The following is a 60,948-nucleotide window of genomic DNA, read 5'->3' on the forward strand; positions in this document are numbered from 1 at the left end:
CCAATCAAACACTGAAAACCAGTTAATCAGTGCTCAGAGAGAGTCTCTACTTTATCCCATCAACTGGTGGGTCAGATGGTGACACAAAATACACCATATTAAATCAGCTATGCCAAGATACCCCCATATTTAGCTGGATGACATGATATTGGAAACAGCAGGAATCATTCAATTGAAGTAGTCTAGGGCAGAAAGATGAAAGCATTCTAAATGTAGCAGGATGGAGGATGCCAAGAAAAGTTCAAGAAATGTTAACTTTTGTATCACCTTGGCGGCTGGTTGGGACTGGTCAAAAATGTTCTGTCAAAACTGTTTCTTGGTGGGAAATTGGGTTTTTGATTAAACGACATTATTCACAAAAAGTGTTTGCCTTCCACTGAAAATTTTTCAACCTGAAGTCAAATATCTAGGTTCCCTGGCTGATGCACCTTGTCCAAGGACAGCAGTGTCTCTTCTCCCAGGAGGGAGACTGTGATGCATTATGGGAGATAGAATTTGATTAGGGACCCCTCACCCCATGGAGAAGAGTGAGAGCATCAGGCATCCAAACTACAACTCCCATGAGACACTGTGGCAGCATTTCTAAATCAAAATATTTTGGTTTTCTGCTAAAATATTTTGATATTTGGATTTTCATCAAATAATCAACATTTTCTGTGGATTTTTTTTTCACTGAATTTTTCCACAGGGGTGTGTGTGAGGGTGGAGGTTGGAGGGCATCATTTTCTGACCAGCTTTGCCTCTGGTGACTTTAAGAGGCAGATTTTCAGGTGCTCTCACCAGAGGCTAATTGAAAGTTCCTAAAAAAATATTTTTGGGTTGCTAAAACAGGAACATTTAACAAATACAGCAGAACCTCAGAGGTACAAACACCTCGGGAATAGAGGTTGTCTGTAACTCTGAAATGTTCGTAACTGCACAAAATGTTCTGGTTGTTCTTTCAGAAGTTTACAACTGAATATTGACTTAATACAGCTTTGAAACTTTACTATGCAAAAGAAAAATGCTGCTTTTAAGTATCAATTAAAACAAAACAACCACAGAAACAGTTTCCTTAGCTTATCAAACTGTTTAATTCCCCTTTATTTACATTTAACACAGTACTGTCCTGTACAGTATTTGGTTTTTTTGGTCTCTACTGCCTGATTGAGCACTTCCGGTTCCAAATGAGGTGCATGGTTGACTGGTCAGTTTGTAACTCTGGTGTCCGTAACTCCTGAGGTTTTACCGTAGCGTCCATTTTTGTGGAAAATGTTTCCATTTTTCATTCTTTTACGAAACCCTGAGAAATTTGCACACAAATGAAAAATGTCCAGTTTTGTCTCAATTTTTTTCTTGGGGGCAAAATCATTTTCTGGTCAGCTATGCTTGGCACCTATAGTTGGGGCAAGATTTTCCAAAGACCACTGCAAAAGTTGGCAAGAGGTGTCCTGGTGGTGCTGAACGTTTTTGAAAATCTGGCCTCAGTGGTGGATTGTTCACATAACTTTTTTCATTGCATATAAAGACTTTTTTCACATAAAAGTTTTAAAAGTTTAAAAACATGTAAAAAAGTTCACTGCAAAGCAGTCTTAGTAGCAGCACGCCCCACTGCAGAGTACACTTGTGTGACACACACCAAAACAAACAACACCCCAGCTGGCCCCCCACTCACCTGCTGGCTGCCCTGTGTGCGTTGCCCTACTTTGTGTGTCTCCTTGCAAGGCTGGGTGCTGCTGGACTGCATGGGTCTGTGTGCTGTTTGTAGTCCCATGTGTGTTTGTTTGTTTCCCAGTCAGTTGTGGAGAAATTGTGGGAATGGTCTGGTGGAGACAGTTGGAGGGAATTTGGAGGGGAGCGTTGGAGTTTCACTGCTGGTCAGCAGGTTACTGTGTTTTCCTAGCAAAGCAAGTGCTCAGCCAGCCAGCTGGGCTGGCCCAGCTGGAGTGTAAGCAGTTTGTGCTGGGGGTTGGGTGGGGAGCAGGGGGTTTTGTTCACAGAAGGGGAGGGTGGGCACACAAATAAGAGCAAGACAGCAATTTCTGCCCAGAAGTTTAAAAGATTTCCCAGTCAAAGCAGCACAAGTTTCAAGTCTGGAAGGTGCTCCTGCCCTCAGCTCCCTGCCCTGCCCAGCCCCCCCACCCCCAGCCTCTCTGCCCCTGCCCCTCCTGCCCTCGCCCCCTCTCCCTCCCCTCCTCGCTCCTCTCTCTCCCCCACCCTCGCTATCACCCCACCACTGGGGGGGGGGGGGGTTGGGGTGGGGGAGGGGGGGGGGGGAGGGGGGTGGGGGGGGACAGGGTACAGGGAGTCTGGGCTCTGGGGGCTGGGGCTGGCTGGGGGGTGGCCAGAATGGGGAGGGGTGTGGGTGGAGGGGGGGGGGGGGGGGAGGGGGGGGGGGGGGTGGGTGGTGTGTGAGGGTTCTGGATGGGGATGGGGCTGCTGGGGGGGGGGGGCTGGGCTGGGGCTGATGCGGGAGGGAGTGTGGGCTCTGGGAGGGAGTTTTGGTGTGGGCGGGGGCTCAGGGCTGTGGCAGGGGTTGGGGTTTGGGAACATAAGAACGGCCATACTGGGTCAGATTAAAGGTCGATCCAGCCCAGTATCCTGTCTTCTGACAGGTGCCAGGTGCCCCAGAGGGAGTGAACCTAACAGGTAATGATCAAGTGGGAGAGGGTTCGGGGTCCGGGCTCCGGGTAGCACTTACCTCGGGCTGCTCCCAGAAGCAGATGACATTTCCCTCCGGCTCCTAGGCAGAGGTGCAGCCAAGGAGTTCTGTGCGTTGCCCCTGTCCGCAGTCGCCACCCTCACAGCTCTCATTGGCCGTGGTTCACAGCCAATGAGAGATGCGGAGCCGGTGCTCGCGGCGATGGTAGCGCATGGAGCCCCAATGGCCGTGCCTCCACCTAGGAGGGAAATGCTGGCCACATCTGGGAGCCGTGCAGAGCCAGGGCAGGCAGGGAGCCTGCCTTAGCCCTGCTGCACCGCCAACTAGACTTTTAACAGGCGTTCTGGTTGAAAATCGGATGCCTGGCAACCCTAACTTAAAGTAGACAGCGCTTTACACTGCTGGTGTGGTGTACAGCCTTTAGTGTAAATGGTCCCCACTGAAGTCAACGGGCCTGATTCCCATTATACAATAAAACCCTTTTACACAAGTCTTGCAATGTGAAGTGCCAATGGAATGAGGCCTTAATGTAAAAATGAAAGTCTGGCCTTATGGGAGCTAAGGGTACTCGGCACCTCCCAGCTGATACTCAGCATCTCGCAGAGTCAGGCCTTTTACTAATACAGACGTATAGACTTTAGTGCCAGGAGGAACCGTTATGATTACCCAGCCTGGCCTACCTAACACAGACCAGAGAACCTCACCCAGGGATTCCTGCAGCCAGCCCATAATTTCCAGCCGAGCTAGAGCTGAGCTTTTAGAAAGAGACCTGCAGTCTTGACTTAAAGATTCCAAGCGAGAGGCAGCAGTATAAACAAGCAATTAATTGCATTGTTTATTTCCAGCGAATAATTTGACCAGTTGTCGGTGGTAAAGTCTTAGATAACACTTACTGTTTAGGGGGCATTAATTAACGTTTGCTAGAAGTTGTGAAGCTAGCAGTGTTAACTAATTTCACTTAGGGCTTCAATCTGCTGCAATTCGCTCAGAAACGTTTATGAAACTGAACCCTTCGAATGGTGCGGTATCTGCCTGAAAGGCAACGTTCTAACATGACACAAAAGCCAACCTGGAGAGAGGTGGCACAAGGGCTCTCTTACCTAATGTATCACCCTTGAAACCGCACAGAAATGTTACAAATTTACAAGAATGCTAATTACCGGCCACTAAGTAAAACCTCATTGGACGCTTGTGTATTTTCCGTTCTGTTAGATGGCGCAGAATGTTATTTCACCTGTCCGTTTTAAAGGAATTGTTTATTTTGGCCAACACTCTCGGGTTCAGCATGTTCTGCATGTCCGGTTATGAATGGCGCCATGTCCAAATCATCTACTCTTCCAAGTTCTGAGTTCAGAATTGGCACCGTGAGGCTGCATACAGAGACGACAGAGATTCCTACTGTTTGTGTGTTGGAAACTCTGAAAGGAGGATGTGATGGGATGTTCACCCCACACTCACCCTGAAGGGGTTAATGGAGACCAGGTGGGCCAATTAACCTATTAGGCTACAAGCTAGAGGCATTAAGGCTGAGAAGAATTAGGGGAAGCTCACCTGTGTGTGAACAGGTGGGGCTTCAATAAAGCCTGGGAGCTGATAGCAGAAAAGGGCTGCAGGGAAGGGGTCTTCAGTCACTCCCTGGGAGAAAGGAGGCATATTTGGGACTACAGAGGCAGGTAGGGTATGGTTCCTCCCCGGAAGGACGGGGCGGTGAAGCTGGCAAACCCAGAGAGGGAGGGAGAGTCGGACGATAAGGAAAGGGCTCAAGGAAAGGTTGCAAGGTTCAGGAAGGTGCAGAGTAGAGGGTCCCTGAGCTGGAACCCGGAGTAGAGGGCAGGCTCAGGTTCTCCACCAGCCACTAAAGAATTGGCACTATAAGGGCAGTGAAAGGGGAGACTGCCAGAGACAGCTAGTAAGGAAAGACGTTGATATCCCGCAAGGGGGAAACACAGAGTGGCCTGGCTGGAGGGCAAGTCACGAGGAAGGAGCCCCCGGAGTCCCAGGGCATGTCCAGACTACCCGCCGTATTGGCGGGTAGCGATCGATTTTTTCAGGGATCGATATATCGCGTCTCATCTAGACGCGATATATCGATCCCCGAACACGCTCCCCGTCGACTCCGGAACGCCACCGGAGCGAGCGCCGGTAGCAGCGTCGACACGGGGAGCCGCGGACGTCGATCCCGCGCCGTGAGGACCCGAGGTAAATCGAGCTAAGATACTTCGACTTCAGCTACGCTATTCACGTAGCTGAAGTTGTGTATCTTAGATCGATACCGCCCCCCCCCAGTGTAGACCAGCCCCCAGAGACTGAGATTGGGAGCAGCAGTAGGTTGTACAGCGAGCAGCAGGAGGCGGCCTTGGACTGGAAAGAGCTGATTTCCCAGCATGGCCAGGAGGAGGCGCCCACCTGCGGTGAGAGGGCCCCATGACAGAGTAAAACAGGGTGAGAGATAAAGACGGATTGACAGGCTTGGGGAAGCAGAGAAAGACCGAATGCTCAGTCAAGGCCCATGGCTTGCATTGCTAGCTGGCGTGGATAATTTCATAACTAGAAGTGCCTTTGAACCCAAACCCTGGATCTATATTCTGTATCCAGTGCTGGGTATTGTGGGCCAGACTCTGCTCTCACTGGTGTAAATCTGTAATAATTGCACTGACCTCAGAGGGAGGCCTCGGTAACACTGCGCCCCATATTCTCCATAGTGCTAATATGATGTGATTATAGCATAATTCTGATGTATTTTATGCAAGATGGCTCATGTCATTGGAAAAGTTATGGTTTGCTGAATATGATTATCCTGTTTGTATGCATGGATCATTTTTGTATGTAAAGTTATAAATACGGACTATGTATCTGTACTTCAAATGTAGTTACACCTGGGTACCGCCCACTAGACAAGATGCTTTTAGTCTAGTTTGCTGGTTGGGAAGGGCCTATTCAGGGCAACGAGCCATTAGGGAAAACAATAGACCATAGGAGAAGCTTATCTCCCACCGGGTGAGCCTTCCTGAGAACACTCCAGACAGCCTGTAAGTAATGGCTGCTGTGCTGCTACAAGGACATGTGACCAGACCACATGATGCTGGACTCCATCTTGGGATGTCAGTATTTTTCCACAAACCTATCTGGGAACCAATTTTTGAAACAATGGGTGTGAGAGGGAGGCCAGGCTGGTGGGTCAGAGGTACCCCAGTTCCAGGTGGCAGCCTGGGGGGAACCCCTCACAGCTTCCCACATTTTCAGTCGTGGCAGTGAGAGCTGACTCTATCCCCTTCTCTCGAAAGGGAGAAGAACCGAAACTTAGTCCCAAATGCTTCCCAGCTTAGGCGTTTGAAATCTGGATCCAAATTTTTCTCAAACTTCACAGTGCTCAGCTGCAGCCATTTACAAGGGTACCATATGTTTGAGCTGTGTAGATGGATCTATGGGGCTAGATCACCAGCCCTGTGTACATCAGCAAAGACTGAGGATCTGGACCAGAGTGTCATGGAATCATAGGGTTAGAAGGACCTGCAAGGGTCATCTAATCTAATCCCCTGCCAAGATGCAGAGTTTGTTGTATCTAAGCCATCCAAGACAGAGGGCTCCAGCCGCCTTTAGAAAACCTCCAGTGAAGGGGATTCAACCACCTCCCGAGGCGTCTGTTCCGTTGTCCTACTGTTCTTACAGTTAGGAAGTTTTTTCCTGAGTTTTAATCTAAATCTTCTGGGCTGTAGTTTGAACCCATTGCCTCTTGCCCTGCCGTCTGTGGCAGCCTTTCAAGTATTTGAAGATTGGTATTGTGTCTCCCCTTCATCTCTTTTCCAAACGAATACCCAGTTCCTTCAGCCTTTGCTCATAGGGTGTGCATTTCAAACCTTTGATCGCCTTTGTCGCTTGCCTCTGGATCTTTTCCAGTTTCTCTGCATCCTTTCTATATATTAGTGACCAAAACTGAGGCCTAACCAGTGCAGAGTAGAGCAGTACTATCACCTCCCGTGACTTGCATGCTCTGCCTCTGATAATGCAGCCTAAAATTGCATTATTTTTTTTTTGCAACAGCATCGCATTGCTGATTCATGTTGAGGATGTGATCCACCACAACTCCCAGATCCTTCTCAACAATGCTGCGGCAAAGGCAATTTTTTTCTTCCCTAAATGTAGCAGCTTAGATTTGTCTTTGTTGAATTTCATTTTGTTGTCTATAGCCCAATTCTCCGAGGCATCAAGATCCCTCTGAATTTTAGCTCTATCCTTCAAAGTGTTTGCAGCCGCTTCCCAGCTTTGTGTCTTCTGCAAACTTGATCAGTATGCTCTCTAATCCTACATCCAGGTAATTAATAAAGATGTTAAACAGTGGATCCGGAACAGATCCCTGTGATACCCCACTTGAGAACTCCCTCCAATCCGACGACATTCCGTTCATGGTTACTCTTTTCTGTGTGGTTGTTTAACCAATTATGTATCCACTTAATGGTAGTTCTGCTGAGCCTGCATTTCTCCAGTTTTCTTTAACAGAATGTCATGTGGGACTGTGTTAAAAGCCTTGCTGAAGTCCAGGTATAGTATGTCTACTGCATTCCCCCTACCCACTGAATCAGTTACCCTGTCACAGAAGGAAATCAAGCTGGTTTGGCATAATTTGTTCTTGGTAAATCCATGCTGGCGGTTCGTGATTACCCCTTCATCCTCCAGGTATTCATAAATTGAATGTTTTATACATTGATCTAGTAGCTCCCAGGTATCGAAGTAAGACTGACCGTCCCTTGGGAGGAGACAGGACTCAGCTTCATTGAAGTTGTAGGACATAGAAAAGAACCTGGCACAGAAAGATTAACTCAGCTTGCACTGCCTCCTGGCAACACACAGGATTTCTGAAGTTCTGGCCTGGATCATGCCATTCTGGCAAGGGCTGTTGAATACTCTACAGTATCCAACCACAGAGCTGGACTGATGGATTTTGGTTTAGGTGCATCTCTGCAGTCCAAATGGATCAGTTAAAATAAGAAACAGCATGATTCCCAAGTTAAGGATCAACCCAGTTGGCTGATGGGTTTTGTTATTGTTTCGTTTTGCAGAGTGACGATTCACTGCATGGTTCCAGTTGGGAATGGAAATGGAAGTGGGAAAATAGTTCATGAAAGGTTGTTCTCATAAGAGTTCCCACTCCATTTCGCACACTCAAAAGGTGCAAACAGTTTGGATCAACATCAGAACTGCTGGGGGTTCATCTCAGTTGCTGGATCTTTTCAGGGTCACATATCACTAATAACAGGTAGAGATGGGCAAACCACAAAGTGGATACAACATCAAAACATTTGGCTGTTTACTGCAGTTGCATCTGAACCAAGACTCATGGAGTTGCAAATCTGCATTGGAAATCTCAGAAGAGCATCGCGTCTCAGTATTTCATCATTTCTGCTTCTGGTCACAGTTGGAAGCAAATGTTACAGAAGCAGTGTAAGAATGAAAACAAACTAGAAAGAAGTTAGGCAAACTTTTACAAGTGCTAAATATGTGTGATTTTTGTCTGTCTCTAGTGGCTGGTCCAGTAGAGAATAAGGATTTGTGTAATCATAACCGTTCTACTACTTTAACTCTACAGGGATAGTTAAAGCAGTACAACCATGTCCCAAGTCTGGATTCAGTTATACCAGCATAAAAATGCTTATACCAGAATAGATTATTTCTGTAGAAGAAGGGAATCAGCCCTACTGGTGTAGGGTATCTTTCCACTGGTATAACTGCAGCTACATTAGGGGGTGTACTGGTATAACTATATTGGTAAACATTGTATCCCTAACCAGCATAGCTGTAATGGTATCAATTTTCTAGGGTACACCAGGCCTAAATGTGTGTGATCATATCCCTTTCTAGGTGCTGGTCAGCTAGAGAATAACAGCCTACTGTTGCTGCCAGCTAACAGAGTTATTCCTTTGACTCTAGGAGCAAAGGCTTTTGCTTTGGTGATGAAGGTCCCAGGTTCAAGCTCTTCTGAGAACCCCTCCAGCGGGTTATTAGACAGGGACCACAAGCTCTGGCATGACAAGTTTGTTCTTTCATGTGGCTTTTTCTGTCCTCTCATAGACTCCCATCTGAAAACAGAGGGAGTGGATATCGATAAAGTCATGACTTCTTTTTTTTATTTTGATGTGAGTTGACCAAACTTTTTTTCAACTTTTAAAAAAGGTGAATTCAGGTTCTTGGAGAAGGGTCAGATTGTTTCTTTATATTATTCTAAATGGTTTGCCAGTCGCTAATTTCTTCAGTTTAAAATATAAGCAATTCCCAGCCAAGTTACACTGTTAGCTTTGAGTGAGATTTGCTCTGAGTGAGATTTGCACAGCTTTCAAACAACATTATAGTTATAAAATTTAAACAGAAGTTTGCAAATTTAAGTTGCTTAGGACTATAAGTGATCATTCATTAGCACTTGCTTATACTCGTGTAAATCTAGAATAACTCCATCAAGTTGCTCTAGATTTACACTATTGAATTAAGTGGAATTGTTCCAGATTTACACCACTAATTTCCGTGGAATTACCCTGCATTTGCCATGGTGTAAAGAAGCAGAGTTTGGACATTAAGAAGAGATCTGCAGCTGATGTAAATTGATGCAACTCTGATGGCGCTATGCTGATTTCCACCAGCTAGAGAGCTGGCCCTTAATTTGAAAATATCACCTTAGATTCTCCTGCCTGAGGGTAAGGGCCGGTTCAGGCCACATGAGCCTCAGGAATGCTGCTGCTGTGCGGAGGGAGAGTTCCTGGAATGCTCCAGCTAGAAAGCAGAGCTAGTCTCCTGATCCCTGAACGCGCTGAGCACTGGGTGTGGGCAGCGAGTACCTGTATAAAAGATGAAGCCGGTTGTGCATAGCACACCCCTGTGAGCAGAGTCCAAGACAGACACTAGGTGGGAATCTTATCTCACTCAGGGCTGCTCTTACCTGCTTTTTAGGACAGAAAACATTTTTGGCACAGTATCCCCCAAAGGCCAAAAGAGCCACCCGCCGTGGTGTGCCCCTCACCCCTGAAGTTAGTACCCATGGTCACCGCCCTGCTTGTCCCCCCCTAAAACTGGCCCTTGGGAGAGTGATCTGTTGGCAGCAGCTTGGAGCGGCTGTTCTGCCTCAGGGGACGTGCAAGTGAGACAGGCAGCCAATCAGAGGGCTCACATTAGCTAGCGAGTTGGAGTTTCTAGCCTCACCATGACACTGGGTCCAGCCTTGGCTGAAAACCTATCCCTTGTGAAAACAATTGTGAGAGCTGGTACTGCTGCAGGTTCAAATCCTGGCCCGCAGCTGCCGTTCTCATGACCCCCCTACAATAGTCTTGTGACTCCTTTTTTGGACGGGATCCTGGAGGTTCGGGAATGGGTGAGGTATGTACTATCAGGGGATGGGTGGCTGCACTGTCTGTCTCCTCGTGAAGGATGGGACCAGCCTTCTCCCAACTCATGTCATCCCCTCCTCCTCCTGTTCAGCTGGAGGGAAATGTGAGGCCAGCAGAGCAGGTTTCTTGCAATGCTGCCAGGTAGTGCCTACAGGCCAAACAAGATTGGGGCACCATTGTGCTAGGCAGGGCTGGATGGAAAATGGTTTTCCTGTCCCATGAGAATTTTTGAGATTTTGGCTTTTTTCCCCCCCAAAATCTTGAAAATTATCACAAACACTGGAAAGCATTCCAATTTGGGTTCATCAAAATATTTCGTTTTGAAAATTTTTTGAACGTTTTATTTTGATCTTGACCTTTTCAAACCCTTTTTTTTCGTATTCACTAGGATTAATAATTGTACAAGGCACCGTACAAACAAATAACACACACACGGCCCCCGCCACAGCAAGCTCCCGAGCTAAGATCATCCTTCCTCTCCTAATAACTACACTTATAATAATAAATCACCTGTCCTTGCTGCTTGCTGTAGCTTTCTCCTATAGCCGTCTCATTACTACCACTTGGGCGCCTTCTGTCTCCATCCAAACGTCACTTAAACCACGGAATCACTGGCAGGTAAACTGAACTGAGATGCTTCTGTTTAGCACAGCAAATGTTACTTTCCTCCCATGCCAATGGGAGCCTTATGGGCCATACTTTTCCCCCCACCTTCACAAGGCCCTTGTCTTTGTGGCTAACACCTGAAAGCTCTCTGTGTTCCTAGGTTAGCAAGGACTAAGGCTGACATTCATGGTGCGAAACGGGCTCCGTGGCACTGAGCAAATGTGCCGCGTGTTCTGTCATTTCTCGCCTATTGTTCTTGGCGGTGTCTGGCTGTCTGGTGGCTGTAAATGAATTTATCATTTCTGGTTAGGAAGTTGTCAGACAAATGAAGCTCGCAAGAGGCGGCCTCCAAACAGGACTTTGCATATGTGTAAATATTTGAAAGGTCATTCAGTTATTCATACAGTATGTTCTGCCAAGTGCTGGTCAGGAAGCATTCACCTTTTCAGTGTCTCCTAATAAATCTTTTTTTGGGGGGCAGGAGGGCAAGGGGGGTTTGCAAATGTAACAGCTGATTTCTTCCTTTTGCAGCTAAATAAGCCATTGCGGGTTGATTCCTTTCTTAAGCAAAGTGTTTTCTTGTGGGTAAGCAGTTTGGGATGGGACAATATAGACTGTGGTCTGCACAGAAAAATTAGTTAACCACCTCAAGGAAAGGTGATAGCAGATACTTGCGACGAGCAACAAGAACAGGCCCTGAACAAACACGGGGGTGGGAGATTTGGAGAAGGCGAAACTTTAATGTGACCCAGTTCCACAAATTAATTATTTTCCCCTTTGCTGCAAGCAGGAATGCTACAGGACAGTTTATTTTTTTTTTGCTCTGTATTGCAGAGCTAATGGCCAGCACTGGGCCACTTTCTAAAGGTTTGTAATGAGCTGGGCCCAGGGGCGGCTCTAGGTATTTTGCTGCCCCAAGCATGGCAGGCAGGCTGCCTTCGGCGCCTTGCCTGTGGGAGGTCTGCCAGTCCCGCAAATTTGGCGGCAGCCTGCGGGAGGTCCGCTGAACCCGTGGGACCAGCAGACCCTCCTCAGGCATGCCGCCGAAGGCAACCTGCCTGCCCCCCTCACGGTGACCGGCAGAGCGCCCCCTGTGGCTTGCTGCCCCAGGCACGCGCTTGGCGTGCTGGTGCCTGGAGCCGCCCCTGGTTGGGCCTAAAGCCACCATCCTGGCTAGAGAAACCCCTCAAAATAAGGGGAACTTTGGTTTTAGACTTGTACTTCCCAGAAGGACCTTGCCTTTATAATGGGCTGAAGCACCCCAGTATGCTGGGAAAATGCAGATCCAGCGGTTGATCAGAATAGACCTGGGGAACATTTTCAAAAGTGCCTATGTGATTTAGAAACCACAGGGTGCTGCAGCTGGGCCAGTCTAGTGCCATAGGATAGCTACTAGCTACAGTGACGGAAGGGGTTTTTCCACTGCTGTAGTTAATCCACCTTGTGATGGGGTGTTGACCCCACACCAGTCCTGAAGGGGTTAAGGCCGGCTAGATCAATAATGCTTAATGGGGGATGACACTCACCTGGGCAGGAACAGGGGGGGTTGCTATCAAGCTAAAAGGCTAAGAACAGCAGGGGGCTTCGGGGGACGTAGTCTGCAGACACCCCCAGACAGCAAGGAGGGGTCTTGGAGATTATGGGGTCTGGCAAGAAGCCAAAGGGGGAGTGGCGGCAGCTCGGTTGGGTGGCAAACCCAGAGGGTAGAAGCAGGAAGCAGGGACAGAGCCCGGGGAAGTAGCGAACAGGTCGGGAAGTAGGCAGACCATAGCTGCGGAGCTTAACGTCCCTGGGCTAGAATGTGGAGTAGAGGGCAGGCCTGAGTTCCCCTACCAGCCACTGGGGAAATGGCACCGTCTGAGCACTGAATGGAAAGATTGCCTGAAACAGTCTGTATAGAGAGACTTTGAGACCCCAGAAGGGGGAAATGCACGGTGCCCTGGTCGCAGGGCCAAGCTATGAGGAGAGAACACCCTGAGTCGCAGAGAGAGAGACGGCAGGGTATGCAAATGAGCAGCAGAAGGGGATGTCTGACCTGGCAAGAGCTAATCCCCAGAGTGGCCAGGAGGAGGTGGCCTAGCAGTGAGAGGACCCTGTGACACATCCCCTGCAGTGGTGGGAGCTAGGCTGACGGAAGAAGTCTTCCATTGACCTGGGGTGTCTACAATGGGGCTTAGATCGGCTTAACTATGTCTCTGAAGGGTGTAAATTGCTCATAGTCCTTGATCTACATTTTAGCTGTAGACCAGGCCTCAGTCTCATTGACTTTCAGTGAAACTTCAGCTCCTTAGGCTGAGCTCCTCACGGTACTTAGGCAGCCAATTCCCATTGAAATCAATGGAGGTCGGCTCTTAAATACCTTTGAGGATCTGCGCCTAAGTCACTTCTGAAACTGGGACGTGGGGTCCTTAGTCACTTAGGTGCTTTTGAAAGTTTAATCCTTGGTCAAAAATGTCACTTACTTTTTTGTGAGAATTTTTTGAAAAATGATCTTTTTGTTTTTACATTTTCAATGACATGTTTTCAATTTTCAGACAACCCCCACCCCAAAAACCAGATCCTTAATGTTGCCTCTTTCTGGCCCTCTGCACCAGGGTGAGGATCACCCAGAGTGATTTTCTCAAGGCCACAGACGCTCTCCTAGCCAGAGATCCCAGATACTTTTCCTGTGTTCTAATGCTTCGACCATCTGAAAAATGGGCTTATAATAATAATTCTGAGGACTGGGCGGGAGAGCGCCGGTGTGGGAATCAGGATGCCTGGGTTGTATTCCCACCGCTGGCACTCTTCTGTTCTTTGCCGCTGTTTCTTCTCCTACCCTGAGTTTATTTAGTTTGTCAACTCTTCCTGGAAAGGTACTTCATGTTCCTGTGTGTGTGTATACAGCGCGCAGCACTGATCTTGGATAGAGCCTCCCTGGGTACTGTAGTAAGATGAGGCCCTGAAACATAAAATCTTGTATCAGAGGCCCAGTTTGAGGCCTGAGGCCTGAACTAGAGTAATAGACAAGACATTGTTAAGCCAAGCGGGGCTGTGAGCCAGAGGCAGGTCCCACTCACAGAAGTTGGCAAGAAGAAGGCTGTTAGAAGCACGTATGAAACATATAAGCACTAATAAGATGAACATGTGCCAGAGCAGCACCAGAACAGCTGGGTATGAACACATCCCACACAGATAACAAGGAACAGGCAGACCCAGCCTAAAGACAGTAGAAAAGGACAATATAATGGATAAACAATGATGAATAGACAATATGAAAGGACAATACGATGGATAGACAGTATGATGGCTAGAGAATATGATGGATAGATTTGTTTGAACCAACCTGTGAGAAAGCAACCAACCAACCCGTGAGAAAGGCAGCCCCCTCATAGAGGGGCTGTACCTCAGTACGTTTAATGGTGCGTGACTTGTTTGTACCTGTGTATAAGAACGCATCCCTAAGTGGACGTCTTGGTCCGGCCTAGGGGGCAGTGGAAAGTCCCGCCACTGATTGAGCTGTGTCCATTGTCAGGGAGCACATATGTACTAGCTGACCCATCGATATCTAATCCGGTGAGCTAGAGACTGTGTTTCTTTTTGACAATCAATCTGGCCAGGTGCCTTCATATCTTATCGGAGTCTGTGGTCATTGTGGGTTCTCTCGGAGTCTGCTGTGCCAGCGACCTGCAGAGCCGGGGCAGCACACAGAGGGAACACACCCACGCAGCTGACTGTTATCAACATGGAACAGAGCAGAGCACCACACTGGTAGCGTCTGACAACAGGTACAATAATATAAAAAATCACTTATTTACCTCACTGCGGGAGTGGCTGGGGATGACTGCCCTCCCTTTGTCTTTGCATTTCGCTAATCCCCTCTTAACTAACCCCCACGCTAAGAATTAGAAAAACAAAGTCATGGAATTAACATGACATTTGCAAACCGTCCCTCTGTTTGTGTGTCCTCGCCCTTTTCCCCAACATGTGCCTGCTTCGTGTAGTTAGATTGGGGCTGGGACTATGCACTATTTTGTGTTTGTGCAGTGCCTTGCACAAGCGGGCCGGCCTCATTTTCAGTGGTCCAGTCAGCACTATGGAACGACAAATAATAAATAAATAGGAATCGTGATTCATTCATTCCTCCTTATAAAGCACTTGCAAGATGAAAACGCTGCCTTCTCTAAAGGCAAAGTATGTGATGGTTCTGGGATTGCTTTAGAAGCATAAGCTTACATAGCACCTTTTTGCACTCTGGCTGGCTTAAAACAATAGAGCCACTTTTGTGAGCACTTAAATACACGCAGGGAACTTTTCTGCAGCTAGTTAAAGCATAAAGCATGTAAAACAAGGTATAAAATATAGTGAGGCACATAGAAAGCGCAGCTATGTGGACGTGAAGCATAGCCAAATTGATATAAAATATAATGAAAAGAATGAAGCAGGTAAGAGGATGGACATAAATCCTAGTGAGATGAATAAAGCATGTCACATAATGGAGATAAAAAAAAGGAGCAAATGGCAAAACACACATCAGCATAGACATAAAGCATAATGAACTGATGGATGAAAGTCACAGGAATAGATAGATCATTCTTGTCACATACAGTAACTGAGGCAATCATCTTTGTCTTCTGCGCCTTCCGTGGGCTCATTGGCATGCAAAGCTGAGGCGAGGCGTTTCCGGTTTCGTTGCGCTGAAACTAATAGTCTGACACTTTCAAATATCTTTCACTAAAAGTTATTGTTGGGTTTAAAGCCCTTGTTGGCGAGCTCAGCTAGCATTTTAGCAAGAGAGGAAGAGATGGGGAATGTAAAGCTTGGTCTACATTATGAACTAACCCTGGTGTAGACAGCGCTCCGTCGACGGGAGGGCTTCCCCATCGACATCGTTACCGCCTCTCAGGGAGGTGGAGTACCAACACCAAGGGGATAACCGCCTCCATTAGCGTAAGTAGCATCTTCACTAAGTACTACAGTGGCACAGCTGCAGCGCCACAAGTGTAGACAAGCCATAAGATTAATAAGGAAGCTCAGACGTAGTGACCTTAGCTGCTTGAATGCCAGAGAGGAAAGAATGGGTTCAGAGAATGCGGCGGGATGAGGGGATTTGGTTTCAGGAGAAGAAATCTGGCGGAATTAGTAATGCTAGTTATTATTTATTATGGGTATTGAAGTACCACTGAGAAGCCTCAGTCTTGTATGGACACTGAAAAAAGATGGTCCATGCCTCAGAGTTTACAGTCTAGTGGGGAACGTGCAGCAAGAGGAGGTATTCAAAAGCACCAGTGTGGAGGTGGGTAGAAAAGCACTGAAGCAGGGCCGGCTCCAGCTATTTTGCCTCCCCAAGCGGTGAAGAAAAAAAAAAGAAAAGAAAAACCCGACTGAGCTGCCGCCGAAGTGCCGCCGAAGAGGAAGAGTTGGAGTGAAGGACCCGCTGCCGAATTGCCGCCGAAGACTAAACTGGAGCGCTTGAGCTGCTGCCGAAGTGCCGCCGAAGACCTGGACGTGTCGCCCCTTTCCATTGGCCACCCTGGGCACCTGCTTCCTTCGCTGGTGCCTGGAGCCGGCCCTGCTCTGAAGACAGGATGTGGGGGACGGTCCGAGGGCACGTGGGGTTAGTAATGGCAGCGTGGACAGGCTGGGACACCTGGACGAGTGGGGGAACGGGGTGGGGGAGGGTAAAGGAAATTAAAGGTAACTAACAAATGCGCTACCTCGTCCATTTTGCTTACGTGCTATTTGGCTGCACTGGACGCTCGTTGGTTTCTGCCTGGAGTTTAAGGTGTTAGGCACATCCCAGGCCACTCAGGCTATGTGGGACATGACCCCTATACCTATGGGACACCCTGATAGCTGAGATCAGCAGAGAGTTCTCTGTATGGAGCTCCCTCGGTATCAGAGTGAGGGAACTGCTGGCAGCGTGACTCGGGCCTTTCAAGAATTTCCCTGGTCATCATTAAAGCTCCATTTTCCTACCTTAACTCCATCTGAATGTCACCTTGGTATGGGAATATGACAAAAAGTGTGGGGCTCCCCCATATACATATTCCTGCACATTCCCTATAGTAATGATTGTTGCAGGCTGGGATATGTACCCCCCACCCCAGATGGTTATTAGTGTGGCCTGGCGAATGGAGCCCTGGGCTTGCGCTCATGAAATCTGGGTTCTTGTGGTGGTGCTGCCACTGACTTGCTGTGTGACATTGGTCAAGTCACTTTGCCTCTTTTTTCTCTCCCACCCTTTGTCCGTTTCAATCGTTAGCTCTTTGGGGCTGGGAGGGTCTCGCACGATGGGTTTGTGCAGTGCTCATGGCCTGGGTTGGGGCTCTTAGTAATAGTCCTCAGACATCAGTCAGTTCCTCAGATTCAACTCAGCCTTGCATTACGTTGGCTTCCTATGTTTTCGTTCTGTGTTTGTACAGCCCCTAGCGCGATGGTCATGACTAGGGTTCCTAGGCACTGTGATGATATAAATAATAATCATAACCTCAGCTATAAGTGAAAAATTGCCCTTCTTTGCCAGGGAAGAGTCTGAATGTTAAAATGGCTTCCACTGCTATAGAACCGGGCCAGTGTGAACTGTGATCTGGTCCAGCAAGCATGAAGAGATCTCTTCACAGCTGCAGGCATCTCTCATTTCTGCTCAATCCTTGGACAGTTGCATCTTCCCGAGCTGCCCTTGCTCACTGTATGTGAATGGAAAATGCATTTATCTTTCTAATTCAAAGAATGTATCGGCAGGAGTCATTTGCTGGTTTTCGGTTAACCAAACCCTTATCAATTCCCAGCAATAGATGAGGCTTGAGCCCGTGACTCACTTCAAATGGAATTTAGAACGGCAGAGCCGAGTGCCAGCATCTGACTGAGATTTATTGCTCTCCTGGCGTGGCAAGGTCCTTCTTTGGCTCCTGCTGTCACATTGTTATTTGGATAAAAGATATACCAAATGGAGATATACCACTTCCTAGAACTGGAAAGGTCATGTGGTCAGCCCCTGCCCCCACTAGCAGGACCACTTTTGCCCCCACCCCAGCCCCCTAAGTGGCCTCCTCAACTTGAGAATTCACAACTGGGTTTAGCAAGCCAGCCAATGCTCCAACCAGTTATCCCTCTCTCCCCCCTTCTTCTCTTCTTCAGTGCACAGTCAACTTGTGGGAACTCCTACCTGAGGGAGGTGTGGCTAGGACTATATATAACAATAAAAAAAAGGGACTGATAAAATCATGTGTGGTAAGTCAAAATGGGGCTAGCCAGGATGGGTAAGATGGTGTCCCTAGCCTCTGTCTGTCAGAGGATGGAGATGGATGGCAGGAGAGAGATATGTTGTTCACTCCTCTCAGGCACCTGGCATTGGGGCCACTGTGTCAGCAGATACTGGGCTAAATGGACCTTTGGTCTGACCCGGTACGGCCTTTCTTATGTTCTTATGTTCTTATGGCTGCCTCGAAATGCACCTACATCCGTCAATGCTGTGGAACAAGCCAGTCGGGAGCTATGGAAGACACTTTTCTGATTGGCTGGGATGACGCGCTGGAACTGAACATGATCAGGGTCAAGTGGAAATTAAGTGACCCTTAAAAGAAGGGTGTCTAGAGGCCGCATAATTAAGTCCCTGTGCTAAGACTCAAGAGGCTTGGGTTCAAGTGATCTTGGGCATGTGGTTTGATTCCTCTGTACTTTATTTCATCCCCTGAAAAGTCAGGATCGTAAGCCTCAGTTTTGTCTCACGACACCTTAAACGCTTGCCAGAAGATCTCCTGCATTCGTCAGTGATTTACCTCAGAGAGTGGTGCAGCCATGTGACTATTTGTGAAAGACTCATATAAATGTAAGCAGGGCAAAAATGAGCTCAAGGCACCGTGGCAGTTCCGGCCTCCTCCCAGGGTTACAGGCTCAGCTTTGCTGGTGTGAATCCAGAAGAGCTCTGCTGAACTCAGTGACGTTGGTTCATGTGGCTCATTGGGTTTAAACTTCCCTTTTGCCACGGCTCTCGCCTAAGAATTCTGCCATTGGGTTCTCACCAAGGGCCTGATGTAGGGTGACCAGATGTCCCGATTTTTATAGGGACAGTCCCGATTTTGGGGGCTTTTTCTTATATAGGCTCCTATTACCCCCCACTTCCTGTCCCGATTTTTCACCCTTGCTATCTGGTCATCTTAGCCTGGTGGAAAAGACTCCCATTCACTTCAAGGGCGGGTTGGATCTGTTTAGAATTTGGTGAGGGGCTGTCTCAGGGCTGAGGTTTTGCTAATTCAAACTCTGTCCAACAGCATCCTTTGCTCGAGAGAGGCCATCTTAAGTTGAATTCCTTCCAGGGAGAAGCCGGTAACAGGGCCCCCAAAGAGAGTACAAAATGTATATCCTTAGTGCTACAAAACCAGCGCTGTGTTTCCTCTGTGCACGCTGACTTCCTACCGCACTGATCTTCCAGCAAAATGTCCCTATTTGTCCCTCCAGATGTCTGAAGGCCTCGGAATGCAGACCGCTGAAAGGGGCCCCTCAGGATAATACCATTCCCGGGATCCATAGTCCAAATACTCAGTGGCTTTCAGTCAGCGCTGGACTATTTGAAGCCAATGGCTCAGCCTGGGCCACACTTTCTATTTGTTTTTACACGTTGTGAACTAAGTTTGGTTACAGTATGTCCGAGCGTGGTGCAGCACACAAGCAGGCCTCTGTCTGCCTCTAAAAGGACAAGGGGGTTTCGAAAGGAAAACATACTTTCCCAGGGACGCCAGGTTCACATAATGAATAAGCTTTTTATTTGATCAGCAACTACTTGATCTTCTTGAACCTGCATTCATATGGGCCTGGTCTGTAGGAAGGCATGGGGAAGGAATCTCGACAAAAGTAGACGGCCTCAAATGGGGGAAGAAACATAAAATCTCCATTTGCAACTAATTTTTAAATGGAAGAAGTTTAATAAGATCAACAAAAAACTCAAGCACAGAATATATCCACAGAGACACTTCAGCCATTACTGTGGCTTGGCTTAAATCTACCAGGCCTTCTTATCTTAAAAGTTAGTAGAATCGGGCCCTACCCTCAAAGTTAGGATTTGGATCAGAACTTTCCTGCAGTCTGAAGGAGTTTGGATCCTGTGTTCTAGTATGGATCTATTGCTAAGTCTTTGTAGCTGGGGTTTTTCCCCATAGTACATTGAGCCTCGGACAATCAAGGTTCTATTTCCTACTTGGCTCCTGGCTTGATGGGTGACCTTGAACAAGTCATTTAATCATTTTGAGCCTCAGTTTCCCTGTCTCAAATGGGAATGATGGTGCCGACCCACCTAAAGTCAACGGATGAAAAGTGTTTTCTATGAATGTTCCAAAGTAACTAGTGGTTTTAGGGACCTCAATTTCTAGTGGCCCAACTTGAAACATATTAAAGGAGCCTGATTCTCAGGCAGCACAACGCATACCCCCCCAAATTGAGGCATCTGAAATCACTAGTTACTGTGGAATATTAGTCACTTGGGAACTGGTTCCTACCAAATAAGAATGGACCCAAACTTCCAATGGAACTTGGACAAAACCTGGTTAATTTCAGTGGAGCCAGGATTTCACCTCTGTTTTGTTTTTTTTTATGAGCGAGGAAATGCTTAATATGCATTCTGACGTCAGAGTTCTGCCATTGGCTTTGGTGAAAACAAGCAGCATTAGGTTCACTGTAACACAATACGAAAAAACCATTGAATGTAGAATTTACCTACCCTCCCAGAGTGGAGGCAAACTAGGTAGGATCCTTAAAGATTTGCAATAAGGGAGAGATCAAAAGGCATCTTTAATCTAGTGGTATGCAACAGCTGCCTCTTGAAACAGGAAGCTATTCAAACCTCGGGCAGTTTTGTATTTGAATCTAGGAACATAAAGGCACCAAAACTGTAACCGCAGGGTCCATTTACTTCGTGTTGAGCCTTGAAATGAGTGTGGGATGATGGGCGGAGCACTGGACTTGGAACCAGCATTAGAGCTGGGTGTGATGTATTTATTTTTGGTGAACAGACATTTCACCAACAAATTCAATGTTAGGGGCTTCGAAGCTATTCTGAAATTTGGATGGAATTTGATGAATAGTTGCAGCCAAAAAACACCCCAAAAAGCTGAAAAATCAAAATGCTGGATCATTTCATTTTGACTTTTTCATTTCAAAACAGCATTTTGTTTTTAAATATGGCCAAGCTGTTTTAAAACTCGTATCCCTTTCCCTACCTGAAGATGGGGGGTGAAAACACCTGAAAATAGTTGAATCAAAATGAAAAACTCAAAAAAAAAATAGTCGCACTGGCTTTGTCTAGAATGTCACCAGATTTTTTTTCTGTCCCCTTCTGCCCGATTTGGCCCCTGAAACCCCCCCCCCCCAATCCATTATTTGCTCAGCGATAGTCAGCTTGTGACCAGTGGTGTGACCTTGGGCAAGTCAGTTCACCTTTCTGTGCCTCAGTTTCCCCATTTGTAAAATGGGGATACTCCCCTCCTTTGTGACGCTCTGTGGATGAAAAGCCTTGGAGAAGAATGAAATAAAGCTGGTTTTTTACATCTGGATGGGCACACATTCCTGCACGCTGAGTTGGGGTCCCATTTGAGTTTTTTAATGAAACTTCCAAGTGGAACTGAATGCCAGGGACCTACAGGAAACATACCAAACCAGAGAGAGCAAGAAAAGGCAGATGTAGGCAGGAGATACAAAAACCTGGCACATCCGGGATGATCCTGAGCCCCTAAAACTGACCTGCTGGCTGGGTGCACTGAGCACCCTGGCAGATTTACCAGGATGGCACCTAAAAAAAACCCGACAATCCTGGAAAAATCCAGACAAGTGGCAACCCTAGCAGAGATGACTGCACCTCCCCACCAGGGACATCAGCAATGTCTGGCTTCTACTGAGCTGCTGCCCAGAGCTGGAGTCACCCTACAGTTAACTAAATTCAGAAGGAAAGTGCATGTTAGTGCAATTTCCACCTTCTTCCAGCGCTCTCAGGCATCAAGAATCTTTTTACACTTACTCTGACATCCTTATTTAGATTCCTCTCCACCTACCAACACGTATCTTCCAGGGCTCGTGCAGATTGTCCTAATACGTATGGAACCCCAGTACGTCTTAAGCAACAGGCATTTACTAAGGAGAACAGATCCCAGCTGTAAACCAATGACTTCTATATTTTTGTCTCTGGCCAGACACGGCTCCCACTCATGGAACTTTCAATACAGCACAGAGACACCTGGTGGTGGCATGGCATAGCTGCAAAGAGAGATCATCTCACAAGTCACTACAGACTTTGGATGGCCAGCGTTATACGGCGGGGTATGTTACACACCAAATTGAGGCAAAAATTAATGTAGCCCCCAGATTAATTTAATTTACATCTTCTACCCTTTACCGATGGTATTTATATAGCCTCTATTATCACAGTACCTGAGCACTTCACAACCTGTAATGCACCTGTCCTCACCACGCCCTGTGAGGCAGGGAAGTTCGATCATCCCCATTTTACAGATTGGGAACTGAGGCCAGATCCTCACTGTAACCAATGGGAGTTAGGCACCGCAACACCTTTCAGGGTATGGGTCAGAGAGGGCGTGTCTATACTGCAATAAAACACCCGCGGCTGGCCCGGGTCAGCTGGCTCACAGGGCTATAAAATTGCTGTATGGGCATTCGGGCTGGAGCCTGGGCTCTGGGACTCCATGAGGGTGGAGTGTCTCCTCTGAATGTGGCCCAACGCACTTATGGTTCCTGCCGTTTACTGCCCTTGCTCCCTGGTACAATCGGACCCTGCGTGGTGTTTCGGGAAAGTTTGTGTGAATGAAGCCTGAGTAAATCAAGCTTTGGGCTCCCAAGGGCTCCCCACTCTGCATGGGGTGGGCGCAAGCAGCTGCCCCCAGCGTTCATGCATCTGCACAGAAGGCTGGGCACAGCTCGGCTCCTGGTGCACCCACTGTGTGAGGAGAGAAGGAGGTTGGCACTACCCGTGCTGCAAGGCCCTGCCGTCCTCCCACCCAACCAGCCAGCAGAGCGAGGCCAGAGCAGGAAGAGGTATTGTCAATGGATGTAACAGCAGGTGAAGGTCCCCAGTGCACCCCCGATCCTGACCCTGCACACTGCCTTAATTTGTGCTCATCTGCCCTGTGTCCTCCACCCAACCAGCCAGCAGAGCGAGGCCAGAGCAGGAAGAGGTATTGTCAATGGATGTAACAGCAGGTGAAGGTCCCCAGTGCACCCCCGATCCTGACCCTGCACACTGCCTTAATTTGTGCTCATCTGCCCTGTGTGCCCTGTGGGAGCCAGGGAAATGCAGGGACATGTGACCAGTACTGCCAACCCCAGCTATTCATAAGTAAGGTCCCCCAAAATGTGATCAGCTTAAAAATAATGATAAACGCTGGGTTCTTTGTCTCCTGTTCCCCCTCGGGTCATGTTTTCCAGCTTTGCTCTGCAACCAAGAGGCCTGGAATCTTTCTTTGTTTTTTAAAATAAAGCAGCGATTCTATGAAAATCACATGACTCCAAGAGCTGGAGCTTTGAGAAAAACACCAAATACTGTGAGACTCACAATAAGATAGCCAGGAGAGTTGGCCATTCTGCATGGCTACACTGGCCATGTCCCCTCCCAGCCCCCAGGCACCCCTGACATGCCCTGGAAAGGCCTTGGCTGCTGCAGAGATCCCCACACTGGAGGTGTTTTCTGTGGTCAAGGGATTGGGCATATGGCTGATTTACACCCAGGTTATTCTGGTGCAGGTAGGGTGGCCAGGAGACAGCTTTTCAACTGGAAAGTCTGATCAAAAAGGGGACCTGGCAGCACGTCCTCTCAGAGGTCCAGAGAGGCCCAGGCCACTTCCAGCTTTTGAAATCCCTAGCCATAATAAAAATAAAAAATGACGACACATGAAAACAAAATAAATCACCAAAAAAAAGAGTGAGACATAATTTGATTTTTTTTTATTTAACAAATGCTTTTCTAGTATTTTTCTGTGCAAATGAACTAATTATTGGGGGAAAATCTAGCTTTTGTGCAATGTCACATTTGATATTAAGCATGGTGAGCCCATTCAAACACTCTTGTCCCATAGTTGAACGGTGCTAGATCTTTACCTGCTTCAACTCGTTGAAGGTGCGTTCACCTGAAGCCTCTGATGCAGGGAAACTGACAAAAATACGCAATGCAATTGTGATATTAGGAAACACCCCAGAAAGTCCAAGTTTGATTTCACAACATAAATAATTCCTTAGTGTGAAAGTAGAATGAATTATATTGTAAAAAAAGATTGGATTAAAGAAATGCTGTATGTTCCTTTAAGCAGAAATAAGGAATGTTGAAATATAGTTGTCAGGAAGAGAAACATTAATGTATGAAACAATGGGTCCACTTAAGCAAATGGTGGGACATTAACAGGAGATCGGTAACAGTGAGTTAGGAAATAAGATATTCATGTCTAGCCCAGGTAAACTTATCAGATTCTGCTTCCTTTGTTATCTTGTTAAGTTTGAGCCCTTTTATCAGTATAAATAAGATAGTTTGAGTCTTGCATGGTGCTCACATTATCTGAGTGTATTAGCAGCTCGTTTTGCTAATAAACAGAGTGGTCTGATAAATTGTGAGTCCTGAATCTGACTTTGACATTAGTCAACTAAACATAAAACTATAAAGACACTAAATGTAACAATACTCTAACTTTCAACACGCACTTGATCCAGCACCAGCCACTAGCCGTGGTTTGTTTATATAATCAGCTGATCTGAGAGGACACGTTCATCATGGTCTACTCTTGGGCCATCAGAAACGATATATTTGTATTAATATTTATGAACCTTTTAAATTCTTTAATATGACACAATCTGTATCAGTTAATAAAAAAATTACATCTTTTACCAAATCTCTTAGACTTTAAGGTCAGAAGGGACCACTATGATCATCTAGTCTGACCTGCACAACGCAGGCCACAGAATCTCACCCATCCACTCCTGTAACAAACCCCTAACCTATGTCTGAGTTATTGAAGTCCTCAAATTGTGGTTGAGGACCTCAAGCTGCAGAGAATCCTCCAGCAAATGACCCGTGCCCCATGCTGTAGAGGAAGGCGAAAAACCTCCAGGGCCTCTGCCAATCTGCCCTGGAGGAAAATTCCTTCCCGACCCCAAAGATGCTGATCACTTAAACCCTTAGCATGTGGGCAAGACTCACCAGCCAGCACCCAGGAAAGAATTCTCTGTAGTAACTCAGATCCCACCCCATCTAACATCCCATCACAGACCACTGGGCATATTTACCTGCTAATAATCAAAGATCAATTAATTGCCAAAATTAGGCCATTCCATCATACCACCCCTCCATAAATTTATCAAGCTTAGTCTTGAAGCCAGATATGTCTTTTGCCTCCACTACTCCCCTTGGAAGGCTGTTCCAGAACTTCACTCCTCTGATGGTTAGAAACCGTCATCTAATTTCAAGTCTAAGCTTCTTAGTGTCCAGTTTATATCCATTTGTTCTTGTGTCCACCTCTTATTTGCTGAAATTTGCAGCTCTAAGCTGAGTGCGTCACATTTTGGTCCCATAGGGATGCGCAAAAAAACAAGTTGCAAAACTTATTAAATGCCAGAAAATTAACATGTGTCCAAATTGGAGGCCCCCTTTGAGCTTGAGGCCCAGGCCAAATGGCCCTCCTGGCCCCCCCTCTGATTGGCCCTGCCTGACAGTGTCTGGTCAGATCTATTGACCGGACACACAAGTGCGGTTACTGCAGTCAGGGGAGGTGGGGAGGCCCCAAGTCATCATCCTCACCAGCCTCTACTCCTTCAGGGCTGCCTCCTATCTGCATTGGGCAGCTGCAGTTCCCAGCCCCGGCTCTGCAGGTGAGTCCCTCCTGACCCGAGGGGGTGGGGGTGGGGTGGAAGGGGAAAAGCAGTGAGTGACGGGGGCAGGTGGGAAGAGGAGTACACGGGGGCGGGGCCTCAGGGGAGGAGGCGGGGCAGGGCTTTGGGGAGAAGAGCCAGGGAAGGGGAGGTTCCAGCACTCCTGCTGGAGTGTCTGGTTTTTAAATATTATCAAATTGGCAATACAAGGGTGACCTAGGGCAGCCATGAATTGGGCCCATTTTTCTTGCGCTGATGATAGACAACCCCCTTCTCACCCTCTCTCCCAGCCGTGGCCCAAAGCCACAAGATTGCCCTAAAGGCCACATGCCATTATGGCACATGCATACTGAGGGTAGGGTTCGTGTAGGATGATGGCTTATAATATACCCAGCAGCGGCTACCTGGGTGCACTGTGCTGTACATGGGTTAGGTCAATTACAAAGCTACCATGGTGAGGCTCAGAGAATCACATTTTCAAGGATGATCACAATGCACAAATCATGGGCAAGATGGCTAATTGTGTGTGTGTGTGTGTGAGAGAGAGAGAGAGAGAGAGAGAGAGTGTGTGTGTGCTCCTCCAATTTCCATGTAAAAATGTCCGGGCACCTGCAGGGTGGATGGAATGGATGTTTTGTTATTGCTGTTGTCTTTACTCTGAACCCTGCAATAACAGATTTTGTTTTAAGGGCCAAGGCTTGCAAATGTGGAGGCCTCAAATTAGTCTCCTAAATCCATATTTAATCACTTAAAGGCTGGTATTTTACAAATGTGCTGGGCACCCTGCGGCTTCAGTGGAATTCATGCAATGCTCAGCATATCTGAAAATTAGGCTATTAATTCTGATGCCTAACTGTGAGTTTAGGTGAGTAACTTTTGGTTGAAAATCTTAGCTCCTGCTTTTATTTTTGGTAATTTTACAGGATGATTTTGGCTTCATGCTTAACATGACATAACCACTCCATGCTGTGCAGGCAAAGGACTCTGGCTTCGAGCAGTAGCATTCGCTGATGTACTTGCAACCGGGGACAGGGCAATGTTTAGAGATCAGTCGCTTTCAACCTGATTTTGTTTTCTCTTGTGTTTGGAAATCTCAAAGACCCCATGTGACGTTGGAGATGACTTGACACATTTACAGTCCAGGAAGGAAGTTGAGCAACAAGATGTTACATTGCGTTGCTTGGTCGCTTTAGTGCAGCTGCCTCCGATTCAGCAGCTGTAGCTCCACAACAGTCGAAAGGGATCAAAAATGTCTCCCCAGACACCCCCGAAATGTTGCTGCTTCAACATCAAGACTGGAACAGTCACTCTTGGCATCTACCACATGGTAAGTTACAAAAGAAATGTACAGGTGGCTGTAAACTGGGAAATCAAACAGTTCCCAAAGTGTTGACTTGTCTGTGTTCCCAAGAGGTGAAGAGGTGTGGGGGGAGAAGGCCGATGGTTTAAGAGCGATGGACAAGAGAGAGGGGGAAAGATCTACTGTGCTGATAGTTTTCTGAACTAGATTCTTCTGCCAGAGCTGATGGAAATTCACTGTACTTCCTGTTTTTCCTATGCCGCTCAAGTGTGAGCCTTTGCAAATGCAGTTGGTGCTGTGAATCATATGAGCTTTCAGTGTAGACAGGCGGATCCATTTGTTACAGATTGTGAAGTGGGATGACAACGCAAAGGGTTGTGTAAAAGTTAAGGTTAGGAATCTGTAGTGAGGTGTGGGCATGTGTGTGTGTATCGATCAGGGCTATAAACAGTATCTAGGTAAAATTGTGAATGTCTTTAATTTCTCTGAAAAAACAACAAGGAGTCCTGTGACACCTTAAAGACTAACAGATTGATTTGGGCATAAGCTTTTGTGGGTAAAAAACATTGGCATCTGAAAAGGTGAAGTTTTTTACCCACGAAAGCTTATGCCCAAATAAATCTGTTAGTCTTTAAGGTGCCACCGGACTCCTTGTTGTTTTTGTGGATACAGACTAACACGGCTACTCTAATTTCTCTAACAGCTTTTAGACATTGTACCCAGTTCCCAGTGGGTTTCTCTTTGAATATTATGTCTCTGAAAAGTTGCCATGGCTGTCCTGGGAGGATTATCGCGGTGGGGGGTGGGGAAATAGGGTGTGGCTGGGGCATAGTGAACCCCAGCTATTGTAAGTGCTGCTTGGGGGCGTAGTTCGATTATCTTTTGGGTGGATGTAATTTACACTAAGGCCATGACACGTTGCACAGTCAGCCCAGGATTGGGGGAGTACGAGAATGGCTTCAAATCACCTCCCCAGTTGCCCTGCGCACTTTTTGAGCACAACCAAGGAGCGGGGCCTCGAGAGGTCGCCCTGTAGGCGGTGAGACACTGTGGTTTTTAGGCCACTTGTTGCCCTGGGATGGTTGCGCTGCAGTGGGTGTCCTGGTTCCTCCTCTGGAGGGGCGATGTCGCCATCCATTGGAAGAGTGCAGCATGCACTCCCCTCTGGGCTGCCTGTGAGCACTGCGTCTGTTGCCTGGCTTGCCAGACCCCCCAGTGAACTCCAGCTGTGTCACCCCTCCCAGCACAAAGCCATGGCTTAAAAGCAACACACAGGTCCACAGTGTATCTACGGAGTCATCCCAGTATTGGGCTAGATGCTCAGCTGGTGTAAATCAGTGTCGCTCCATTCATTTCAGTGGAACTGTGCCGAACTGCACCAGCTGAGATCTGACCCACGTTTCATGGGAAATCAGTGCGGAAGCCTGAATTGCCCCGGTCACTAGGATTCCATTTATCGCTGGATTATGAAGGGTTAATGCGTGAGCAATAGATTTTCTAAGCATGCTACAAAGAGGAGTTGTGTGTGTTATTGATGGTTATAAGCTCATCAGTAGAAGGTGACGTTGATGGTTATAAGCAACCTAGCGAGCTGTCGGATTCTGTAGCACCCTTGCCAAAGCCAAATGTTCACAGACGATGCGTCAGGCCCTCAAAAGACCCTGAGATTGGTTTAAAAATCCTGGGATTTTAAAACATAATCAAGTCTGTTTAATGGAATCTTAGTGCCCGGGGCAATTCAGGCTTCCACACTGATTGGTTTCTTTGCCTTCGGGTTGTTGGGCCTTTAGGGTACATGCCCATCACGCTTTTCTCCGCTGTTATGAGGGTGCTTAAAAAAACAAGAAAAGAAAAAGCTGAGATTGATACAATCCACAAATCCAGGAGGTATCAAAATTTGTGTGACCATTTTCCCCTTTTCCAACAGGTTAGTGAACATGGGATCTTACCCTAAGGCAACTGAAGCCAGTGGGAAGATTCCATTGCGATTCCAGTGAAGCCCAAAGTCATTTCAGGGGAACGTTTTAAGATTACTATGAAGTCCATATTTATTTGCTTGCTTGTAAAGCTGTGATCAGTGGTCCTGATGGTGGGCAGAAAACAGTAATTGTGGCACAGTGCAAGGTGCTGATCCACCCTGCTGTGGTCACCTGGAAAAATGTAATACTAGGGGAGGCAGCGTGGCCTAGTGGCTGGAGTACTGGCCTGGCACTCAGGAAACCTGGTTTCTGGTCCCGGCTTTGCCACTGGCCCGCTGGGTGACTTTAAGGGAGTCACTTTGCCATCCCGTGCCTCAGTTTCTCCATCTGTAAAATGGGGATAATGATACTGACCTCCTTTGTAAAGCTCGTTGGCTCTTCATCAGGCAAGCTCAGATATTGTTATTCGATGATGAAAAAAAGCCATTTTTAGAGAAGAGTTCCATAGTTGATGCTCTGAGTGTAAAGTTTGAGGTAAAGCAATTGAGCGTCTCACCGAATACCAATAAAAGGACCAAGGGTGCTGACAGTGCTGCAGCCTACCCAGGCCTCTGGGTGGAGGTGGGGTTCTGAGTGGGATTTGGTCTGCCTGCGTACAGGGGAGTCAGGGGGAATAAATCACCCTCCTCTGCCATGCATAGGCCACCCGCATCATCAAACCCTCCATGATGGGGTAGGCTGCTGCTCTCTCTCCCGTGCAGGTGGATGGGGAGTGGGCTGGGCGGGCTGTGGCACTCCCCACCTCCCTTGTGCTGACTGTTGTGGAGGAGGAAGTCAGCTGTGCTGGGGAACAGCTGGTGCAGTTTACTTCCCGCTTGGTGCCAGGAAGCAGGGACTGAATTGTGAGTCTGAGACTGTCGCACTGGCGTGTAGGGGCCTGCGGTTCTGAACCCACAGGCCTTGCCTTATGCATGCCAATTAACCAGTCACCAGGGTGCCGAGTTGCACTGCGGAGGCGGGGCAATGGGCAAGCCTCTGGACTTGCTTCGGCTTGCAAGCCTCTCCTGTAATTTTCCCTCTTGCAGATTAAATTAATGGGTCCTTTTCAAGGGTGACTTTAACAAACCAACAAACATGTTTTCATAGCTAGTGGGAACCCTGGCTCTTGTGTGAGGGACGGAATAGCCCCCTGCAAAGCTGCATTGACACAAAAAACTGCCCAATACAGAGTATGGAAAACATGCTTATTTTTCTAATAGTGCTTCTCCCTGCATACTTCTTTTTTCACAAACTCTGTGGCTTTTTCTTCTCTCTCTCTCTTTCTCTCTCCATCGCCATACACATCTATCTATCTATCTATCTATCTATCTATCTATCTATCTATCTATCTATCTATCCCCATCCACCCCATCTATCTATCTATCTATCTATCTATCTATCTATCTATCTATCTATCTATCTATCTATCTATCTATCTATCTATCTATCTATCTATTTATCTTTTTCCTTCTCCACATCTGAGGAATAGCTCTGTGAAGTTTGAAAGCTTTTTCCTTTCACCAACAAAGCTGGTCCAATAAAACGTATTTCCACCCCCACCTTGTCTGTCTAGCTATGCTCATCCATCTATTTCTCTATCTGTGGTTGCTTATAGGGTGCCAATCAGTCCACACCATAAGAGTACACAGCACAGTGATCCCATCCCATCCCCGCTCTGTCTGCAGCGACAGCGCTGGCACGGTGTGTCTCTTTCACACTGAACGCTGTCTCGCTGCAGAGAAGGGTGTCTAGCATCAGAACTTTAAAAGGTTAAATATGAGCGCAGATTTTCTTTTCTTTCCCGTGTTTTTCATCGTTTGTCTGCAGCCGGGCACAGGAACAAGGGAAAGCGGATTTATAGCCTGGCAGGTACTTGGATGATTTGCTGCGTCAATACTCTTCATTTGTATCAGTAAAAGTTATTGCTGTGGATCCCCGTGATGAATCCCAGTGATGCTTGGCGCCATCAAACAGCAGCGCTGAGGCTTTGTGGCAGTGTCTTGTACTCCTGTAAATTAGATTTGTCTCATTGCTGAGCTCTCCACAGACTGTGGAAATAAATCATGGATGTTCTCCAATGAATGGGAAGATGGAGGGAATGTGAGACAGAGCCCAAGCCAGGATTAACACCTGCTGAACGGGGGCCGTGGTGCTTAGCACAGAAATTTACGGGTTGTTTTAAAAAGGAGCAGGGATGTGTTAATTCCCTGGGAAGGGCTCGTGAGTCAGGCATGCCAGTGCTTTCTACGCGCTGCCCGAGCAGAGCAGCTGGGATCCATGTCCCATTAGCCCTCGGCTGGAGCTCAAGGGGGGCACTAAATGGGCACCTGGCCCCCTGCATGTTAGTCTGTGGAGGGAGGTTTTTCATTCCCCACTTGAACAGGGTGTGTGTGTGGACGGGGTGTGAGGGTGACGGGGGAGTTGGGCTAGTGGGAAGAAACATTGCCCAGGTTCTGTCAAGGGGGGAAGGATGGACCCGTGATTAAGGCAGGGCCGCCCAGAAGATTCAGGGGGCCTGGGGCAAAGCAACTTTGGGGGCCCCTTCCATAGAAAAAAGTTGCAATACTATAGAATACTGTATTCTCATGGGGGCCCCCGTGGGGCTCGGGACCTGGGGCAAATTGCCCCACTTGCCCCTCCCTCTGGGCGGCTCTGGATTAAGGAGCGAGCCTGGGACTCTGGAGATGTGGGTGTTCAAGGCTCTGGCACAGATTTCCTGTGGGCAAGTCACTCGCTCTCTCTGCCTCAATCCCCCCTCTGTACAGTGGGGATAACAGCACTGCTCTGCCTCCTGGGGGGAGGTTGTGAGACACTCAGATGTGACAGGGATGGGGGCCGTGGAAGCACCTTAGCTCGATAGTATCAAGGGAGCCTTCACCCTTAAAACTGCACTGAGGAACTGAAAGTCAAAACCAAATCACTTCAGCAACCTCCCTCCCTCTAACGTGCTCCAACCCTCTCATCAGCTGCTGATTCCCCTTTCCTCTCCAAACTGTCTTCCAACCCCCGTCCCCAGCCAGAATAATTCCTGCTGCTGGCGCCCCTTCTATCTGCTGGACCTGCGTCCTCACCGCCAGAAACTGTCCCCTCCAGCACATCCTGGGGTGGGCACTCCGTGCAGGCAGGCACTCGATCTAGATTTGCTGGTAGCTTCCACTGCTGTAGCAGGGATGGGTTGTGGTTCCAGATAAAGGTCCCTCTGGCTGCTGGAAACCATTCGTGGCCCCCACCTCCAGCTTCCATCCATTCAACCTTCCAGCTTCTAGTTGCCCTCCATGGCGGAAGCTGCTGCATTCCCTGAAAGCTAAAGCCGGTCCTTATGAAATGGAAGGTCTCAAGCTGCCTTCATGGCTTATTTACTCCAAGAGTAATTAATGAAGGAGAAGCAAAGCCTAGAGCAGAAGTTTGGGCTTGCGGTCAACGTGCTGGTCTCCGCTGGAGGTGATCTTGATTTAGTGCCTAGCTTTGGTACTGATGTCTTAGCTAAAACCCTTAATTTCTCTGTGTCTCTAATCCCAGTGGCCAAAACAGAGAGCTCTTTAGGGTCGGAACTGTTTCCTACAATGTGTTCACACAGCAAGTAACGCATGGGAGGCCTATCAGGGAAACCATAATAACAGGACATTTTTTTATTCTTCGGGGGCTTTGCTGATTCCTCCCCAGCACAGGCTTCATGTGGCTCTTTCTTCTCTTCTTTAATGTTTGTAACAATTTTCTCAATGTTTCCGCAGCTTGTCTGAGGTGCCCTCCCCTCCCTGACCCGCCCATGCACATGCTGTTGCAATGCGGTGAGAATAGGCAGTGTGACACCCCACCAATACAGCGGTTTCAGCTGCCTCTCTTACCGATGCTTCCTTATTCCCTACGGCTTTTGCATGTGAAATCTCACCATCCGCTGTGTCATGAGGGCTGCTTCTCGAAATTGCGGATGTAGAAACACTGACGGATGCTGGAAACATGAGGAAGAGTGGAGCTCATAGAGGACACAGCTGAGCACAGGCCTGGGAGGCAGGTCCGCTGTCTATCTAGATTCCCCAATAACACCCTTCACTTGGTGTTTGGTGCACCTAAGCTGTGGGTTCTGGACCATGCGCTGCAGAGCAATATGCTGGGTCTACCTCCGGGGACTCTACCCGCCTGCTTCTTGCTTTCCCTTGGGGGAGTTCCTTAGCTCAAGGAGCAGGGGCGTCGCTTTTTGGTACCTACGTTTCCCAGATTCAGTCCCTGCCTATGGCTGTGGTACTCATAGGCATGGGGTTGCGGCTCATTAGATATTGGAGCAAGCGTGACCTTATCCATGTGCAGATCCAAATGCAGGACCCACCTCTTGTAGAAAACTTCCCCACCTCCCCCAGCAGTGACGTCTCTGTCCAACCAACTCACAAGGGGGAAATAAGAAGGGAATAAAGCAGGTGGCTTCAACATCATGGGTACTCTACGTGTCACAGTGCTCGGGCTATAGGAGACTCAGGCCTCACTAAACGGAAGGATTAAGGGCTTGATTCTCATGACATTAAGGCAGCGGTTCTCAAACTGTGGATCGGGACCCCAAAGTGGGTCGGGACCCCATTGGCTGGCTTAGACTTGCTGGGGCCGAAGGCCAGAGCCAGAGCCCGAGCCCCACCACCTGGTGCCGAAACTGAAGCCCTCAGGTTACAGGCTCTTTTCTGGCGCTGAAGCCCAAGGGATTCGGCTTTGGACTCCCCGCCTGGGGCGGTGGGGCTCAGGCTTTGGCTCCCCCTATTCAGTGCAGTGGGGATCGGGCTTTGGTCCAGGCTTCGTTCCTCCCTCCAGAGGTCATGTAGCAATTTTTGTTGTTAGAAGGGGGTCACGGTGCAGTGATGTTTGAGAACTGCTGCATTGAGGCCACTTCAGACTTCCAGAGCAGGGTAAAAGGCCTGAGTATAGACGGCAAAGCCAGAAGGGACCATTGTGATCATCTAGGATAGCCCCAGACTAGATGGCCGCAATGGATCCCTTCTGGGCTTGGAATCCATGAAACTGTATTCAGGCCCCTTTGCGCTGCTCTGGCAGCATAAAGCAAGGCGGGATTCTCCTCTGACATGCACTTGGCCTTACACCAATATACCTTCGGCTACATCAGCAGTTACTCCTGATTCTTGCCATTGAGAATGAAAGGACAACCTGGACCTCTTACTGCAGAATTCCCCCTTTTTATAGGAGTTAGCGATGAGCCTGCATTGTGAAGTTCAGATCCAGACCGTGAGTCCATTTGGAATCCAACTGGGAAGTATGCTAGAGTTCACAGCCGTTTGGATTTGATGACCCCACAGTTTCAGCCTATTTGCAAAATTCAGTTCTGCAACCAAAAGTGAATTCCCCTACTGTTCAGCAGGCTGAGATCCACTGTTTCACTTGAAGAACAGGAGTCCTTGTGGCACCTTAGAGACTAACAAATTTATTTGAGCATAAGCTTTTGTGGGCTACAGCCCACTTTTTTGGATGCATCCAAAGAAGTGGGCTGCAGCCCACGAAAGCTTATGCTCAAATAAATTTGTTAGTCTCTAAGGTGCCACAAATACTCCTGTTCTTTTTGCGGATACAGACTGACACGGCTGCTACTCTGAAACCTGTTTCACTTGAGTTTCTCTTGCACAGAAATCTAAAAGAGTCATTTCCTCTTCTGTTCCCCACAATAACCCTTGAGGCATTGACCTCGCAGCAGCAACAAGGGAAGAGAAAGCTCTGAGCGCTCTTCGGTCCTCAAACACCTCCCAACAAAGTTGCAAAGCTCATTCCCGCACAGACAAAGTAGCATGTAACGTTAGCACTTCAGGGGTATTGCACAGTACAAATGGATATATCTATGTGATAGAATCCTCTACACAGGGTTCTTCCTTCCATGTATAATTATATATCCTGTTTTTCTTGCATTCGCACCAGTTGAGACTCAGGGAACATGAGATCAATTCCTGTCTCTGTCACAGGCTTCTTGTGTGATCTTGGGGTCACTCTGAGCCTCCGTTCCCCATTTCTAAAGTGGAGACAGTTATCCTCCTTTTCTCCCACTCTTTGCCTGGTGTATTTCGATTGTGAGCTCTTCAGGGCAGGAATCGCCTCTTACTATACACAGCACAGCGCAAAACAGGGTCCTGGGCTTGTTTGGAGTCTCCAGGCGCTATCACACTACAGATAAGAGTAAGTTTTCTTCTGCTCAGTTAAACACACAGCTCTAGGCTTGATCACTTCTCTATCTGCTACTTTCAGTGTTGTTTCCTGTATGCACCCATTGCAAACACGAGTAAAACCACAGCTCTTCCTGTCCGTCATCTTCCACATCATTTTTCAGGCTACTGTCTCAAAATACTCTGAGAAGCTGTTTGAGCCAGATAGAACGTATGCAATTATTTATCTTGGTGGGGGGATATGATCATGCTTCCTGTGCCTGTCAGAGGGTCTGTTATCGCATGGTCAGCTCTGTAGAGAGATCTGTGAAGTCTGGCTGAGCTCATGGCCTGTCTCATCTGCTTCTTCTTGACAACCCTTCAGCACTCACTGACGCTAGTGGTTTAAGCAGGATGTCCCTCCAGTGCTGCCTCCGGCACCAGGAGTATCCCACAACATTGGCACTTCTGGGGAACACCGCCGCGTCCTGCTATGGGTAGGAATGGTCGGGAATTTTTTGACAAAATGTTTTTTCCATCTGATTCATCAAACCCGAAACATTTTGTGGGAACGGGTCAATTTGAACAAAACTTTCTCCGATGAGGGATGGAATTTTCTGGTCAAAACCAGAGAGTGCCCCCAGGAATTGCTAATTGTCTGGCTGCCTATGGGTCTGACATGGCGTAGGGATGACCTGGCTTCAGTTTCCTGCACTGCCTGATTTGGAGCAGGGACTTGAATCCAGGTGCCCCACACCTCCGGTGAGTGCCTGGGCGAGAGAGTCAGTCTCTGTCTTGCTTTCTCAAGATCTCCTGTTGGAGCTGTTCCACAGTATGCAGTGGGCCAGCGAGAGATTCTCTAGCTCAGTGGTTAAGGTGCTCTCTGGGTCTGTGAAAGAGCAGGGTGCAAGTTTCTCCCTCCGAATGCTGGACTTGACTTTGGCTTCCCACGTTTCAAGTGACTGCCCCACCCACAAAGCCATTCTGGGGAGGATCTCTTGCTCTCTCTGTTTCCCTGCCGGTTTTGGAAAGGTCTCCGTTTTGTCCCGGTGCAGAATGGGGAAGTCTTCGAAATCTCAAGTAGTTTTTCCAGATGAGCAGAACAGCTGCAGAGAGGGCCGGTAACAAAGGAGCTGGGAAGGTAATAGCAAGATGGCTACAGAGAAACAGGAGGTAATTTATTAACCGGAATCCATAAAATACAGGCTTAGTATGCAATGTACGCTCATGGCATAAAACGCAATGTACATGTGTGGCTCAGATCCACATACAACATGCACCAGGGTTTGTACACGTATGGGCTACAGGCTGAGTCCTACTTATGGAGCTCATTCAAATTCTGCCAAATCTAAATGTCTATTTTAAGAAAGCCCAGCCCCCTCACCAAGTTACTCACCCTGACGAATGTGAAGAAAACCTTCCAAGGGTAAGCAATGTGGCACTTCCTTCCTGAGTCTGCAGACAGCCTGAAACCATGGCTTTGCGAGGTGCCAACCCGACTGCTCCCCCATTGGGTGTTATCTCTGAAAGCTAATGATGGCACTTTAAATGTCACCCAAGCTATGTCCTGGCTGACCTTTTGGCAACAGGGTAGGAAAGGGCACAGCAGTGAAATCTGCATGGGTTGGATGTTGCTGCAGAGAAGGAAATGCAGAGGGAAGAAAGAAGGAGAGATACAATGACAGGACTGGGTGAGAGAAACAAAAGGCAGGAAGAGAAACAAAAGGCAGGAAGAGCGGTGGGCTGAAAGGGGAGCCTATTTTCCCACCCAGTGGTGTTGAAAGTTTCAATAAAGCACCAAACAAGTAAGAAATAATGGTGCTTTATTTATGCTTTATCGGCTGGAGCTCTGCCGTGGTCCTCATTTTATGATACTGCCAGCCCACAAGTAAAAATACTCCCTTCCCAGAGGGAGTTTGATATCCCAGACCCCTGCTGTACATAATGCACAGGCACGGCCCAGGACATCCAGCATATGAGCACCGCACACCTGTAGTGGGATGTAGCTCTGGACTGACTTGCGGGACGCTAACTCTCTGCTACACCAGGAGTAGAAAGGGGCTGGCACCACGGCTACATTTATTCCCATGTAGTTTCATCTGGAAATTCCTCTTGCAGTTTGCGATGGCTGCTTTCAGGCTGAGCATCCCTTGGGATGGGGCAGACCCCAGTCCAGCTCCCTGCACTGAGTGATTTGAAGCCAGAACTCAGACCTGCTGCTCCCACATCCCAGCTGAGTGCCTCACCCATCAGGCTATTCTAGGGGTTGTCTCACCTATGTTTTTTCATGCCAGAATCCCACATTGGAACAAAACCAAATTCCAAAGCCTCCAAATTTTTAACCAAACAGACTTGTTGTTCTCTGGCCAGCCCTACGAGCAGCAGCCATGGCTCAGAGGGTACTAGCAAAAGTTCGCCGCCTCCAGCCGCTCCCATAGTGATTAGGGTTACTACCTGGTCAGCATTTGACCAGCCTGGCTGGGTTTTTTTGTATAGATTTGCCAGTCGCTGGAAAAATGATTTAATCTGATGGGGATTTTTTTACGCGGGTCTAAAGATTTGCATTGTTATCGCAGTGTTGTTATCTAATGTTAAAAGTGTCTGTGTCCAGTGTTCCCGCTAACGCACTTTAAGCGATAACAGATCAAAACTGTTGAAAATACAGCAGCTGTCTGCCCAGCACCACGCACCCGCATGTGAGTCACAGGACAGTGTGGAGAAGTGCGATGTTGTCAATCTTAGATATATATGTGTTATCTCTCTAGACACTGTAAGTGGCTGTTGAAGAGAGTTGGGGATGGGGGGGGCAGGGATGTGTTGGGTTTTTTGCATTTAAAAGGTGGTAACCCTAAATTGAGCTGAGCTCTTTGGAAAATCCACCCACTTCTCTTTAGGCCTCCATGAGCCTCAAGCTCTTTTGAACATCAACAACCTTTGATGTTTGAAATAAATTCCTCACCGCAGAGCCTACAAAGGGGTTGAGGAAAAAGCAGAGTGTTATGGTGAAAGCCCAGGACTGGAGCTGACTGAGTTCTTTCCCTCCCTCTCCCACAAATTCTATCTGTGATCACAAATTCACTCGGGGCCTCGGTCCCTCAGTCTCTCACAGAGCAGTTTCAAACCATGCATGTTTGCGTGGCACTTGGAGACTCTGAGGCGGGTTGTGCAGTAGGCATTCCAACTTCCAAGCAGTAGTGATCTCTGGAAACTGGTTGATAAGAAATTGGCAGGCAACCTGCATAACCGTCTCCTCTGTTTTTGCCCTTGTAGGTCATGAGCGTACTGCTCTTGATTGAGTACTCGATGGAGGTGGCTACTGGGAAAGGCTACTGCAAAGTCCTGGACAAGGATTACTACGTTATTGGTAGGTTCAGTAGCCGGAAGAGAAGCCGGAGGAGAAGCTGAGGGGGCTGCGTTTGAGAGGGTGCATTCAATCCAAAGTTGTTTCTTCTCCAAATCTTCTTCAAACCAGTTGTCAGATGGTGGAGCTTAGAACTGAGGGTCATGAGCTGAAAACTTCAGACCCAGATCCGACCTAAAACAGATACATAAATTAGGGAGTAAATAGTAATCAAGCCTGTCCTTAAAAACCTCTAAGGAAGGAGATTCCATCACCTCCCTAGGGAACCCAGTCCAGTGCTTCACCACCCTCCTAGTGAAAACGTTTTTCCTAATATCCAACCTAAACCTCCCGCACTGCAACTTGAGACCATTGCTCCTTGTTCTGTTCTTGTAATAACCCCATGCTTTTTTTTGTATATTGGGAGAAAGCTTTCCAACCACAAATCTCAAAGCCCCAGGTTAATTGATTAAATCTCATAACAGCCCTGAGGTGGTTGAAATTTTTCCGAATTTCAAGTTTTCAATGATGTTTTTTCTGTAAAAATGCAATTTTTGACCAAAACAAGACCAATTTTTGCTGATTTTTATGAGTTTTTTATTAGCTACAGAGCTGATTGAAATTTTTCAATTATCAAAATGGTTTTTTTTCAAAATTTGTAATGTTAACATTTTTCAGGGCGGGGGGAGAATGAAATTTGAAAAACTATAGAAAACTCCTACAATTTTGATTTTATTTTTTTTCAACCAGCGCTACCTTTCATGTCTATAGGCATTGTTGTACACATAAATGTATATTCTGCTTAACAAAATTGTTTGAACCACTATCAAATGGAATATAAAATGTTCCCACAAATAGTGATGTATAAAAATGATGGTTTGTTTCCAATTTTTTTTTAATTCATTTAGTAACAATACATTTCACATTTTACAACTCTGAATTAAATGGCCAGTTTTAGCAGGGGAGACTGAGATGTCAAATTTTCATGACGTTTCCATACAGAAATAAATTGTTATCCAAGCTAGATATTGAGTTTCACAAACCTTGAGATTTCTGCTTAAAAACAGAATGATTTTGTGTGAAAACTGCTATTTTTTAACAAAACAAAATAAAAAAGGCCACATTTGGCATATATTCCCTCCACCCACTCCCCTCCCAAAGTTGCAGTAATTTGCAATGAAATCCCAAACACTTGCATTTCAAGGTGCATCACAAATATTTCACAGAGCTCTACTCATGAGATTTCTGGCATTTCTTTTTCTGGTCAGACTGGAAATACTACAAAGAGCAATCTTTATAGTTCCAGAAACTATACGTGAAAACAATGTGTCTAAACACTGCACAATGCTCAGCTTGAATTCAAATACAGAAATGGAAGATTAGGGAGATTCATTCCCTCCCCCCCCAAAAAATGGTTCTGTCACTTGTCCTCAACTCCTGCTGTTCTGTGCGTACATTGCACCAGAGTGGAGTGTGTTAACAATACCCTAGAATGTTGTGAAACTCTACCATTTCCTGGGAGTCAATTTCACACCTCTTCAACTTTTGCTTTCCCATGCAAATTAACCGAGGGGCTAACCCCAAAAAGTGCACACATCTGTATTGAAACTTTTAATTTCATTATGGTTCTCAAAAGCTCTGCAGCAACAATTTGCACATTTCTAATGTGTGATATCATGCACTCCAGAAACGTAAAACAAACAATAGCAGAAGAGAAGAGCTTTACCCGCACAGGGGAGATTTTCGAAGGCGTTAGGTGTCCAAATCTCATTGACTTTCAGTGAGAGTTGCATCCTTATTTGGCCTCTGTGCCTCTTGGAAAGGCCAGATCTCTAACACGCCCTAATTCCATTTGTGGTGGGTTAATTTCCTTTGTTTTTGTTTTAATTAATATATCAACATTTATCACTGTGGTAATAACGACTGGGAGTTGTCATCACAATCTGGATGGAATCATCCAGGGGAAGTAGCAGAGCTATACAGGAAACCAGTGTGCGTGCACCTTTTGTCATATGGACCAAAACCACCCGCACTGGAGGCAGAACACGCCTGAAGGACCGTTAGGTTGATTTCTCTTGCCAATCCTGCCCTCCCTTTGAACCCAGCTTTCAGAAGCAGCACTCTGCAGTGTATCAGCAGCCCAACAACCTAAATATCCATCCCCAGCAATCAGCAAATGTGACTATTAAAACCACAGTTTACGAGTCCTTCCTGCATTCCCCCGGCTAGTTTATTGGGCCATAAAATAGAAACAGGCCTCTTTGCATTCAAGGGGAACATTAGGAGTCATTCAAAGTCCCTTCTAGCTGCATTCAGCACACTAGCTCTGATGTGGCCAGAAGTTAATCAAAATACACATTTGGCAAATAAAACCTGTTTTTTTATTAGTCCCCTCGCTATGGTTGCAAAGGCCCAGTGTAGGCTTCATCAGACCACCATGGCGTACACTGTTTATACCACATTTGCAATGAGAGAGGACTTTTATTTCATAACATACTTCTCCCTGCTCATGAAATTCCTGGGTATCTCTGGGAGACTCGAGCAAGCAGTGATGCATAGAAACAGAGAGAGAGAGAGAGAGACCCATACAGCATGTTTATTCATTCGCTGGCGTGTGTGCTTGTATAAATCACAGACTGGGAAAGTCTCATGAGATACACACCCCAATTTGGGGAAGCTTTCACCAGCAGCAGCGAAATCCTCAAGCGAAGTGGACAGGCTCTGCTGGGGGGACTATCCTCTTCAGATAAGCACAGAGGTCTTCTATGGCAGCTTAGAGCATGGGTTTGGGGCTGGGAGAGGGCAGCATGTCTAGTGCTTCTGTGACTACACACCAGCCAAATCCCCCCATGTGAGTGGGAGGCAGGATTCAAAAGTCGAAACCCCTATAAAGGAAAAGGGGGGCATTGTTGTTACTGTCACACACCGTGGGCTGTTGTAGCACCTGCACTGGTGCTCCCTGCCCTGGGGAGTGGAAGGCAGAATTCTGCAGATAGCAACTCAGGTCTGGAATTCAGGTCTGGCACTGTGGATCCAGATTTGATCCTTCATATGAGGGTGTTTGGGCGCAAAAGAGACATGATTCCATCCATTCAAGCCCCCTGCAATACAAACCACAGGTGCAGGGTGCTGAGCGAGTCTAGGGAAGAACAGATAGAGCAATGCCCAAGAATGAGTCTCAGTCGCTAGAATCACAGAAGTTGGACAGGGAAAGATCGTATTAAGAGTTTCCCTTATAGTCTATTCTCCAGTGCTTCATCCACCCCAGAAGTAAATGTCCCACATGATGGGGATTCTGCTACTTCCTTTGGGAGACAATTTGCCCAGCTTAGCAGCCCTTGCAAAATATTTATCTTCCACTGACAACATATCTTTATATAATTCCCTGCTTAACTGTGTCATGTCCCTGGCTAGCAGCTGCTCCCTATAGAGGGGTAAGAGCCTACTACTGCTGGCATCTAGCAGAAGTGCTTCTTTAGCTTATGGGATGGAGGCAACTGGATTTAGCAATGAAGGTCCTGCGTTCAATTCCACAAGAGGACAAGTCATTATGCTGAAGTAAAAGCTTTGACTTATGGGACCAAATCCTCCACTCCTTAACTCAGTTACATTTTCCGTTGTGCAGTGATTGACTAAGTAGATTCGGCCCATGGTTTGAAATGCTTCTGTGTTGCACTGGGATATTAATATTATTATTATTTATTAGCGGACATCACCACCAGCTTCCTGTTGATCTTCATGCTGTTCATCATCAGCTTCTACCTTCTCTATGGAGTGATGAAGGTATGTCATTTTAAAAGAACTTTCAGTCTTGGTTTTGTAGGGATGGAGGGAGGGAGGGTTATTTACAATTTCAAACCTGTAGAACTGGTCACTCACAAACTTGCTCTAAGTCTGGATGTGCCTACTAGCGCTAGGGGGAAATTGTCCCTCAAAAATTGGATTTTCAATTAATGATTTTTTCATGTCGAGCGTCTGCTTTCCACTGACAATTAAGATTTTTTTTTTAAATATTTCAGCCCAAACCCAAACTATCGTGATCTGGAAATGCTGCCATGATGTGTAAGGGCAGTTGTATGGCTATATGGGCTGGTCAGACTACATCTCCCATAATGCACCATAGTCAGCAACTCCCATGATGCAAATATCCCTCCTCTCCAATAAGAGAAACCATGGGGAATCATGGGAGATATAGTCCGACCAGGGTGCTTAGCCTATAGAGGAGAACAGCAGCTTGAGGCCCTCTAACTACAATTCCCATGAGGCAAAGTGGCAGAATTTCCAAACTGAAATATTTCATCTTTGTAATTGCCGTAATAAAATCTAAATTTTCCATGGCCAAAAACCAAAAAACAAACCCCATTTTTTGATCAGCTCTCATGCTTACAGGTAGATTTCTAACACACCTGTCACACTAATATCTAGAGTTCGGTGTGGAATTTCTTGCCCGGGTGTGTGTATGTGTAAATTTTTCTAGCTATAACAGCACAATAGCACCCTAATAGCCCCTTCTAATCAATCACACTTGAATAGAAATAATCAGTTGCCTGCTCTCTCTCTCGCTCTCTCTCTCTCTCGCTCTCACAGAACAGGGAACGCCACTTGATTCCATTCCTGGCTTTGCAAATCATGGATTTTCTCCTCACCCTCTTCACAGTCTTCAGTTCCTACATTCAGGTCCCTGAAATGCTGTCGTTTGCATCCATTAGCCATGTGGTAAGTAAGAAGCATGAGCCCACTTTTCAGGCTGCCGGGGCGCAGATATATAGCACAATACGTGATGGAGACTCTGGACATGAGCATCCTACTAGGTTAGCTTCATTTATGGAGTGGTTTTTTTTTTTAAAAACTTTTCACTTTTTCACTAGTGTGTGAAGCACTGGAAGGGGTTACTAGGTAGTGGAAATCTCCTTCCTTAGTTTTTTTTTTTGGCGGCTTGACAAAGCCCTGGCTGGGATGATTTAGTTGGGTTTGGTCCTGCTTTGAGCAGGGGGTTGGACTAGATGACCTCCTGAGGTCCCTTCCAACCCTGAGATTCTATGATTCTATGATTCCTTGGACATCTTGCAATGGGCCATACCTGAAGGCAGGATACTGAACTTGATGGACTAGACAACGGCCCCAGAGAAGCCGGAAGGCTAGTCCAGTAGTTAGGATTGTCATCAGGGTCTTTGGAGACTTGGGTTCAAGTCTCTGCTCTGCCACAGACTTCCGTTGTCACCTTGGGCAAGTCACTTAGTTTCTCTGTGCCTCAGGGTCCCACCTGTACCATGGGACTGCTCGTCCTTCCTTCCCTCACAGGATAACTACGTGATGAGGTGCTCCGATGATACTGTGATAGAGCTATATAAATACCTAAGGCAGATAGGCCAGTGATCTGTGCTGACATAGGACCCCAAGCAGGGTACGTGGTGCGCTATATGAATGAGGGGTGAATGTCTGGCCCCACTGAACTCCATGGGTGTTTTGCCATCGATTTAAATGGGGCCAGGATTTCCCCCTCAAAGTCCACTGCTAGTCTTACAACCCTCTGTAATGAGACTCTCTGTCCCACTGCAGGAATCATTCATTTAATATTCAGCACATTTCCTATAACCTCACTTGCCTGATTCATCATACCTGATGTAATTTATTTACAATGATAAAACTGAAGTGACAGCAGGTTGAGGGTTGGCCAGGGGAACATTTGTGTCTAAGATGATGGACCGTCGAGAGGTCTGATAGTGGAACTAGACAGTACTTTAAAGGGAACCCGTAGTGATGAATTCTCCTCTCATGCCATTGATAACTAAACACACATATTTCACCTCTAGTCAAAAGTCAAACTTGAGGCCTAAACAATAAGCATCAAACATGATATTTAGGCATCAAAATCAGCAGCAATTGTCAGAGCCTGGCATTGAAAGCCAGCAGCTCCCATCAACGGGAGCCCAGAAACTCTGAAAACTGGGTTTTTGCGTGAAATTCAGCCCGCTTATTGGGTGCCCTAACATTAGCCCCTCCCGCCCGCATCCCCAACTCCCCGAGTCCGAAAAATTTTGGCCTGCGTATATACTACACTTTCTAGACTGTTTTTTTGGAAAACTTTTATGGGTGACAGGCCTGATTCACCATTGCCCTTCCCCTCATGCCGTCAGGTGCCCTAGTGCAAAACAAGGGTAAAACAAAACATTTTACATCCACTTTGCACAGGGGTTAACAATCATGCAGGGGACCCGCTCTCCATTAGCAGTCAGAGTCTGTCTCTACGGCAGTCAAGGTGTGACGGATACATGTGCAGACGTACCCGAGCTAGCTTTGATCTAGCTAGCTCCAGTAAGAATATCGCGGAAGCTGCGGCAGCGTGGGCTCGCTGATCCAGGGTCCCAGGGATGGGGGATGCTGTACAGCCCATGCTGACACGCATGCAGGGCCGTCCCTACCCATACGCAAACTATGCAGCTGCGTAAGGCACCAGGAAATTTAGGGCACCAAATTTCCTGGTGCCCTACGCAGTTGCGTGCTGCATCCAGCTCCAGCAGCCAGCCCGATCCCCCGGATGGCTGAGCTGGCCCCTCGTGGGCTGCGCACAGCAGGGCCCAGGAAAGCTGCCTCTGCCCCTGCCCCACTCCTTCCCCTTCACCCCCAAATCCTGTCCCCTGAGCTATGCGTCCTGGGGGACTGCAGCAGGGGTCGGGGTCGGGCCCACCCTGCACTCACCGGGAGGTGGAAAGTGGAGCGACCTGGCCCCAGCCTGCTACACTACCCCGGTTCCCACCCTTCCCCCAAGCCTGGGAGCTGGGGGAGCAGAGCGTGAGTGTGGGGGTGGGCCCAACCCCTGCTGCATTCCTGCATTGGCTACTCCTGCCTCCCAAAGCCCGTGGGTACAGCCCACCCCCACGGAGGCCAGGGGTGCCCCCCCCCAGAAGGGGAGCTGCGTAGTGCACCACAATCTCTAGGGATGGCCCTGCACACATGCTGCCGTGGCTTCACTGCTCTGTTACCCAAGCTATCTAGATGAAAGCCAGCATGGGTATGTCTGCACGTGCTGCAGTCACACCTCTGATTGCAGTGTAGACAAAACCTAATCTAGAGCACCGCGGCAGCATAAAGGCACCTTCAGGTGCAACTTAATCTTGAGTCCACCTGAAGGTCTATTTACACTGTCAGAGTGGCCTATGGCATAAAAGAGAGTAAGGCCCAAGTGCAGGGTAAAGGAGAATCAGGCCCTTTGTAGCTAAGGAAACACCCACAAATCTGGCTCTTTCATTTAACCAGAAAATAAAGCCTTGATCACACTGACATTTTTGTCTCTGTAGAAAGCACACACGAAGGTTCCCTTCCTGGCCGTGCAATTACTGGATTTCTGTCTGAGCATCTTAACTCTCTGTAGTTCCTACATGGAGGCCCCAGCCTACCTCAACTTCCACTCGGCGAACCAAGAGGTAGGTAATAAATGAACGACAACCATGAGCCCAGACGAATAGTGTCCTGTCGTGCGTTAGCCTATCAGGGAAACCAGCAAAATCGTCATCCCGTTTTTTTTCTGTTATGAAAAACATTTCTTTAATACTTGCTGTTGGAGCAGCACCCCCAGCTCTGCTCCGCTCAGCAGCCGGGGTCCTGAGCGGAGGGGCTCAACCGGAAGGGGCAGGGCCTCTGGTGGGAGGGGCGGGGCTGGGGACAGACTCCCCCAGCCAGTCCTTCTGTGCTGCCCGGTGGCAATTTAAAGGGCCTGGGGCTCCCAGCCACTGCCGCCAGCACTATCCTGGGGCTCCAGCAGCGATTTAAAGGTCCGTAGCCCAGGGCCCATTAAATAGCTGCCAGAGTCCTGGGACTCCCAGCTGCCGCCACTACCCTGGGGCTCTTGCGGCAATTTAAAGGGCCCGGGGTAGTGGTGGCCCCGAGCCCTGGGCCCTTTTAAATTGCCGGGCCCTGGGGAAGCTGCCCCCTGCCGGTATGGTTGGCTGTGTACCGTCTCTTACCGGTACACCGTATCGGGCTGTACCGGCTTACTTTCACCTCTGTCGGTAGGACTTTCTCATCAACATAACTGTGCCCTTCCCTGGCGGTTTGCTTGTGCAGTCATCATTTCTTAAAAGCACAACTTGTTTTGCTGCGGCAAATGTTGTGGGTGCAAATTAGAGCAGCAAAACTGGGAGGCTGGGAATCAGCCTCCCTGAGGACACACCTTGACAATGGCTCTCATGCAGCAAAGCACCTAAGCTAGGATTGTCAACTTTCTACTCCCACAAAACCGAACACCCTTGCCCCGCCCCTTCTCTGAGGCTCCACCCCTGCCCCGCCCCTTCTCTGAGGCTCCACCCCTGCCCCGCCCCTTCCCTGAGGCCATGGCCCCTGCTCACTCCACTCCTCCCTTCCCCTGTCTCTTGCCTTCCCCACCCTGACTCACTTGCTCATTGTCACTTGGCTGGCTCAGAGGGTTGGGGTGCGGGAGGGGGTGAGGGCTCTGACTGGGGGTGCAGGCTCCAGGGTGGGACCAGAAATGAGGAGTTCAGGGTGCGGGAGAGGGTTCTGGGCTGGGAAAGGGGGTTGGGGTGCGGGAGGAGGCTGCGGGCTGGGAGTGGGGCAAAGGAGTTTGGAGTATGGGAGGGGGCTCCGGGATGAGGCAGGGGGTTGGGGTGGGAGGTGGTAAGGGCTCTGGGCTGGGGGTGTGAGTTCCAGGGTGGGTCCAGAAATGAGGGGTTCAGGGTGCATGAAGGGACTCTGGACTGGAGCAGGGGATTCAGGTATTTGGGGTGTTTGGGCTCCAGCTGGGGGTGCAGGATCTGGAGTGGGACCAGGGATGAGGGATTTGGGATACAGGATGGGGATCCAGGTGGGACTGAGGGGTTCGGAGGGCAGGAGGGGGATCAGGGCTGCGGCAGGAGCCTGGGGCGCAGGGGGGATGAGGGATCCAGATGGGGGTGTAGGCTCTGGGATGGGGCTGGAGATGAAGGATTTGGGGTGCAGGAGGGTGCTCCAGGCTGGGATCAAGGCGTTCGGAGGGCGGGAGGGGGATCAGGGCTGGGGCACAAGAGAGGGTTGGGGTGCAGGCTCCGGGCCATGCTTATCTCAAGCAGCTCCCACAAGCAGCGGCATGTTCCCGGTCTGGCTCCTACAAGGAGATGCGGCTTGGTGGCTCTGCGCGCTTCCGCATCTGCAGGTGCTCCCCCTCCACAGCTCCCATTGGCTGTGGTTCCCAGCCAATGGGAGCTGCGGAGCCAGTGCTTGAGGCGGCGGCAGCGTGCTGAGCCCCCTGGCTACACCTACATGTAGGCGCCAGAGCGGGGACAGACCACTGCTTCTGGGAGCCACAGGAAGCCACGGTTGGCAGGAAGCCTGCCTTAGCCCCGCTGCACTGCCGACCAAACTTTTAACGGTCTGGTCAGAGCCACCAGGGTCCCTTTTCAACTGGGTGTTTCAGTCAAAAACCAGACACCAGACGGCCCTAACCTAAGCATGTACCAAGTCCAGGCCTGCTCAGCAAACCAATTAAACATGCTTAACTTTAGCCACAAGCTTAAGTGCCATTAACTTCAATGGGTTGGGATCAGGCTTTTAGGTAACAAATCAATGAGTTAAAATTAAGTGAAAATATCTGGGCCAGTTCCATCAGAACTGTTTTTCTGTGGAAAATTGAGGTCTTGGTGAAATTAGAATTTTCATGAAAAGTGTCTGCTTTCTGCAGAAATGTTTTTGTTCAAAATTAGAGCATCTGAAAACTGACATATTTTGTCAAAAAAAGAAATACTTCAGCCAAAAACGGAAATACTTCTGATGCATAAAGGGGACAGCATGGTGCATCATGGGAGATGTAGTCTGACCAGGGAGCCTGGCCTATTGAAGAGAATGGGAGCATGAGGCACCTGAACTATAGCTCCCAGGAGGCACTGCAGCAGGATTTCAGAATCAAAATATTTGTTTTTGGCTAAAATATTTTATTTTTTTGGCCTAAATATGTTGGGGGTTGATTTCCCCCCCACCCCCGAAAACTTGAAATTTTCCATTAAAAATTTAGATAATTTATTTGTTTGTTTGTTTCATTTTTGTTGATATTTTCTGTTTGGGGTGGGAGGGACATTCTGACCAGCTCAAGATCTGCTTTTGCTGATCAGAGCAAGGCATTTTGCCCATAGACCTGCCATTACACATATCCCTGTCAGAGTGGGTGCAATTAAAGGTGGGGCTAGATCTAGCCAGGGTTAATGAAAGCCCCGATACAGGCCCCAAAACATTGGCAGACACCTGGTTATTAACAGGAAATGAAAAACTTTCCTCTATGGATTACTACTCTCCCACTTCAGCGGAACCAGAATGCTTGGTCCTTTAAGCCATGAAAGCTTTCCCTGGGAACAGGGAAAGCAAGGAAGGTGTCTCCAAGGAATCAGACCAAAACTGTCAACTGATTTCATCTGGCCCTTGATGTTGGAATAAAGACATATGACTATCATGGGCACTTCCCTTTCCTTTCAGAGCTTCCTGCCCAGCCAGGAGAAGTTGTCTTCCGAGGAGTATGCCAAAGTGATGATCACCTTCACCGTCACATTCATCACTGTCCTCCTGCTAAAGGTAACCCGCCATATCGCCTGGTGTCCCAGGAAGGTTGAGGAAAAGTTTGCTGTCCCTTGAGACATGAGGAATTTGCTCCTCCTCTCCGGTCCTGCTGTTAGAGGCACTTACCGAGCTCAACAGGAGCTGTGCATGTAAAGCAGAGCTTAGATACTGGAGACAAGTGTAGGAGAGAGGTCTGAGATTCAAATGATTCTGTTCCCTACCTCTGCAAACTGCAAACATGAAACAAAATCTCTCCAAGGCTCCCTCTCTCCCCACTCTTTGTAGATGACACTAGTGCATCAACATCATGAGTTGGGAACAAAAGATAAGGAGCGGTTTGGCTGTTGTGTGCCAAAATAAATCAGGTCAGGACACAGTGGGTCAGATTCTTGGCTGGTTAAAATCAGTGTAGCTGCACTGACATCAATGGAGTTTACGCCAGTTCACAGTAGGGTGACCAGATGTCCTGATTTTATAGGGACTGTCCTGATTTTGGGGTCTTTTTCTTATATAGGTTCCTATTACCCCCCACCCCGTCCCGATTTTTCACATTTGCTGTCTGGTCACCCTAAGTTCACACCGGCTGTGCTGCGGGGCTGGTGCTACCCTTAAAATTTAATTAAAAGCCCACGAGCTCCTAAATCCCCCTCATCTTTTAGAAAATCCTTTTGCAATGGAGTTTGCTATTCATCTCTTGATGGCTCAGGGAACAGGTTTTTCACTGACTAGTTTCAGACCACTTCAGAAAACCCCAGACATCTCCAGCTAGTCCAGCAGATGCTACCTGAATGAAAATGCTCTTTGTCAAGTGGAGATTTTTGTTTTTATTAAGATTCTTCCCAGGCAGCCAGACTAGCCAATATGAAGCACAATGTCTTATCTGATTGCACTCCTGACATGACTTCATCATATCTTTTAATATTAGCAGAGCAGGGAGTGGAGCCTGGGGGCAGTGTAGAATCGGACTGGTAGGGCTGGCATAGCACTAGGGGCATTCCAGGAGAGGGCTTAGTGCCCCTGGCAAATAGAACCCCGCTTGAATTTACTACATGTTTAGCTAGATGGGTATGTAACATATCCTGGATTTTCACCACAAAGCTTTCCTCCTCGTATGCTGGAGACAATAGACAGAAGGGTGTGTGAATGTGACTCAACTCCTCTGAGATGGAAAATGTGCCGGGGCAGTAGAATGCCATTGTGTGTGTGTGTGTGTTACACCAGTAAAATCCAGACTTCAATGGAGCAATGCCAATCTGCACCAGGTGAAGATCTGGCCCATAGTGGCATGAATAACTCTTACGTTGTGCAAGGCTAGGGCTGTGTGGCGTTTAGATGTTGCTTGTAATTATTAGAACTGGGAGCACTGGCTGTTGGGAGTCTGAAAGGACAGGAAACAGGAAGGAGGGGGAGGAGTTGAGGAGGCAGAGTGAGAGTTACAGAGGGTGCAGCAGCAGCTTGGTAAAGGGGTTTCCACTGTAAATAAAGTCCTGTTGAAGCTTGTTAGTACCTTGCCTGCTTGATATAACAGGCTGGTGCCCAGTGAATAGCTGATTTCTTTGCTGGGGGATGTGATAGTAGCAACTGACTTCAACATGGTCACTTGCTCCACGAGGCATTGTGCACGAGAGGAGTCGAAACGCCCTGGGGTTGAACCTCAGCTGGGGCAAATCAAGATTAACTTCAGTGGAGTCAATAGAGTTACCCTGGTGCTAGTGAGAGGAGATGTGGGCCTACGAGGTGGGTAGGGTTACAAATAGGTTTCAGCGATGTGTGCTGGAATGCCTTTTGTTTATGGCCATATGAGGGGGAGTCCTGAAACTTTTGTCTGTTGTAATATGGGGTCACTGCATGTAAGAGGTTGAGAATGACTAGCATCATCACCACCATGTGGCATGTAGGGGTACATTGTGCTAGGTGCTGTACAAAGAACCAAAAGATAGTTCCTGGCCCAAAGAGTTTACAATTGTAGACAAGAGACAACAGATGGGCACAGAGGGGGGACGACAAGGACCTAAGAGATGGGACTTTTATCGCATCCCTGTGAGGTTCTCTCACCGCCTGACTGATCTCGCTGTTAGGAAGTAACTCCTGCTTCACCTTTGACGGGGCTCTTGGTCGCCATGGCAATGACAGGTGACTCTCGGCTACTCCTGACTGACAGCATAGTGCAACTCTGCTCCCTGAAATTGACAAAGACACATCACCTAGAGCTCCACAATCCGGATGCTGTGATATTCCCTTCACTATCCTCTGGTGCATAATGACACTGAGGGCTGGATGCAGAGGCAGCCGTAGCGATTCAAATAAGGGACAAGTTCCAAGCGATAGAGTTTTGATGAGGACCATGGTTCCAAATGGAAACAGATCTAAAAAGGCCATTTGGTCCATTTAGGCTCATCAGTTTCAATTCACTGTCCCGTCCCCCGCCTCCTCCCAGGAGAGCAGCTCAAGGCCCACTGGGCCAACCCAGTATCCTTTTGCCTCAATTGCCTTGCCTAATGGCCCATTGCAAACATTTATTGTCCTTCCATTCCAACATCATCGTTCCTGTATATCTGGTGCCATCTGTTCGCCTTCTAACTTGACATTACTGCCCCATAGCTCTGTCCTCTACACTCCACTCCAGAACAGAGCACGGCGTGCAGGAAAGCAGGCTATTGGCGAGAGAAGACGGGGTCATGACTGGGCCCCTGCCAAATTCATAGTCCATTTGATCAATTTCATGGCCAGAGGGTTCTTATGGGTATGGCTTCCCGTCCTAGGGTTAGGGTTCCTAAGAGTAGGGCACTTGGAGCTCGGGTTAGGGTTCCTATGGGTAGGATTTGCAACAGAATCTAAGAGATTTAGACACCCAAGTCCCTCCGAATTTCAATGGAGTCTCTCTCTCACCCTCTCTATTTCAGGGTATTGTATTTCCACCCACTACCACGGCACATTCCATGTAAAATCAATAGCAAAGTTCTTAGTGGAATTTGTGGTCCTGCTTTGAGCAGGGGATGGGACTAGATGACCTCCTGAGGTCCCTTCCAACCCTGAGATTCTATGCTTCTATCTGGCACGTTTCCCTTTTTGGGGTAAAAATTCTGCTTGGGGCGGGATCTGTGTGTGTGTGTTGTTGGTTGATTTGTTTCAGGGTAATTGTTTCGGTTGGTTGGTTGGGCGGGCGTATTGGGTTGAAAGGGTATCAGTGGTGGGGTTTATGAGCAGGAGGAGGGACAGGGCTGTGACGTTTCAGAGTAGCAGCCCTGTTAATCTGTATTCGCACAAAGAACAGGAGGACTTGTGGCACCTTAGAGACTAACACATTTATTTCAGCATGAGCTTTCGTGGGCTACAGCCCACTTCATCGGATGCATGGGATGGAACCCACAGACAGGAGATATTTATACATACAGACAGTAATGAGCTGCCAAAATATTAACAACCGGTTCCCTCCTCCTCACCCCACGAGGAGGTCGTGCCCCCCAGCCCCCGAGGACTCCTGCCCCATCCAACCCCCCACGTTCTTTGACACCCCACCCCCAGGACCCCTGCCCCATCCACCCCGCTTCCCTGTCCCCTAACTGGCCCCTGCCACCCCATCCAACCCCTCCTCTCATTCCTGATGGCCCCCCGGGACCCCTGCCCCATCCAACCACCCCTTCTCTCTGTCCCCTGACTGTCCCTGGAACTCCTGCCCCTGATGGCCTCCCACCGCCCCATCCAACTCCTGGTTCTTCCTGACTGCCCCCCAGGACCCTTGCCACCATTCAATTCCCCTGTTCCCTGCCCTCTGACCGACCCTAATCCACCCCCCACCCGCTATCCAACACCCCCTCCCTGCCCCCCTTACCGCGCTGCCTGGAGATGGGGGCCACGCCACCCAGAGTCGGGGCTGGGAGCCGCGGGCACCGGGCCAGAGCCGCTGGCCAGCCCGAAATCGAGGGCCGGCCCGCAATCAGGACCGGGGGCCAGCCCAGAGCTGGGGGCCGGAGTCGGGGGCCGGCCCGGAGCCACTGGCCAGGACAGAGTCAGGGACCAGGCCAGAGTCGGGGACCGGAGTCCAGCCCTGAGCCGCGCCGCCCGGCTGGCCGGAATCGCGGTCCAGCCCGGGGGCCGGCGCAGAGCCGGGGATGCGCGGCACCTACAGCCCTCCTCGTGCCCCCCCCAGCTCACCTGCAGGAAGCTGCTGCTTCCTTCTCAGCCCTCTCAGGCTTCCTGCGCTAACAGCTGATTGGCAGGAAGCCCGGAGAGGCGCCTTCAGAGGAGGAGGCAGAGGCAGAGCTGGAGCCAGGTGAGCTGGGGCCGGGGGCAGGGCAGGCAATTTAAAAGCCCTTTACAACCGGTTCTAAAAGGGTTTCTAAATTTAACAACCGGTTCCCGCAAACCGGTGGGAACCGGCTCCAGCTCACCACTGCATACAGAGAACATGAAAAGGTGGAAATATGCATACCAGCTGGAAGAGTCCAATCAATTGAGATGAGCTATCCTCAGCAGGAGGGGTGTGAAGTGTCATTGTTACAGCACAAAGGCCTTTCCAAGAACAGGGTTTTGCAGCGTTTCCTAAAGATGTTGAGGCTCTGGATTCACCTGAACTCCTTTGGAAGTTTGTACCACAGTTCGATCCCCTTGACCGAGAATGTTTGGTCTCAGCTCCCACATGCTTTGGCCTCAGCTTTGTGATCTGCGTTGTCCCAGAAAAGAGTATTTATCTCAGTGGTTTATGATTTGGGCATCTAACTCCCTTAGGCTCATTTGAAAATCCCATCCTTAGTCTTTTGCTGACACTCTGTTTGGGGTTTATTTCAAAGCACATTCCAAAGTGCATTTTAAAGCCCACGCCAATAAAAATAAGAGATGCATGACTTCGCCTCGCTGCCCATAGTAAAGCAAATGTTTATTTAATATGTTAGGTTGTCTTGGGCCGCGGTCTGTCAATTGATCCATTTTCCTAGAAAAACTATTTATTTCATCTTGTAAAACTCTCCAAGGCCAGATGCTATTTTACCAGAAAAGTGGAACTAATGAAAGTATAACAAATTGGAATGGGCAAAACTTTCAGGTCCATTCCTGTTGGAAAGTATCCTTGGTGTTTCTTCTGGAGGGCTGAGAGGCAAAGGTTATGGCCCACGGTGCTTTTTCTGGGTGACTGCCCCACTCAGGAAAAAAAAAAAATCAAAGCAAAACTCATTGACCTTCCACCCAATTTTGGGCTCAGTTCTGCCGGCCAATCTTGTCCTTGATCCATCAAAGCCTGAAAGCACTTGCTTAACTTTAACCACATCACCTGGCAGAATCAAGACCTCGGTGGCAGGGGCACCAGAATAGGGGGTTCCAGGGGGCCATGGTCCCATCACTTTTCACCGGCTGTAAGGGCGAGCGACAGGGGACGGGGCAGAGAGGAGTGAGCGGAGGGTGGGCTCCTTGGGGGAAGAGGTGGGGTGGGGGCGGGGCCTGAAGGGATGGAGCAGTGACTCATGGTTGTCAGGAATGAAAAAACAGTAACACAATAACAGACTCCTTTTCCCCTTTGATTTTCAGGCCTACATGTTCAAATGCGTCTTGAGATGCTACAAGTACATTAAAGCCAGCAAGAGTGAGGAGGTGAAAGTCCTGCCAGAGTTTGCTGAGAAGGTGAGAAGTCCCGAAGGCCAGCTCCTGGTGTCCCTCACAAAAAGGGCAGGGTGTGGATGGAAATGGGGCACACCAGCCCAGATTACTTCATGCAGAATTGAAGCTTCCATTAACCTCTGTTAGAGGTCTGATGCACCCCCACATTACTCCAGTTTTAATGTGGTGTAAAACGATTTAAACTAGTGGAGTTACACTGGGATACATGAAAAACTGGAGTAGCGTAGTGCTGAATCAAGGCTTCTCTATTGCAGGAGATAGAATCATAGAATATCAGGGTTGGAAGGGACCTCAGGAGGTATCTAGTCCAACCCCCTGCTCAAAGCAGGACCAATCCCCAACTAAATCATCCCAGCCAGGGCTTTGTCAAGCCTGACCTTAAAAACTTCTAAGGATGGAGATTCCCTACATAACCCTTCCAGTGCTTCACCACCCTCCCAGTGAAATAGTGTTTCCTAATATCCAACCTAGACCTCCCTCACTGCAATTTGAGACCATTGCTCCTTGTTCTGTCATCTGCCACCACTGAGAACAGCCAAGCTCCATCCTCTCTGGAACCCCCTTCAGGTAGTTGAAAGCAGCTATCAAATCCCCCCTCATTCTTTTTTTCTGCAGACTAAATAACCTCAGTTCCCTCAGCCTCTCCTCGTAAGTCATGATCCCCAGCTCCCTCCCTTGATCATTTTCCTGCCGTCCACTGGACTCTCTCCAATTTGTCCGCATCTCTTTTTTAGTGGGGGGACCAAAACTGGACACAATACTCCAGGTGTGGCCTCACCAGTGCCGAATAGAGGGGAATAATCACTTCCCTCGATCTGTTGGCAATGCTCCTACTAATGCAGCCCAAAATGCCATTGGCCTTCTTGGCAAGAAGAGCACACTGCTGACTCATATCCAGCTTCTCATCCACTGTAATCCTCGGGTCCTTTTCTGCAGAACCGCTGCCTAGCTACTCGGTCCCTAGTCTGTAGCAGTGCATGAGATTCTCCCTTCCTAAGTGCCGGACTCTGCACTTGTTCTTGGTGAACCTCATGAGACTTCTTAGGGTCTGTCTATACTACCTGCTGGATTGGCAAGCAGCGATCGATCCAGCGGGGGTCGATTTATCGCATCAAGTCTAGAAGTGATAAACCAACCCCTGAGCACTCTCCCTTCGACTCCTGCACTCCACTGCCGTGAGAGGCGCAGGCGGAGTCGACGAGGGAGTGGCAGCAGTCGACTCATCACAGTGAAGACACTGTGCTGAGTAGGTCTAAGTACGTCGACTGCTGCAGTTGCGTAACTTAGATTGACACCCCCACAGTGTAAGCCAGGCATTGGATGCTTGAATGTGAACCAATGCAGAGCTGTCTTGCTGAACATACGGGTAGCCTGAATCAGGTGTTCTAAGGCTTTGCCCTAGAAAAACACTTAAGCAAGTGCTGAACTTTGAGAATCTAAGCAGGTCGCTGAAGTCAATAGGCCTATGCTTAAATTCAAAGGTAAGTTCTTTGCTGGACTGGCATCTAAGCGAGCTGCGATACATCCCCATTCATTTCAATGGGGTGTTAATGCCGAAGCCCAACTGGAATATTTTCAGCTATTTCACTGCGGACCATTTTAGCAGAAACTGCTCTGGGATTGTGCGTGTAGCTGCTGAAAGGCCATTCCAAAAAAACATAAGGACACGCCATAAAAATAGATTGATAATCAAGATGGTTGAAAAGCAGTAACCCCCCCCCACACCCCCTGCCCCCCCAAATGAAAACAAAACCCACCCCCCAAAAAAAAACAGTTGTGAAAAATTGAGTTGAAACATTTTTTGTTGTTTTTGTGTCTCAAATTGGAAATTTCAACCAATTCTAATAACTGTCCAGCTGGGAGAGTGTGGAGCCTGAACACCGTGGGTCTGACTCTTGGGGCTGGACTATATAGAGGCTTATGAATTTGCTACTGTTGTTGCACTAACGAGCTGGGTCATGTTGCTCAGGCTGTAGCGTTTTCTGTCTTTTGATTCAGAGGTTCTGGGTTCAGGCTTTACCACAGGCCTTCATTTTCCAGGCCTCTGTCCTTCATAAGCCATGTGGCTCTCTCCCCTCTCCTTTGCCCTGGGGAAAGAAACACACATGAGGGAAAACCCAATTGAAACGTTTTCCTGTTTCCAGAGCAAGGCCGGGGCTCTAACGATTTCTTCCTTCCAGGTCATGCTGCCGTCATATGAGGAAGCCGTAGAACTGCCCCACAAGGAGTCACCACCACCCTACTCAGGAGTTTAAGCCCCAGCCCCTGAGATGGGAAGACGTCTCTGCTGCTGTGAATGCCTCTTAGCTTTTGTGCCTCAACTGGCCGATGCTCAGCCTCCCTGAATAACGCCTCTGGTCCGGGGAGAGCATGCTCCGGTTCAATGGACTTGGAGCTCATAACGATTTCAGTTTCTGCTGTGAAAATAGAAGTGTCAGGTCTGATTCTCCTCCCATGCTGGTTTCCTCCCAGCACAGCTCAGTTTGCTTCCAAGGAGCTACTGCCGATTTACACCTCTCTCACTGAGAGAAGAATCGGACCCGCAGAGTAGGAAATAGAACCCAAAAAAGCTTTTTTGCTGAGCAAGCCCAATTCTGAAATATGCTCGGTTCCCCAGCAGCTTTTAATGAAGTCCTAAGGGGGAAGGACCAGCAAAAGGCAGATGATTCCACGTGAACAGCAGGGCGGCGCTCAACCTGCCTGTCTGTGCTACTGAAAAGGAGCGTGTGATCTGGCTGTCGGAAGTGCTGGGATCCTTACAATATTGCCCTGCCGTTTTGCACCTCCTCGTCTTTGTGGTTTTGCTTTTCGTGTGTGATTTGAAAAAATGAGTTTCAATAAAAAGCTAATGGCGTCAATCCCTGGCTGTGTGGCTTCGGTAGAGCGCTGTCCTTGCAGGCGGAAGAATATAGCAAATGAGCAGCTTTCCTCTTAAAAGCGACTCTGTTGAAAATGCCATTGTGGGGTTTTGGGTTTATTTTCACTCACTGACTCCGGATCAGATTGGCATCATTTGCAAGTAAAAAGACTCTAATTGCCGGCCCTACAAACTCTTATTGTGAGGCTCCCTCCCACCCCCGGTCCGAGGGAGGCCACTCAGGCTAGTCCTATGGGGACTGGGTCACCTCAGGTAGTCAGCCCTCACCTACAGTCTGTCAGGGCTGGCTGGGCCTGGGCAGAGCAAATAGTCTCTCAGGGGCTGGCTTTAGCGGGAGTGGAGCTCAGGCAGGCAGCAAACACACAGTCTTTCAGGTGAGTGGTGAGGGAGCTTCTCTTCTGGGCTAGAGCCTCCTTGCACCGGGTATGGGGTCCGCCACCCGGGGTGGGGTGGCAGGGGGATGTGGGCCCACCCTGCTCCACCACGTCCCAGCCCAAGGCCCTGGCAGGGGCAGGATTGGCTGCCCCTGTGTCCGCGGGGATCCGGCCACAACACGCCGACTGAGCCGCGCTGGGCTCTGCAGCCGACTGCTCCGGGGCTGCCCCTGGGCTACTTCCTGCCTCCCCAGGGTTTGGTACCCGCGGCCTCCAGGCCTCTTCCGGCTCCTCGGGGTAAACCGCAGCGGGGACTACGGGCCAGTCCTCATCCACGCCGGGGGGATCGGGAACAGCCAGGCGCAGGTTCCTCTCGGGGCCTTTGGAGAACAGGCCGAGCATCCTCGTCCATTGTAGGCTCTCCCCCAACTGAGCTGCTGGGCCGGCCTTTTATACTTCCGGCCCCGCCCCGGTACTTCCAATGAGGGGGGCGGGGCGATCTAGGCTCCGCCCTCCAGAGGGCGTCAAATGCTCCCTCCCATTCCTGGTCAGAGGGAGGCCACTCAGGCTTACTACATCTATACAATCTGAGAGTCTAGCTGGATTCTTTCCTTCCTGCCCATCATTTCCAGGGATAAAGATCCGGCCAGCCAAATTGTGCTTTTAGTTACACTTTAGCAATCAATTAAAATTGCAGATGAAGAAACTGACCAGAATGTATTACCCAGTGCTGCTGATGATGCACAAAAGGGAAATAGACTCTTGCTTGTACTCCCAGAGCAGTGTTAGCTCTGCAGAGCTAAGGGGAGTAAAAATTAGTTACAATTTGATTTTCCCCCTCAAGTCAGCAAAATATAGAGAGACGATTCCCCAGGTAATAAGATTCCATTTATAGCTAATCATGTTTGCAAGTAGGACCACAAGCAAGTAATAAAGGAATAAAGTAGCTAGACCTGGGTGAATAAACGTATAGTTTATTTCTCTGAAAAATGGAGTGTTGGGTGACCCAACACTATGTGCAAGTTTGACACAAATAGTTTTGACCATTCCCGAATCAGGCAGAGGAGGAAGAAGAAGTGGTCGGGGTGCTGCTTTCTTCCCCTCCTGTCCCCCATACAATCTTTAGTCTGGGGGTTCGGGAGACCCAGGCTGGAATCCCCAATCCAAACACAAAATGGATTTCTTCAATTCACCGGACAGTCTAGATTGCTTTGACCTGCACCTTTTCCCCAGCACACTAAAAAAAAAATCAACCATTTGCCCAGCTGTACGAGTGACACTACAAACCGCGCTCATCTCATCTGTGCGTTTCCATGGGGAACGTAGAGTCAAAAGATTCCCAACCGGCTCTGCGGCTGTGTGACCGGGGGCAAGAGTCACTGCAGCTTCCCTTCCCTCCCCAGCTTTTGTCTTTCTCAGCTATTGAGATTTCAAGCTCTTTGCGGCAGGGACTGTCTCTTGCTATGTGTTTGTACAGCATCTAGCCCGAGGGAGCCCCGATCTTCTAGGCGATTGTAGATGAGTGGACTCACCCCCGCGGCACCTCCTGCTGGTGTCTTCTGGGAATTAGCTCGATTCAGCTCTGGAGCGCCCTCTGCAGGCTGGTGATCCACCTGTCCTCTGGCCCCCGTGTCCCTCCCGGACCCAGTGCCCTTTTACATGGGGTGCTGCCCCCTGGCAGTAACCCCTTTCTCTCAGGGTCTCCCCTCCTCAGAGAACCCCCACCCTCTATCCCCACCTCACCTCAGTATATGGCTACTGCCAGTCACTGTCTAGCCCCACGCCCTGGGGCAGGCTGCAGTATCAGCCTATTCATCACTGGCAAGGAGGGTCTGGACCTGCTGCCTGTGCCTACCCCTGGGCTGCCCCCTGCAACTCCCAGTACCTGTTAGCCCAATGCTAGGCCGCAGCCTGGGGCTTTCCAGGCTGGAGCTCCCCAGCTCCTCTGCCTTTCCCCAGCCCTGCTCCACTCAGGTACCCTGTGTCCAGCTCCCTGCAGCCAGGCCCATCTCCCTTTATAACGAGAGAGAGACTGTTTGTACCTGGCTCCCAGCCTCTTTATACAGGCCAGCTGTGGCCTGATTGGGGTGTGGCCCAGCTGCAGCTACTTCCCAATCAGCCCAGCTTAGCAGCTCCCAGCCACAACCTTCCCCAGGGCTGTTTTAAACCCTTCAGAGCAGGAGCAGGGGACCACCCTGCTACAGCGATATTTTAATACTATTGCTAATAACATCATCAAGGCATCAGCTACAGACAATGGGGTTGCCCATATGTTGGTAGGGGCCCAGTTTGTCCCACAGAGCTCATCACTGGTGAGGATGCATGAGATGGAACAAACCCAGCTTGGCTCAAACATCCCAGGGGAACTTTGCAGGGTGGGATTTTCGAAGCACCTTAGGTGAGCAAATCTCATTGAATTTAAATGACAAAACCCCAAATTTATGAGTCAAATTCAACCAGCTGCACACGTGTCTGAAAGCAGAATTTAGTCCTAGAACTCAGCAGAGGGGAGGTTCTGGCTCTCCTAGCAATCTGCAGGTGGATTGCTGCTTGTTCATGCCCTCCCCTGAAAACTAGATGCCAGTGTGGCTGAAAGCGTTCCTTCAGCAGATGTCTATTTGAACTGGCAGTGACTGAATGATTGGCATGAGGCGTATGCTGTTTTCTGTATCAGGGAATTGGCCTGGTCTCCTGGATCGAAAAGGCTCGCTAACGAATCAGTCTGCAACTACCAAAGACAAACAGGAAGGCGCTCAGAGGAAAGCAACAAACATGAGATAATGCTTCAAAATATCAGACTTAATATTCAGGGCAAGGTGGGAGAACAGAGCAGGTTCAGGCTAGCTGATAGTGCCTTATACGATTGGGTCTCAGCCAGGGGTATGTGTGCCCCTGGGGATACACAGAGCTCTTACAGGGCGTCCATCAGCTCATCTAGAGATCTGCCTAGTTTACAACAGGCTACATAAAAAGTCAGTACAAACTAAAATTTCATCCAGACAATGACTTGTTTACACTGCTCTATAAACTATACCCTAAAATGTAAGTACAATATTTATAAAAACAATGAGGAGTCTAAAGTCTAACAGATTTATTTGGACATAAGCTTTCATGGGTAAAAAACTCACATCTTCAGATGCAGGACTCCTCATCGTTTTTGTGGCTACAGACGAACACGGCTACCCCTCTGATACTTGATACAATGTTTATAGTCCAATTGATTTATTTGATAATTATATGGTCAAATTGAGAAAGACTGCAGTTTTTCAGTTATAGTGTGGCTGTGACACTTTCGTATTTCTATGTCTCACTTTGTAAGCAAGTAGTTTTTAAGGGAGGTGAAACTCGGGGGTACGCAAGACAAATCAGACTCCT

The 60,948-nt window shown here is 48.5% G+C and overlaps 1 protein-coding gene across 1 annotated transcript; it reads left to right on the plus strand.

The window, feature by feature from the left end:
- The first annotated feature begins 26,586 nt into the window (after positions 1–26,586).
- LAPTM5 (lysosomal protein transmembrane 5) lies at positions 26,587–57,179 on the plus strand. The gene is made up of 8 exons (XM_039511834.1): positions 26,587–26,779; positions 38,106–38,199; positions 41,882–41,958; positions 42,763–42,891; positions 45,474–45,599; positions 48,631–48,726; positions 54,232–54,324; positions 56,502–57,179. The coding sequence occupies exons 1-8, from the start codon at positions 26,702–26,704 to the stop codon at positions 56,574–56,576; spliced, it is 768 nt and encodes a 255-aa protein (XP_039367768.1). The 5' UTR covers positions 26,587–26,701; the 3' UTR covers positions 56,577–57,179.
- Positions 57,180–60,948: the final 3,769 nt, after the last annotated feature.

Source organism: Mauremys reevesii, linkage group 23, assembly GCF_016161935.1.
Source record: "Mauremys reevesii isolate NIE-2019 linkage group 23, ASM1616193v1, whole genome shotgun sequence".
Classification (NCBI taxonomy): domain Eukaryota; kingdom Metazoa; phylum Chordata; order Testudines; family Geoemydidae; genus Mauremys; species Mauremys reevesii.

Coding starts and splice junctions, on each gene's coding strand:
- LAPTM5 (XM_039511834.1), top strand. CDS start 26,702: ATGTCTCCCCAGACACCCCCGAAATGTTGCTGCTTCAACATCAAGACT. Junction 41,959..42,762: donor TTCTCTATGGAGTGATGAAG/GTATGTCATTTT, acceptor TCGCTCTCACAG/AACAGGGAACGCCACTTGAT. Junction 45,600..48,630: donor TCCACTCGGCGAACCAAGAG/GTAGGTAATAAA, acceptor CTTTCCTTTCAG/AGCTTCCTGCCCAGCCAGGA.